Below are 72,089 nucleotides of genomic sequence, written 5' to 3'. Positions count from 1 at the left end.
GAAAATGTTCAGCCACATAGAGAGCCGAAATATACACCTACGCATTCACACCAGACATGATGTGTACTGCTGTGATCAGTGTGGCAGACAGTGTACAACCAACAGGCAGTTACAACGCCACATGTTTACCCACACTGAGGAGAGACCTTATAAATGTGACCTGTGTGAGAAGACTTTTAAAGCTCCACGTTACCTGAGACGACACCAACAGATCCACACCAGAAAGAGACTCTACAAGTGCAGTTACTGTGAGGTATGTATTTATATTTTTATCTTGTCTCTTTAGCCTGACTTTCTGGAACAACTCTGCTCATTAAACTGTGTTAGCATGTTAGGAATTCTACTGCATGGAAAGCAGCTCTGAGTTATTATTTAGATTTTCATTTCAGTTATGATTTTTGTTTACACGATCATGAAAAACTAAAAGTGCTGAAAATTAATATGATGGTGTTATTTAATGTTCAGGAAGTTTCCTGGTATATAATGATATTGTTATTATTTCAGCATAAATGGCCTTTTGTTTACAGAGCCTGATACCTCTGTCAGGAACACATGTAATAAAATAAACACACAAATGAAAATAAGCTCAAAACCAAACCATTCAGTAATCTTCTCTTATGGTTAACAAAGTTTTATAATTATGTATTATTATAATTGCAGTGTCATGGGCGTAGTAGTGTTTGTCTTGTGTCTCAGTCAGCTGAGTGTTATAACTGCACAGTTACAGTGTTCTTAATGCAGTATTAAATTAGTATTACTGTAGTGTTACATTAGTAGTTTAGCACTGTGTTGGTACCCTGCAAATATCAGCATAGTAGTACTTTAGTGTAACTCAGATGTTAATGTAATATTAAATAAGTTTTACTGTGGTATTATGGTGGTAGTATTGTAGTTATTGCAGCCCAGTAAACTGAGTGTGTTAACTGAAACAGTAAAATGTAATTGGACGTCTGCAGAGATGCTCTTTATTTCAGGCAACGTTCAGGATAAAAAAGTTGAAGGCCTGACTTACACTGTCTTTGTGTCTTTGTTTAAAAGCAGAGCGACACAGATGGATCCAGTTCTCAACCCTGTCATCACTGTGGTGGTGGGAAAGACTTTCGTTGTGACCTTTGTGGAAAAACTTTCAGTCGACAAGACACCCTGAAAGTGCATCAACGTAAACACACTGGAGACAAACTGAAATACTGCAAAGAATGTGGGAGAAGCTTCACCAGATTAGTGGATTTAAAAGAGCATGAACTGATTCACAGTGGGGTTAAAAAGCACGTCTGTGATCAGTGTGGGTCACCCTTCACCACTGCAAGTGACCATAAAAGACACAAACGAGTCCACACAGGAGAGAAACCATTTAAGTGCAGACACTGTGACAAAACCTTCTCACAATCAGGCAATCGTAACCTTCATGAACGTGCACACATGGAAGGAAACTACAGCTGTGACCAGTGTGACAAGAGCTTCAGGAATCTCAGTTCATACTCTGAACACAAACGATCCCACGTTACTAATAAACTGTTTCACTGTTACCAATGTGCCAAAACATTCACCTCATTGTCTGCTCTGTACAAACATCAGCGTGATCACTCAGGGCTGAAATCACTCCCATCACAGTGAATCTGAAGAGACAAAAAGATCCTCTTCTGGTTTGAGGGTCAGACTTAAAACCCTTGAGATCAGGCTCCACAGAGTTCAGATGTAAAAATGTGATGAGGCAGGTGTGAATGAACATGTTCCTCTTGTGTACTGAGAAAAATTAAACAGGTGATGAATAAGATAACCATGTTAAACTGTGTTATAGACACGGATGCACCTAACTGCTACTCAGGTGCGCATGTGTGACAAAAATTACAAATGCGTATTGACAATTATGTTACCAAGCGCCTTTGCGTACTTGACCATCTCATTCAACCTGACACGTGTTGCTGCAGCTTCTTTGGTGTTTCGCCACCACCTAATAAACACCAACACCAGAGCCGAAGAAAAGACTTTTTTCAGAAAATTGGCTCCAAAGTGCCGTGGCTTGAAGCTAACAATGAGTGCACTGGAATGTAGTGCAAGTCATTGCTAATAAACAAGCAAGCTGAGAAGAAATGTCCACATTTATATTCTGAGAATATTATTATTGTAGTGGCTAGGAGTAAATGTCAGACGTGCATATCATTCACGTGAAGGGGGCACAGATCGTTCAGAGCATCATACCATCAGCTGGGAGTTAGGAGCCAAATTGCAGTTTGCCGAATTTTGGGGGATGCTTTCCGATGGATCTGTGGTCGTCGAGCAGGAAATCATTTACATTGTGTCTGTCCAGCAATGGAGAGTTTACCTCTGACTCTCTTAGACTGATTGAACTGGGTGCTGACCACACCGCGTAGGGATGGACTTGTGAGACTTCCTGAGGACACAGGCTTGGATGACTGGACAACAACGTTGGTCGCTGCGTGCACAAACGAGGCTGCTATCAACGTGGATATCTTCAATGGTGTTGTGCCAAAACTCCGGTAACTCGCTACAGTTGGAGACTCCCTTGTGCACATTCTGTGCACAGCACACACACTGGAGAATTGCTTAAAATCAGTTGATCACAAGGTTCCTTACTGTGAGACGTTTAATCGCTGTGTGGTCAAGCTGCTGCAGTTTTATTTGCAAAAAAAAAGTGGAGCAAAAAACAAAAATGCTACACTGAAGAAGCTGCGTGAAGAAAATGGGCTCCCCTTTGTAAAACAGGGTAAGTCTCTTAATACATGGAGGCATGAAGACCACCTGCCAGCCATTATAATGTAACTGGCTACAAGTGATAACAGTGACTTGTAGCATATCTGCAATAGAGCGTTTTAAATGCGTACTAAAAACCGTCTCCTGGGACTCACCTGAGTAGCTCACTAAAAAAGTTATGTGCACCCCTGGTTAGAGTCTGACAGCTGCTGGTAAGAATGACCTGCAGTAACGCTCCTTCCTACACTGTGGGTGTAAAAGTCTACTGCTGAACGAGCTGCTCAGTGCTTGTACCGTCTCATGCAAAGGTAGGAGGTGTTGTCCATGATGGATGTGAGCTTAGACCAGCAGTCCGTCATTTGTTTCGTACCAGGTCGCGAAAGTTGAGGCTCGGGTATGAAATTTATTGTTTTCAGGGTTTTTATCGTTAACTCGGTTTCCCTGCAACTTCTCCCATGTGTTATGAATAAATTTCAAATATTTACATCTTACGATAACGACCAGAGAGCATTAAAGGGCAGAGAGGAGATTGTTACTCTCAATGTTGTTGGCGCATTTTCAGGAGGAGGCTGCTTTCCCGGTCTGGGAAAATATTTTTTGACAATAAACTGGTCCGTGGTACAAAAAAGGTTGGGGGCCAGACACCAAATACACAACAAACTCAAAACGCTGCGTCAAATGACCCAGAACCATGACAAGGACATCTATATTGTCTATATCTATACATAGTGTTGCAATGCTACGAAGGAACCGCAGTGTTTGGAGGAGTTAAGCATGCCAGCTAACATTAAAATTCTGATTCAAAAGTTTCCATTTAAACTGAGAGAAAAATGAAACAGGATCTTCAAGAGGACTGGCCAAAGAGCATGTTTCCCAGATTTTGGATAACAAATGGAGTTTCAGCTGTGCAAAGGGTCATAGCAAAATGTTTGTTCTGTAAAATGTATGGAGGAAAACCCAGCCAACAGTACAGCGCAGTATTGTAAAACGGTATGTAGTAGTGTTCACTTGCATGACAAGCAGAGCCATGCACCTTGAAGGGATTACTTTTTAGATACTGACTCATGTTTAATGCAACATCACAAAGTTATTGCTTGTCATGAAGTGAAAACCAGCTCCCCCTCCAGGACTATTTGACAAAAAAAGACTTTTTACTCCTAGAAGAAGGTGGGAACAAATCCAGTACATTTCAGACCTCTCTGGAAACTGTGGATTTGAGAATATTTACCATTGCTACAAGAATGACAGAAATGGATAAAAAGGAAAAGTTGTTTTGTGCCTGGAGATGTTGTCATGGTTAGATCCCAATGTAAAAACCTCGAGGGTCTTGGGTATTCTTAAAAATTATAACAACTTTTCCAGATAAGAAAGGTCTGGTACGTGTAGTTCGTCTTCACACAAAAACAAACGTGATTGAAAAACCTGTAACAAAAATTACTTTTGTTATGTGAAGCTACAAACTGATGAACTAGATTACTGGTAGAATGATGTATGAATGAAACATGGTTTGCCCTCTTATGCATATTGTATTAATGTATAATGACTTATTATGGCTCCTTTAAGTTAAAAACCACTCCTGCATGTTTTAGTAATAAAATCTTTGATCAGCTTCATAAATTGTAACACTGCTCATTTTAAGTGTTTTTCATTTAGTGCAACAGCTGGATATTAAACTCATAATCAACATAAGCAGCAAACATAATATAGCCATGAGATGTGATTTGAGAAGTATTTTGTATATTGTGTAGGAAAAGCTGCACTGTACCGTAAAGCTGAGCATCACAGTCTGTGTCCAGCCAGAGACGTCTACCTCAGATAAAAATGACATATTAGATATCAAATAACTGAAACTTTAATCCCAATGTAAAACAGAAAAAGTTCCTCCATCCCTTTAACTGTGTTTTGTTCTGTACTGTGTCATAAATCTAGAGTGTGAACAATAGAGTCTGATACATGAAAACACCCATTCAAAGGCATTGTGTAGTGCAGATTAGTGTGTGTTAGTCAGATGACTTCCAAACACAAATCTAAAGCAGGTTTTCCATCTATGAAAGTTCCTGTTCTGATGAGTCGAGAGAGAAAATTATTTAAGCTGCTAGTTCAATTCCAGCTTCTTTGGTTTTGTTGTTTAAGTCTTTTCAAGTTTCTATCAGTGCAGTTTGGGAATATTGGAAAAAAAGTATTCGTTGACAGAAAAGAACCAGCGAGGAAAATCTGAGAATATCAGGAACAACGTGAGCGTTCAAAGCTGTCATAGAAAATGTTTTTAGTTTAGGGTCAAAAACATATATGAAAAACATCTAAAGTAAACCATACTCATTAAACTCAACATATTATTACTGCTTTGAGAATTACATGGAAAAAAATAATAACAGACGACGGAAAACCTAAACTGGAAACAGCTAAACAAAGGATCAAGTGAAACATGGAGAACATAGCAAAAACCTGAGAAACCAGGAACAAGGAGCATGAGACAAACACTGAGGAGGAAATGCAGAGTGAAACACCGGGATGACAAACAGACGATCCGACAGGGAGCAGAAGGAAACACACAGCAAATATACACAAAGAGGACAATGAGAGGATGGAGAACAGGTGGAAACACAGCTTTGATTAATCAGACGTGACGAGGCGGGGAGCAGAGCTGAAGACATGATACAATACACAGACTGTCAAAGTAAAAGAGGAAATACAAGACAGACACAGAGACGCAGTCTCAACACTGAGACATGGAAACATGAGAATAGGTGAGGTGAGCCGCAGGAAGAGAACAGAAACCAGGAACAATCAGAGTTGGGTCGAGTATCCAAAAATTGTACTCAAGTAAGAGTAGCATTACTTTAAAATATTATTACTCAAGTAAAAGTGAAAAATAGTCGTCAAAAAAGTTACTCAAGTAAGAGTAAAAAAGTACTTGGCGAAAAGACTACTTAAGTAGCGAGTAACTGTTTGAAATGTCCGATTTATTTTTTAAATAAATGTTATCAGACAAACAAAAATAAATAAATATACAAATGTTACCATTTTCAAAAGGAATATATGTAAAAACATCAACAAAATAAGGCACAACAATTCTAATTTCCAGATTTTAGTTTTTCACAACATAAAGCTTTTTTCACCAATACCTACAGTAAATAATATAAATATATAAACAGTGCAAATAATTTCCAGTGACAAGATATGCTGTAAACTTTATATTCATTTTTGCTCCAAATGGCACAGCAGCCTCAGAGAAAACATTAGAACGAGGCATCTTCAACATATGTACATACAAGTCAGCTCAGTTTACCATAAGTTGTATGGGTGTGCCTCTATTTCTGCATATTTAGCAAAAATGTGCCATTTCTTCACTCAGTGAGGTGATGGTTAAGCTTCAGCAGCAGTTTGCTCTCAAGATTCTTTCTGTGAAGCTGTGACTGTTTAGCAGTGAACAGGAGTCCTGCATGACTAAGAAGTCCTTCACAAGCTCCAGATGCAGGAAGAGCTGTATTGACTTTGATCGACAGCTTCTTGATGTGAGGAAAGCCATGCAATAGATCCACACCTCCAGTGAATGGACATGAAAGGTACCTCTCCAGCCCTGCTTCTGGCTTTCCTGACCCCATGGATCCACCATCTTCGTCGAATAGGCCGCTGTTTGTGCTGACCTCATCCAGCTCCGTGTCTAGTTGATGTCTGATGAAGTGGAGACCTGTGGAAAGATGTAAGGTTTTCAAAAGAATTATGTCTGGTCATTATAGTGCTGTATACACTGCCAAGCTGCAGATGTTTTTTTTTGGAGCTAGCCTCCAAAAGCTGGCCATACACTGTGCGACTTTTGGCCCATTTTGAGCCGATTTTTCAGTTGCACAACTGTTTTGGGGATCAGCCTTAATCGTGTGTGCATCGTGTCGTATACATGGGGTAACGAAAAGCAGTTAACACCTCACGACCAGCTCACAATCATCAATCGTATGGTCACATGATAATCAAACCTGTTTGACATCCTGTCGCCCCTCAACGCAGCCTCTCACACTGCGCATGCACAAACACAGAAATGAAAGAGAAAAGGTGGAGCAGCACGGCAGTGCAGCGTGTGATCTGGACACAAGAAATGGAGGCACAACTTGTAGGATGAGGCAAGCTCATCTGAGTACGTAAGTGTAGAGCTGCCACCCAGGTAAAAGAAAAATAGAGCTATATCATGTTATAACGTGAAAAGTTTATTGTTCTAACAATATATATATAGATAGAGAGTGCCTATAGAGAGGAGGTGATGGCACTGTACGAGTGGTGTCTGGAAAATAACCTGACTCTCAACATCAGCAAAACTAGAGAGATGATAGTGGACTACCGGAAACAACCAGTCAGAGAACACCAGCCCATCCACATCAACGGTGTCAAGGTCGAAAGGGTCAGCAGCTTCAAGTTCCTTGGAGTCAACATCACCGAGGACTTCTCCTGGACCGTTCACACAGACACTGCTATCAGGAAAGCTCGCCAGCGGCTTTACTTACTGAGGAGGCTGAGGAAGTTTAGCATGAACGCCAACATCACCTCAAATTTTTACAGGTGTGCAATTGAGAGCTTGCTGACGAGCTACATCACAGTTTGGTACGGAAGCTGCTCTGCCAGCAGCCGTAAATCACTACAGAGGGTGGTGAAGGCAGCAGAGCACATCACTGGCACGAGGCTTCCTGCCATTCAGGACATTTATCTCCAGCGATGCCTCTGTAAAGCACACAGCATCATCAAGGACCACAGCCACCCAGCACATCAGCTGTTCTCCTTGTTACCATCTGGCAGACGTTACAGGAGTCTGTCTGCTCGGACTACAAGACTTAAAAACAGTTTTTACCACCAAGCCGTACGACACCTCAACCACAACACTTAAACACACATAACACAGCACTCAGAAGCTGCAGCTTCACAAGTACTCTGTTTAATCTGCACTGGTCACTTCACTTTATTGTCATTGATATTTATATTTAAAAGTGCAATACTGTAATTTTCTGCTGCTCATTCCTGTGCAATATCCCATCTGCCCTCCCGTCATATTTCTTTTCAAGATTTTCTTATTTAATCACTAGTGTACATATATTTATATTTATAGATACATATATATTTAGTCATCTTTTCTCTTTTACCATGCCTCTCTAATATTTAGCTCCTTACTATTTTTATACTTTTATATTTTATTTTATTTTATTAGATTTTATTAGATTTTATTATATTTTCTCCTACTGTATCATGCTGCTGAGTGACTGCTGCTCGTCAAACACATTTCATTGCAATGTTGACCCTGTGCTAACTTGCATATGACAAATAAAAACTGAAACTGAATATACTTTTCATGTTCGTGCAATATACCTTTCACGTTTGAACAATATAATATCACGTTCGTACAATATAATATTTATATTGTACGAACGTGATAATTATGTATATTGTAATAACTTTTTACTTTCTACTTTTTAATAAGAGAAAAAATTGTTTGGGAGGATTTGAGGGTCGACGTTCCAGTTCACACTCCACACCAGTTGTTGGCGGTAATGCATCATTGTGTTGTTTGACAACCGCCAATAAACGATGTAAAGAAGACGACGCGCCTTCCGGGATGACAGACGGAGCTATTTTTTCATCCAAAGCGAGTAAAAGAGTGAATTTGGATGATAAAACAAACGAAACCACTGTTTGGATCGATATCTGCATCAATCTGCCCACCCTTGTCTCCTGGATCGTAGCTGAGATCAGCGTGAACCACGTGAGTCTCTGCTCCCTGATCTGTTTCCTGTGTTTGGAAAGAGTTCCAGCTTCATCACGGAGTTTCTCTCGGTTTGTGGGCTCATCTAAAGGTAAGCACCGAGCTAACTTTACTGTGAGTTCAGTTCATGTTGAGTTTAGCTCCTGAATGAGGTCTTCTGCTGCTCTCCTCGGTGTCTGTTCACAGTTTATTATGAACACGTTGAGAGAAGAGTGAGAGAGTGTTTGGAGAAAAACACCAACTAATCATTAGCTCAGCATGCTGGGAGAAGTTGGAGCAGAAAAGTCTTTTCATTGTCCCTGCAGCTGTTTTCCTGCATGCACCAAACCTCTACAGCCTCATTTCTATTTGAAGTGATAACAGGAAATGGATGAGAGCGATCTGCTGCAGTATCAGGGTCACAATAAACTTTATTGTCCAGCTGCTGTGGATGAACACATGAGAGGAAGTGAACTCCTACAAAGTCTCATTTTAATAAGTGTGGCTGCTGTAAAGTGATGCACAGGAAGATGTTAACAAAAACTAATGAAACAGAGATGAAAGTAAACAGTGTTCATATTTGAAAGCACAGAGAATAAAAATATATTGTGGTGGTTAATGTGCAGCTCTTGGTGATTTGGGAGAATCATGTTTTTAATCATGTTGTGGATTGAATGTTGGGTTTTATTTCATTTTGTCTACAGAAGTTTTTCCCACTTGTGATCGTTCAGATTGATTTGTTGGGTTGACTTGAATCATGTGAAAGTTTAAAGCTGCACCTCCCCCAAAAAGAATAAAGTATAATCGTGAAGAATGTAATAATTTCTTCCTGTGTCAAACACAGCTGCAGTCAAAGCAGGAAGGAAAGCACTGAAACCACTGATTTTGCATATTAATGCTCAAATAACTGACCTCCCAGCCCTTTGTTCCTTCAGTGGTGCTCTTTTCAGCCATTATGCAAATATCAACGACCACCACCACCCTCTCCAATCCAGACTCAACGACCTCCATCACACCTCTCACCCCCCCTTTCCTCCTCCCTGAAACTCAGAATACACACTGAGGATGTGAGCCAAATATTTCAGAAACAGAAGCCCAGGAAAGCCCCCGGACCAGACGGTGTCTCAGCCTCCTGCCTCAAAACCTGTGCTGAACAGCTGGCTCCCATCTTTACTTGCATCTTCAACAGATCCCTGTTCCCAAGAAACCCACCATCACAGGACTGAATGACTACAGACCTGTCGCCTTGACGTCTGTTTTCCAGACTGAAGCAGAGTTGTTAGCTGAAAACTGGTTTTAGAGGTTCATTCAGGACACCTTCTCAGGCTCTTACAGCCTTACCTCCTCACTTTGCAGCACAACACGTCTCACAAGATTTCTACAAGCAATCAGAGTGAAATTTGTACTTTGTGTTGTCAGATGAACATATGAGACACTTTGACTCTTCAGTGCAGTGTGGAGCCTAACAAAGATCTGTTTTGTGTCCCAGCTGATCAGCAGGAGGAGAAGAGTCTGACGGAGAAGCAGAGGAACATTTTCAGCCATCTGGACTCAGCTGAGTCACTACAGAGGAAACAATGAGCTCAACACAGAAGGTGAGGAAAACATCACAGTTTCACCAAATAATCAGTCACGTCTAAAACTCTCATACTCCCAACTTGTTATATGACTGTGTTATATATTATTATATATTTTTAAATTGTGTTTACAAACATTAAGAAGTCACAAGCAATTATTAATTAAATTTTCAATTCAATTCAGTGTTATTTATACAGCACCAAATCACAACAATAGTTGCCCCAAGGTCCTTATTTTCTTTTCTTTTCTCATTTTCTTTTCTAAATGTACTTGTATATTGTTCACATGTTGAAATAAATTACCAATCAATCAATATTGTAATGTGGATCCTACAATAATACATACAGACGAAAAACCCAACAATCATATGACCCCCTATGAGCAAGCACGTTGGTGACAGTGGGAAGGAAAAACTCCCTTTTAACTGGATGAAACGTCCAGCAGAATAACAGAGGGGCGGGGCCATCTGCAGAGAGCGTTTAGGATAAAAGACATGCTGTGGAAGTACATTATTATTATTATTATTATTATTGTTATTATTCTGATTACTATTAATAATATTATTATTATTGGTATTATTGTTGTTCGAACAGACTTAATATTGGTTTATCACTGCAAAAAACACGTTCAAAGCACCACAACGGTAGCCCGATATCTGGCAGTAAACACATTAAGTGTGTATAGTTTCCCTTATTTGAGTTTTTTTGCTCATACAAATTGAAATGCGATTAATATAGATTGAAAATGAATGACATTTAATCGCCTTTAATCAAAAATGAATCCAATGTTTTCTACAGTGAAACGTTTGAACAGTCATGAATTATTTTTGATTCGTTGCACCGCTATAAAAATATTTAATAGGAAACAGCAAACGGAAATATAAAAAAAAGTATAGATCTGGTAAACATTTATTACTTTTCTGAGTGTGTTAGCATGCTAGTCTTAATATTTGTGTACAGCAGGAGGGATGGGGGAGGGAAATCCTTGAAAGAGTAGTTGTCAAACAGCTAACAGATCATCTGCAGAGGAATGGTTTATTTGAAGAGTTTTAGTCAGGTTTCAGAGTTCATCACAGCACAGAAACAGCTTTAGTGAAGGTTACAAATGATCTTCTTATGGCCTCTGACAGTGGACTCATCTCTGTGCTTGTCCTTCTTGACCTTAGTGCAGCATTCGATACTGTTGACCATAATGTCCTATTAGAGCGATTAGAACATGCTGTAGGTATTACAGGTATTGCACTGCAGTGGTTTGTATCATATCTATCTAATAGACTCCAATTTGTGCATGTAAATGGAGAGTCCTCTTCACACACTGAGGTTAATTATGGAGTTCCACAGGGTTCAGTGCTAGGACCAATTCTGTTTACATTATACATGCTTCCCCTAGGCAGCATCATTAGAAGACATAGCATACATTTTCACTGCTATGCAGATGACACCCAGCTCTATCTGTCCATGAAGCCAGATAACACACACCAATTAGTTAAACTGCAGGAATGTCTTAAAGACATTAAGACCTGGATGGCCGCTAACTTTCTGCTTCTTAATTCAGATAAAACTGAGGTCATTGTACTCGGCGCTGAAAAGCTTAGAAATATGGTATCTAACCAGATTCTTACTCTGGATGGCATTACCTTGGCCTCCAGTAACACTGTGAGGAACCTTGGAGTCATTTTTGACCAGGATATGTCCTTCAACGCACATATTAAACAAATATGTAAGACTGCGTTCTTCCATTTGCGCAACATCTCTAAAATTAGAAATATCCTGTCTCAGAGTGACGCTGAAAAGCTAGTTCATGCATTTATTACTTCCAGGCTGGACTACTGCAATTCATTATTATCAGGATGTCCAAAAACTCACTGAAAAGCCTTCAGCTAATCCAAAATGCTGCAGCAAGAGTACTGACAGGGACTAGAAAGAGAGAGCATATTTCTCCTGTTTTGGCTTCCCTTCATTGGCTTCCTGTTAAATCCAGAATTGAATTCAAAATCCTGCTCCTCACATACAAGGTCTTAAATAATCAGGCCCCATCTTATCTTAATGACCTTGTAGTACCATATCACCCTATTAGAGCACTTTGCTCCCGCTCTGCAGGCCTACTTGTTGTTCCTAGAGTATTTAAAAGTAGAATGGGAGGGAGAGCCTTCAGTTTTCAGGCCCCTCTTCTGTGGAACCAGCTTCCAGTTTGGATTCGGGAGACAGACACTATCTCTACTTTTAAGATTAGGCTTAAAAGTTTCCTTTTTGCTAAAGCATATAGTTAGGGCTGGACCAGGTGACCCTGAATCCTCCCTTAGTTATGCTGCAATAGATGTAGGCTGCCGGGGGATTCCCATGATGCACTGAGTTTTTCCTTTCCAGTCACCTTTCTCGCTCACTATGTATTAACAGACCTCTCTGCACTGAATCATATCTGTTATTAACCTCTGTCTCTCTTCCACAGCATGTCTTTTATCCTGTCTTCCTTCTCTCACCCAAACCGGTTGCAGCAGATGGCCGCCCCTCCCTGAGCCTGGTTCTGCCGGAGGGTTTTTCCTGTTAAAAGGGAGTTTTTCGTTCCCACTGTCGCCAAAGTGCTTGCTCATAGGGGGTCATATGATTGTTGGGCTTTTCTCTGTATCTATGAAGCGCCTTGAGGCGACTTTTGTTGTGATTTGGCGCTATATAAATAAATTGAATTGAATGCCCATGATTTTAGAGTGTTTGAACAGTCATGACTTGTTTTTAGCACCAGGTTGGATGTAATGTGTTTCTACTACCAGCAGGTGGGGATCAGAGACCTTTAAGGTATTTGGTGCCACACTCCACCTTCAGGTTTAAAACTAGTGTTAATGGAGGGAGTTTGAAGGTTGAGTTTGTCCCACGACTGCATTTCACTCACTGCCTCTGTTTGTATCTCTGTCACTGCAGGACCAACATGGAGCAAGAAGTCAGCGCTCTCAGGAGGCCGACAAACCTCACAGAAGAAAGGGAGAGAAAACATACACCTGTGATGATTGTGGGAAGGATTTTGCTGAGAAGTCTACACTAAAACGTCATCAGGTCATCCACACTGGAGAGAAACCGTTCAGCTGTGACTTGTGTGGAAAGACTTTTTCCTTGAAGGATTCCCTAAAAAAACACCAACTCATCCACAGTGGAGTTAAAGCGTACAGCTGTGATCAGTGTGGCAGAGCTTTTACTCAAAGTAGCCACTTACAGAGGCATCTAGTTACCCACTCTGGAATGAAGGCACACAGCTGTGAGATTTGTGGAAAAACCTTCAGCCAGATAGGGAACCGAAATACACACCTACGCATTCACACTGGACATGATGTGTACTGCTGTGATCAGTGTGGCAGACAGTGTACAACCAACATGCAGTTACAACGCCACATGTTTACCCACACTGAGGAACGACCTTATGAATGTGACCTTTGTGAGAAGACTTTTAAATCTCCACGTCACCTGAAACAACACCAACCGATCCATACCAGAAAGAGACTCTACAAGTGCAGTTACTGTGAGGTATGTATTTATATTTTTATCTTTATCTGTGTTAACTGAAACAGTAAAATTTAATTGGACGTCTGCAGAGATGCTCTTTCTTTCAGGCGACATTCAGGATAAAAATGTTGAAGGACTGACTTACACTGTCTTTGTGTCTTTGTTTAGAAGCAGAGTGACACAGATGGATCCAGTTCTCAACCCTGTCATCACTGTGGTGGTGGGAAAGACTTTCGTTGTGACCTCTGTGGAAAAACTTTCAGTTGGCAAGCCTCCCTAAAAAGACATCAGCGTAGACACAGTAGAGACAAACTGAAATACTGCAAAGAATGTGGGAGAAGCTTCACCACACCAACTGAGTTAAAACGCCATGAACTGATTCACAGTGGGGTTAAAAAGCACCTCTGTGATCAGTGTGGGTCATCCTTCACATCTAAAGGTGGGCTTAAATCACACAAACGAGTCCACACAGGAGAGAAACCATACAAGTGCAGACACTGTGACAAAAGCTTCTCACATTCAGGTAATCGTATTTTTCATGAATGTGCACACATGAAAGGAAACTACAGCTGTGACCAGTGTGACAAGAGCTTCAGGAATCTCAGTTCATACTCCAAACACAAACGATCCCACGTTACTAATAAACTGTTTCACTGTTACCAATGTGCCCAAACATTCACTTCATTATCTGCTCTGTGCAAACATCAGCGTGATCACTCAGGGCTGAAATCACTCCCATCACTGGATCACAGTGAATCTGAAGAGACAGAAAGATCCTCTGGTTTCAGTGTCAGACTTAAAACCCTTGAGATCAGGCTCCACAGAGTTCAGATCTAATCTCCTGTAAACATCTGATTAAAATGTTCCACTGGATGGATGGATGTGTAATTTCTTTTTCTGAAGGTTGCTCTCTTCCTGTTTCTGCCAGTGCTGACTGCACAGATGTAATATAGATCCATGTCACTGTTTGGAAGTATCAGAGAACTGCTGATGCTGTAAAGTTGCTGGTCAGTCTGATGGGCTGTTGTGTTGTTGTTGGTGATGCTGGATGAAGGGCTGGTGGACCAGGTGAGCTCAGGTTGATCCCGTCTGAGCTGCAGGTGATCCTTTGTCCTACTTGTTGGAGATTAACTTTACGGACTGGAGCTGGAAAAAATCTAAGAATAAAAAAAACAAAAAATATATATTTCTAAAGAAGTCAGAAAGAAATTTTCCTTTTCTGTTCATTTCATGTTAACATGATTTAATTTATCAAAAATCATGTAAACATGGTGAATGGACTGCTGAGGACTGGGGCAAAGTCATATTCTCAGATGAAGCCTCTTTCCGATTGTTTGGGGCATCTGGAAAAAGGCTTGTGCAGAGAATAAAAGGTGAGTGCTACCATCAGTCCTGTGTCATGCCAACAGTAAAGCATCCTGAGACCATTCATGTGTGGGGTTGCTTCTCATCCAAGGGAGTGGGCTCACAATTTTGCCCCAAAACACAGCCATGAATAAAGAATGGTACCAAAACACCCTCGAACAGAGAGCTAAAGATTAAAAATGCCCAAGGCGAAGCACTCAAAAGTCTGGCTGTCCTTCACAGCATCTGATGAAGCACCTGGTGATGCATAGCGTTTTTGTAAAAGCTAGAAAATGCACCGTATTTTATAGCTTGCTGCAAGACCTCACACCGAGCTCATCTACTGCGGATGTGGTGCCTGTTATCGGACATGGAGTTAGCAACATCCCCCAAGAACCCGAAGAGTGGAGTCCTGGCCTCTAGCCCTGCCAGTGTAGCACCGGTTCCAACCAAAGGAGTTATGTTGTATCAACAGAAAAGGCTAACTTGGTTATCATTTTGCAGAAAAAAAAGAGACTGCTAAAAATAAAAAAACACAAGAGGTTTTTGTACAAAGTTTGTGTTTTCCATTCTTTAACCTCCAGTTTTTGGGTCTGCTCTAACGAACACGCCGGTGCTCCCCGCCGTGAAATACGGTTAAAACTGTATGATTGTAAGATTGTAAGCAGTGTTGGTCAAGTTACTTGACAAAAGTAATCAGTAACTAATTACTGATTACTTCCCCCAAAAAGTAATCCCGTTACTTTACTGATTACTTATTATCAAAAGTAATTAATTACTTAGTTACTTTTTAAAAACACAATTTACAACCTGAATAGGTGATAAAGCAATAGATCTTTTAGCCCAATTCTACTTTTTCTACATAATCCATCATATAAAATGTAATCAAATGGAAAAGTCTCTTTTTAAAACTTGTTTTATTAGTTTTAATCTTTTAACTTTATGCATCAAGCAAAAATTTATTTATATGCAACATTCTCTGACTTGAAGAAATTTGTTGAACATTTAAACCTATTTTCTGCACATTCCAGCACATAAAATAAAATAGTTTTTGTTTTTACACTCAGTCTTTCAAATAGATGCAAGACTATTTGAAAGCAGAAAATAAATAAAATTAAAGACTCAGCAGTCCTGTTGCTCTATTTTCACCTGTAAAGCAGGAGTGGGGTAGGCGCAGGTTTACCCTGGTGCAGGTGTGCTGCAGAGGTCAGTGAAAGAATCCACGAGTTTCTCTGTGAATTTCCAATAACGTGGTAGCGCACTCGGTGCTTGCTTGGAAGTTTAGGGGGTTTTTTTCCGCTGTAAAAAGAAGTTTTCTTCCCATGCACAACGGACACAAATGTTTTTGTCACTTTTTATGGAATCAAACTCAAAGTAAGGTCAGTACTTCCACACTTTAAACACTGCATGCTCATACTCTCTCAGCACTCGATATATGATCCATTGTTGACCTGCACACAGCTGTTGTCACAAACGTCGCACTTGCTTACGTCACTGTCATGAGACATTCTCGCAAAAAATCAAAGTTTTAGTAACGCGGTAACGCAGCGTTCCTACAGGAAAGTAACGGAAATCTAATTACCATTTTTGCAATAGTAATCCCTTACTTTACTCGTTACTTGAAAAAAGTAATCGGATTACGCGTTACTGCCCATCTCTAATTGTAAGTGGGAGACAGGATGAAAACAGGACATCCCCTACAATGAACGACTGACCACAGCAGGAATATTCCTCCCACATGGCTTCATATGTGTTGTTCAATTACCTGTTTACAAGTTGGCGACACCCCTTAAGAAATATCAGCAAACAGTGGCTGAGTCCACCACATGTCCACAAGTCCACACCTCCACCAAATTAACAAAATGTAAGTGGAACACTTTCAGGGACCTACCACTCCAGTAGATAGCTTGCTGAGATTTTGTTGTCACAACTTCTTTCTGTTTATTATTATATATATAATATTTATATATTTTACAGAAATCATGTAATTCTTGAATCTTATGGAACTGCCATAACGAATTAATTAAATACACCCTTAAATAATGAATTAAACATGGCAATAATTAATTACATAAATATTTATGACACATGTAATTAATTAATTATTGAATCTGTTCTGTTATTACTAAAAGTTTTAAAATGTATCACTAAAATATCATTCTCAGTCAGTTGTTATTCATTATGTGTTTACAGCATCCTCTGTGGTTGCTCCAAGTAATGCACTTTAGAAACGCCTTTATTTTGAAAAAAAAAACCAACTAACCCTAACCATAACCCTATTGAACAGGAAGTCCGCTCAGTCGAGCAAAGCAAGTGAGCAATAGTGATGGTAAATTCGATTCCTTTTACTGAATCGAGTTTTAAGGAGTCACGCACCAAAGTGAATCGGGTTCTTTGAGTCATTTGATTCACTAAGTCAGTTGACCATAGAGTGGAAAAAATGTACATTTTCACTCAAACTTAATTTTTTTCTCTTTTCATGTATATCCTACTGCTAAGATGAGTGATTCTATAAGAAAACAACTATTTTATAGAGCAAAAAAAGAGCAAAAAAATTTCTAAAGGGAATATTTATTTTGTTTATTTTTATTTTCCTTAAATGTCTCAAATATATATATGTGTGTGTGTGTACTTTTTTTTTTTTTCTAAACATCCACTGAGCTGTGAGCCAGGGGGCGGTAATGCGCCTTAACATTGGTTGCCAACCAAGAAGAAGAAGAAGCTCTAAGCCAGGAGGGAGGAGGTGAGCGAGTCCTGAGTGATTCGCATTATCTATAAGCTGAGGCTGGTGAAAAGGGTCTAATTGCAAGGCTCAAGAAAGTAATTAATTAAGTCTTGACCGGGGGTCAGCAACCTTTAACACCCAAAGAGCCATTTGGACCCGGTTTCTACGCAAAAGAAAACACTGGGAGCCGCAAATACTTTTTAACATCTAAAATGAAGATAACACTGTATATATTGTTTTTTACTTTTATGCTTTGTGTGAACAAATAAAGTGTATTGCTTATGAAATCCATGAAGTGCTACAGAGAAAATTACATTTTATTGATGTAATTAACACATTTTGAACTCTTAAAGAAATATAACAAAAGGAAAAACACCCAGCTGAAATAAAATGATCCATGTAACAAACAGAAACTGTTGTGAGCCGCCACCCCTTGGGCTTTTGGAGCCTTGACCTGGCATTTAAAAGATATTGGAAAAAAAAGCACTATGTTGCTAAAAGAAAAAGAAAAATAGATATTGCCTAAATATGTATTTTACCTGGTTAATGTGTGTGGCGGGGCGTGGTCTGCAGCGCCGCTGCAATTAAAAAACTAGTTTCAAGTTTTATTTTTCAAGTTTTATTTGTCATATGCAAGTTAGCACAGGGTCAACATTGCAATGAAATGTGTTTGACGAGCAGCAGTCACTCAGCAGCATGATACAGTACAGAAAATATAATAAAATATAATAAAATAAAATATAAAAATATAAAAATAGTAAGGAGCTAAATATTAGAGAGACATGGTAAAAGAGAAAAGATGACTAAATATATATGTATCTATAAATATAAATATATGTACACTAGTGATTAAATAAGAAAATCTTGAAAAGAAATATGACGCGAGGGCAGATGGGATATTGCACAGGAATGAGCAGCAGAAAATTACAGTATTGCACTTTAAATATAAATATCAATGACAATAAAGTGAAGTGACCAGTGCAGATTAAACAGAGTACTTGTGAAGCTGCAGGGTAGCTTCTGAGTGCTGTGTTGTGTGTGTTTAAGTGTTGTGGTTGAGGTGTCGTACGGCTTGGTGGTAAAAACTGTTTTTAAGTCTTGTAGTCCGAGCAGACAGACTCCTGTAACGTCTGCCAGATGGTAACAAGGAGAACAGCTGATGTGCTGGGTGGCTGTGGTCCTTGATGATGCTGTGTGCTTTACGGAGGCATCGCTGGAGATAAATGTCCTGAATGGCAGGAAGCCTCGTGCCAGTGATGTGCTCTGCTGCGTTCACCACCCTCTGTAGTGCTTTACGGCTGCTGGCAGAGCAGCTTCCGTACCAAACTGTGATGCAGCTCGTCAGCAAGCTCTCAGTTGCACACCTGTAAAAATTTGAGGTGATGTTGGCGTTCATGCTAAACTTCCTCAGCCTCCTCAGGAAGTAAAGCCGCTGGCGAGCTTTCCTGATAGCAGTGTCTGTGTGAAGGGTCCAGGAGAAGTCCTCGGTGATGTTGACTCCAAGGAACTTGAAGCTGCTGACCCTTTCGACCTTGACACCGTTGATGTGGATGGGCTGGTGTTCTCTGACTGGTCGTTTCCGGTAGTCCACTATCATCTCTCTAGTTTTGCTGATGTTGAGAGTCAGGTTATTTTCCAGGCACCACTCGTACAGTGCCATCACCTCCTCTCTATAGGCCGTCTCATCATTGCCTGTGATGAGGCCTATGATGGTTGTGTCATCAGCAAACTTGATGATGGTGTTGGACTCGTGTTTAGCAACACAGTTGTGTGTGAACAGGGAATATAGGAGGGGGCTAAGCACACAACCCTGTGGCGTACCTGTGTTTAAGATGAGTGATGAGGAGGTGTGCTTACCAACTCTCACCACCTGGGGCCTGTTTGTGAGGAAGTTTAGAATCCATCTGCAGATTGGTGTTCCCAGCCCAAGGTCGACGAGCTTCGTGGCAAGTTTCGAGGGGATGATGGTGTTAAATGCAGAGCTGTAGTCGATGAAGAGCATCCTTGCATATGTATTCCCTTTTTCCAGGTGAGTGAGGGTGGTGTGCGTTGCCAGGGCGATGGCATCCTCTGTGGCTCTGTTTGTCTGATAGGCAAACTGAAGAGGGTCCAGTGTGTCAGGGAGGGAGGAGCAGATGTGACCTTTGACCAGCCGCTCCAGGCACTTCATGATGACGGATGTCAGTACAACAGGACGGTAGTCATTCAGACAGGAGACCACTGATTTTTTGGGAACGGGAATGATGGTGGATGCTTTGAGGGACGTGGGGACCACTGACTGCCTCAGGGAGAGGTTGAAGATGTTGGTGAACACCTCTGCCAGCTCGTCTGCACACACTCTGAGTAGCCGGCCTGGGATGCCGTCTGGTCCTGGAGCTTTGTGAGGATTTACCTTTTTAAAGGTCCATCTCACAGCTTCTGTTCTCAGAGTTAAAGTTGCAGCCTCACTGTCCTCCTGAGGGTAGAGGATCTGCTCTCTGTTGTCTGCATCAAAACGAGCATAGAAGTTGTTGAGCTCATCTGCGAGAGATGCAGTGGGCTGAACACTGACTGTGTTGACCTTCTTGTAGTCAGTGATGCAGCGCAGTCCATTCCACAGTCGCCTGGTGTCAAAGCTGTGGTAGCTGGACTCCATTTTGTCCCTGTAGTCCTTTCTGGCCTTTTTTATGGACTTTTGGAGGTCATACCTGGCTGCTTTATAAGCATCAGCATCCCCAGAGTTGAAGGCAGAGGTCCGCACTTTTAGCTTGGCGCGAACGTCTTTATTTACCCAGGGTTTCTGATTTGGATATATGCGGACAGTGGTTTTTGTGATGATATCATCCATGCACTTTCCAATATATCCAATGACAGAGTCTGTGAGTTCAGTTTAGTTTAAGGTGTCCTGCATATGTGATATATATTTTTCCCTATATGAAGTCATTCTTTTTTGAACAAAACTTGAAACAGAGCCAATAAATCTTTCAGTCATTTCTACTCCCCCCCCCAATCCTACATGCGTACTGCCCTTTAGGGCTAAGCCCTGGGTGTATGTGATGTCTGCCTCCGCCTCTGCTGAGAGATATGGAGCCAGCGAGGAATAGAGGAGGTTCTGTTGTGTGGGAGTATTTTGAGTTGCTTTTGGTCAATCGGGTGGGTTTTCCAGCTTTGTGTTCTTGTTGTTTGCTTTTGTTTTGTGCGTGTTTATTTTGAAAACGGGAAAACTTAAAATGTCAAAAATCTGCTTTTCATAATATAAATATCATGAAATAACTTTAGAAAAACTTCCACTTGACTCTTTATGTTTAATGTTATTAAAATATAAATTTGATTTTTTGAATAATCTTAAAATGTTAGTCTGCCAAATGTGCAGCAATTTAATTTATTTATTCTCTTTAGCTGATATTTTGAAATATAAAGGAAATAAAGGAGATTATAATGAATCAAGCATTTTTGTTCTTTTAGTTCCAAAGTGGGAGTTTTCTCACTGTAAAGACTCGAGTTCAGTGTTGACTGTGTGCTCTGTGTTCTCGAACTCCTGAATGCGCTGGGTTGTTCAGTTTTCCAGCAAAACAAAATTTGTATTCAAGCATTATTTGCTAATTTCCATCGAGCTCCTCCTCACCTGCTGTGCATCTGTGTTCAGCAGCCTTTCCTCTGTGTTTCTCAGGTTTTGTATTTCAAATAGTACTAGTATTTTAAAAGGTAATAAAATCTTTCATCAGTTTCATAAACTTTAACCCTGTATTAGTGTTATTGTTTTCGAAACTCACCTGTAATGTTTTCTGTCAGTGGTGTATGTTTAACATCACTGTGGCTTCTGTGAATCTGTTCTGTTTTATTGTTTCTAAACTTTTATGTTGTCTATTTACAGCCTTTGGTTAGAGAAGTGCTTTTAGCTGCTTATCGGAGGAGAATGTACTTCCTGAACAAAAATGACCCCTAGAGGCTGAAGATAGTAATGCATATATCATGTTTTAGATTTTTCGTTTCTGTTTATGCATTACAGTAAAATGTTTAGGAAGTTGTGGGGATAAAAACAAACACTTCAGTCAACTCACACTTGGACCCTGAAATGTGTGAAGATCTAAATATTTATCAAAGTCAGATTTATAATATGTGATGTATAACTGTGTTTTATAGGGAAAACAAAAACAAGGTTGAGTATGGAGAGAAATAACAGAATAACAGAGATTAATGAAATATTACACAGACATAAAGAATCCCATTTTTAAAATCAGTCACTCCTGTTAAAAGATATTATTGGAATATGTTTACAAATCTCTAAATAACATTTACCCTGCAATAACACAACTTGGAAACTCCCATTGTAAATTAGTGCTATATATAAAAGGAAATACATACATGAATTAATAAAAAATAAAATACAATTTCATAACATTAATATAACCACGAAGGAAACCTAAAATCATCAAAACAACTTCGCCAGTACAATAAAATACCCTGAAATTGATCAGAAACTGAACTGATGACTTCCTACTTAGATATTTGTTTCAGTTCAGTGATGGTGGATTATAACCTCCATTCAAATCATTCAAAAAAGAGGAAACTATAGGACATGTTATATTACACTGTGAGAAGGTAACTGATCCAAAACCTCAGTAACATAAAAATGAAACTGGATCTTATTGATTTCCTGCAAAAGGACTCAAGAAGTGAAAGTTATCAGGAATTATACCAGTTTTTAAAAGAGAGTAAATTGTTTGGGAGGATGTGAGGGGCGATGTTCTAGTTCACACTCCACACCAGTTGGTGGCGGTAATGCACCATGTTGTTGTTTGACAACCACCAATATACGATATAAAGAAGAAGAAGAGGGCGGAGCAAAGTGAGGACGCTCCACGAGAGGAGGCGTTTGCACAGAGAGTTGCTTTTTCATTCAAAGAAAAAAAAAAAAGTAGCAACGTTTGGATCGATATCTGCATCGATCTGCCCACCCTTGTCTCCTGGATCGAAGCTGAGATCAGCGTGAACCACGTGGGTCTCTGCTCCCTGATCTGTTTCCTGTGTTTGGAAAGAGTTCCAGCTTCATCACGGAGTTTCTCTCGGTTTGTGGGCTCATCTAAAGGTAAGCACCGAGCTAACTTTACTGTGACTTCAGTTCGTGTTGAGTTTAGCTCCTGAATGAGGTCTTCTGCTGCTGTCTGTTTGTAACGGAGTTAAAAATACACCAGAAAAACGTGCACTTACCTGTTCTTAATTATTATTTTAAGTGTGAATTTTATCATTTTTTTTATTATATTTTATTTTGAAAACCCAGAAACAGGATCTCACTCTAACGTTTAGAAGCTGCTAAGGCTTCCATCCTCACAGCGCGCGCTTGCACTGTGAGGGTAAGTTCTGTAATGAAAGGCTCTGGCATTTTTATGGTTTCTGATGTGAATGTTGTTACATAAGTTGTACATGTCGATGTATATAGGTTCATATTGATATTAGAAAGTTTCTGTGTAACCGAAACAAAGGCTGGTTGCTGTTAAACAGTGTTTCTGCCGTATTTATGCTCTTTGGCAGTAAGCTTTTGTCAGCCCCCTAGTGGTTGCTGCGCATAGCAGGAAATGTGTTTGATTTACTGTTTTTCTGTGCTTTTTGTGATGTTGTTTTACATTGTAGGAGCTACAATTGCTAGTACCATCAGAAGACACCTGTTGAGTGTGTTTTATGTCTTCTGGAGGTATGTGAGCCGTTAACAGTCATCTTGTCTGTAAAGCACAAGCAAGTGAAAATGTAGTGCGCTACCGTTAATTTTTCACTAGAGAGCAATGTTTAGCCGGTGATACTGTTTACTGAGACTTCTGTTATCCTGTTATTTTGTTTTATACGATTGTGAAATGTATTTTATTAGTCATAAGATTTCTTTTTTGTATACAAGTTCAGTGTGACAGACTGAAAAATGGGAGAAATTATTATTTTCCATCTTTTCTTCATTAAAAAGTTAATTGTAAGTCTGTCGAGACAGCGCGCGCTTGCACTGTGAGGGAGCTACAATTGCTAGTACCATCAGAAGACACCTGTTGAGTGTGTTTTATGTCTTCTGCAGGAATAAATCGTGAAAAGCCAACCTTTCTGAGCGTCTGTGATTTTTGAAGAGCTGGAAGCGTTACATGTTCACAGTTTATTGTGAACATGTTGAGAGAAGAGTGAGAGAGTGTTTGGAGAAAAACACCAACTAATCATTAGCTCAGCATGCTGGGAGAAGTTGGAGCAGAAAAGTCTTTTCATTGTCCCTGCAGCTGTTTTCCTGCATGCACCAAACCTCTACAGTCTCATTTCTATTTGAAGTGATAACAGGAAATGGATGAGAGCAATCTGCTGCAGTGTCAGGGTCACAATAAACTTTATTGTCCAGCTGCTGTGGATGAACACATGAGAGGAAGTGAACTCCTACAAAGTGTCATTTTAATGAGTGTGGCTGCTGTAAAGTGATGCACAGGAAGATGTTAACAAAAACTAATGAAACAGAGATGAAAGTAAACAGTGTTCATATTTGAAAGCACAGAGAATAAAAATATATTGTGGTGGTTAATGTGCAGCTCTTGGTGATTTGGGAGAATCATGTTTTTAATCATGTTGTGGATTGAATGTTGGGTTTTATTTCATTTTATCTACAGAAGTTTTTCCCACCTGTGATCGTTCAGATTGATTTGTTGGGTTGACTTGAATCATGTGAAGGTTTAAAGCTGTACTTCCCCCAAAAAGAATAAAGTATAATCGTGAAGAATGTAATAATGTCTTCTTGTGTCAAGCACAGCTGCAGTCAAAGCAGGAAGGAAAGCACTGAAACCACTGATTTTGCATATTAATGCTCAAATAACTGACCTCCCAGCCCTTTGTTCCTTCAGTGGTGCTCTTTTCAGCCATTATGCAAATATCAAAGACCACCACCACCCTCTCCAATCCAGACTTATCGACCTCCATCACACCTCTCACCCCCCTCCCCTCCTCCCTGAAACTCAGAATACACACTGAGGATGTGAGCCAACTATTTCAGAAACAGAAGCTCAGAAAAGCCCCCGGACCAGACGGTGTCTCACCCTCCTGCCTCAAAACCTGTGCTGAACAGCTGGCTCCCATCTTTAATCGCATCTTCAACAGATCCCTGGAGCATCATCCCTGTTCCCAAGAAACCCACCATCACAGGACTGAATGACTACAGACCTGTCGCCTTGACGTCTGTTTTCCAGACTGAAGCAGAGTCGTTAGCTGAAAACTGGTTTTAGAGGTTCATTCAGGACACCTTCTCAGGCTCTTACAGCCTTACCTGTATCACAACAAAGTGTATAAACCCCAATCCACCTTTAACATGGTCCTTCTCCCAAACCTTCAAATAGGACTTTCTGGCCCTGTCATAGTAAAGGGCTGCTTAGAATATTAGAGCCAATGTCACAAAGTTCCTCCTGAAGTATAAGTGAGTGAGAGAGTTTCCTCACTTTGCAGCACAACACGTCTCACAAGATTTCTACAAGCAATCAGAGTGAAATTTGTACTTTGTGTTGTCAGATGAACATATGAGACACTTTGACTCTTCAGTGCAGTGTGGAGCCTAACAAAGATCTGTTTTGTGTCCCAGCTGATCAGCAGGAGGAGAAGAGTCTGACGGAGCAGCAGAGGAACATTTTCAGCCATCTGGACTCAGCTGAGTCACTACAGAGGAAACAATGAGCTCAACACAGAAGGTGAGGAAAACATCACAGTTTCACCAAATAATCAGTCACGTCTAAAACTCTCATACTCCCAACCTGTTATATGACTGTGTTGTATTTTTTTATATACTATGTATTTTTCAATTATATTTAGAAAAACATTAAGAAGTCACAAGCAATTATTATTCTTTATTATTATTAGTAGTATTAATTACATTTTCAATTGAATTCAGTGTCACAACAACAGCTGCCTTATGAGCACCTGTAGTTGTTTATTGCTGTGCAAGTGGGGGGGGGGACCCCACCAGCCCATTTTAACCCCTGACTATGTCACACAGTTTTGCCTCTTTCATCTTCATCTTAGCTTTCATGTGTTACTGTTTAGGCTCAGATCGGTTTGATTTTTGATGCCTGCAGTGATGAAATATCTCCCCGCAAATGCCTTAAACCAAAAGTAAAAAGCCTGTTTTGTAAATGTAAGTTGTAGAAAATACAGATATCTATGTGATATGTAGGGATGTAGGGACTAAAAGTAAAAAATTCCCCAGGTTACAATCCGACTCTGACATTCTCCTTCACTCAACCAAGCTAGTAACTGTTACATTGGATTTAATAATTTAGAAAATTATAAAAAAATATCTAATAGGAAACAGCAACGGGAAATATAAAAAAGTATAGACCTGGTAAACATTTATTACTTTTATGAGTGTGTTAGCATGCTAGTCTTAATATTAGTGTACAGCAGGAAGGATGGGCATGATTTTAGAGTGTTTGAACAGTCATGAATTATTTTTAGCACCAGGTTGGATGTAATGTGTTTCTACTACCAGCAGGTGGGGATAAGAGACATTTAAGGTGTTTGGTGCCACACTCCACCTTCAGGTTTAAAACTAGTGTTAATGGAAGGAGTTTGAAGGTTGAGTTTGTTCCACGACTGCATTTCACTCACTGGCTCTGTTTGTATCTCTGTCACTGCAGGACCAACATGGAGCAAGAAGTCAGCGCTCTCAGGAGGCCGACAAACCTCACAGAAGAAAGAGAGAGAAAACATACAGCTGTGATGAATGTGGAAAAGAGTTTACTAGGAAGGCTTCATTAAAACTTCATCAGGTCATCCACACTGGAGAGAAACCGTTCAGCTGTGACTTGTGTGGAAAGTCTTTTTCCTGGAAGGATGCTCTAAAACAACACCAACTCATCCACAGTGGAGTTAAAGCGTACAGCTGTGATCAGTGTGGCAGAGCTTTTACTCACAGTAGCAGCTTACAGAGTCATCTAGTTACCCACTCTGGAATTAAGGCATACAGCTGTGACATCTGTGGAAAAACTTTCAGCCATATGCGGAATCGAAATAGACACCTACGCATTCACACCGGACATGATGTGTACTGCTGTGATCAGTGTGGCAAACAGCTTACAACACATGCAAAGTTACAACAACACATGTTTACCCACACTGAGGAGAGACCTTATAAATGTGACCTGTGTGAGAAGACTTTTAAATCTCCACGTTACCTGAGAGAACACCAACAGATCCACACCAGAAAGAGACTCTACAAGTGCAGTTACTGTGAGGTATGTATTTATATTTTTATCTTGTCATTTTAGCCTGACTGTTTGGAACAACTCTGCTCATTAAATTGTGTTAGCATGTTAGCAATTCTACTTCATGGAAAAGCAGCTCTGAGTGATTATTCAGATTTTCATTTCAGTTATGATTTTAGTATTACTGTAGTATTATGGTGGTAGTATTGTAGTTATTGCAGCCCAGTAAACTGAGTGTGTTAACTGAAACAGTAAAATGTAATTGGACGTCTGCAGAGATGCTCTTTATTTCAGGCGACGTTCAGGATAAAAATGTTGAAGGACTGACTTACACTGTCTTTGTGTCTTTGTTTAGAAGCAGAGCGACACAGATGGATCCAGTTCTCAACCCTGTCATTACTGTGTTGGTGGGAAAGACTTTCGTTGTGACCTTTGTGGAAAAACTTTCAGTCACCAATACACCTTAAAAGTACATCAACGTAGACACACTGGAGACAAACTGAAATACTGTAAAGAATGTGGGAACATGTTCACCACATCAAGTAGATTAAAACGCCATGAACTGATTCACAGTGGGGTTAAAAAGCACCTCTGTGATCAGTGTGGGTCATCCTTCATTACTGCAGGTCAGCTTAAAACACACAAACAAGTCCACACAGGAGAGAAACCATACAAGTGCAGACACTGTGACAAAAGCTTCTCACAATCAGGTCATCGTATTTTTCATGAATGTGCACACATGGAAGGAAACTACAGCTCTGACCAGTGTGACAAGAGCTTCAGGAATCTCAGTTCATACTCCGAACACAAACGATCCCACGTTACTAATAAACTGTTTCACTGTTACCAATGTGCCCAAACATTCACCTCATTATCTGCTCTGTCCAAACATCAGTGTGATCACTCAGGGCTGAAATCACTCCCATCAAAGTGAATCTGAAGAGACAGAAAGATCCTTTTCTGGTTTGAGGGTTAAACTTAATGTCAATGCTGACATCACGATTACGTGAGTAAAATTTTTTACACAATCCGTTCTGGAGTGCAGAATGACTCAAAATCCCTGAAATGTCTCTGTCAATGCATTTTGGACCGTTTGTCCAAAGTTCGTGCATTCTGCGCTCCAGATGGGTTAAAAATTGTAATTGTGTCAATCTTGATGACAGCGTTAACGTTGACAGCATATATGTAAAAACTGAGTGTGAGGGCCCTCGGTGCGCCTGCTTGCTGCTGTGCTGAAGTCTCACACACAACCTGTCGAAAGGGGAGGGGGCGGGCTGCTTGATTATGATTCATATTGTCACTCCAAGCCTATTATGTATTAATTATTTTTCCTGGGTTGTGTGAAATCCCAGAAAAAATGACACATCTGCTTACCTGGTATTGTCCTGAAACAAGATAACATTCATTAGTAGGGATTGAGAAAACTGCTGTTTACCTTTGTTAGCTACTTGGCTGTTATAGTAAACAGTAGACAGACAGTAGAGACTGATGTGACTTATTGAATCTTTTGGACTGTGTTCAGCATAATATTAATGGGCCACTATTTGGAAGAGCTGTATTGTTGATTTGTCTGATATTTCAATGTGTGATGAATTATAATGACTGTTTGTTATCCCTTTGCAAATTCGTTATGTTTGTGCTTAAAGGCTCTTCACCATGGGGTTCGCTTCACTTTGCTTTCTGCTAATTGTCTCGCTATATTCTGTGTGTAATTTCTTACTGCCCATATAATTATGTTTATTAAACTCTTTTCCAAGAATATTACTCTTTTCCAGAGGATCTTTTCGAGTGCCTTGATTTTAACTGAATCTAAATAAAGCTGGATCTCCACAGAGGTCCATGATGGCTTTGCGACCAAAGCAGACAGCGGTATAAACGCTGTCTACAGCTATACAACACAATACTTCTATACAATTTGAGTAAGACAAAAGTTGTACAAACTCATTCATTTTTTAGAAGGGTTTTAGAAGGTTGAGTATGGAGAGAAATAACAGAGTAACAGAGATTAATGAAATATTACACAGACATAAAGAATCCCATTTTTAAAATCAGTCACTCCTGTTAAAAGATATTATTAGAATATGTTTACAAATCTCTAGATGACATTTACCCTGCAATAACACACCTTGGAAACTCCCATTGTAAATTAGTGCTGTATATAAAAGGAAATACATACATGAATTATTAAAAAATAAAAAACTATTTAATGACATTAATATAACCTCTAAAAAAATCTAATCAAACTCAGCCTGCACAATAAAATACACTCAAATTAGAGATTCATTTCAGTTCAGTGATGGTGGATTATAACCTCCATTCAAATCATTCAAAAAGAGGAAACTGTAGAACATGTTATATTACACTGTGAGAAGGTAACTGATCCAAAACCTCAGTAACATAAAAATGAAACTGGATCTTATTGATTTACTGCAAAATGACTCAAGAAGTGAAAGTTATCAGGCCTTATTCCAGTTTTTCAAGGAGAATATATGGTTAGGGACGAGTTGAGGGTCGATGTTCCAGTTCACACTCCACACCAGTTGGTGGCGGTAATGCACCATGTTGTTGTTTGACAAGACCCAATGAACGATATAAAGAAGTAGAAGAAGAGGGCGGAGCAAAGTGAGGATGTTCCACGAGGGGAGGCGTTTGCACAGAGAGCTGCTTTTTCATTCAAAGAGAATAAACTAGTACCAACGTTTGGATCGATATCTGCATCGATCTGCCCACCCTTGTCTCCTGGATCGTAGCTGAGATCAGCGTGAACCACGTGGGTCTCTGCTCCCTGATCTGTTTCCTGTGTTTGGAAAGAGTTCCAGCTTCATCACGGAGTTTCTCTCGGTTTGTGGGCTCATCTAAAGGTAAGCACCGAGCTAACTTTACCGTGAGTTCAGTTCATGTTGAGTTTAGCTCCTGAATGAGGTCTTCTGCTGCTCTCCTCGGTGTCTGTTCACAGTTTATTGTGAACACGTTGAGAGAAGAGTGAGAGAGTGTTTGGAGAAAAACACCAACTAATCATTAGCTCAGCATGCTGGGAGAAGTTGGAGCAGAAAAGTCTTTTCATTGTCCCTGCAGCTGTTTTTCTGCATGCACCAAACCTCTACAACCTCAATTCTATTTGAAGTGATAACAGGAAATGGATGAGAGCGATCTGCTGCAGTATCAGGGTCACAATAAACTTTATTGTCCAGCTGCTGTGGATGAACACATGAGAGGAAGTGAACTCCTACAAAGTCTCATTATAATGAGTGTGGCTGCTGTAAAGTGATGCACAGGAAGATGTTAACAAAAACTAATGAAACAGAGATGAAAGTAAACAGTGTTCATATTTGAAAGCACAGAGATGGTTAATGTGCAGGAGAGTGTGAAGAATGTAATAATGTCTTCCTGTGTCAAACACAGCTGCAGTCAAAGCAGGAAGGAAAGCACTGATCAAAGCTCATTGATGAAAGATCGCTGATCAATGGCCATGAGTACCATTCACAAAGAGTTGGGGAGTCGCTGCAAGCGATCAGTGGTTGTTGATCATTGTTCATGAGAATTTGCATATTAATGCTCAAATAACTGACCTCCCAGCCCATTGTTCCTTCAGTGGTGCTCGTTTCAGTCAATATGCAAATGTACTGTTGAAGATTGAGGAAATCTGCAGTCAGCTGAGACTGAAGAAGTCACTTGGATGAGTGACGAAACATTTCTTCTACTGCAAAAGCTACGTCCAGATGAACAGAATCAAAGTTTGGGGAATGGTGGAGGTGGTGGGACTGGGGGGCTGAAGATGTGGAAAGTGTTGGGTGGGGGAGTAACAGGTCTGTCCCTGTTTGTGGAAACCACAGGAGGAGCTGTTCAGGCTGTTGCTGGGTGTGAATTGTTGATGGTGTCTTTAAACTTGTAGTTGCTGTTTTCCAGACTGAAGCAGAGTCGTTAGCTGAAAACTGGTTTTAGAGGTTCATTCAGGACACCTTCTCAGGCTCTTACAGCCTTACCTGTATCACAACAAAGTGTATAAACCCCAATCCACCTTTAACATGGTCCTTCTCCCAAACCTTCAAATAGGACTTTCTGGCCCTGTCATAGTAAAGGGCTGCTTAGAATATTAGAGCCAATGTCACAAAGTTCCTCCTGAAGTATAAGTGAGTGAGAGAGTTTCCTCACTTTGCAGCACAACACGTCTCACAAGATTTCTACAAGCAATCAGAGTGAAATTTGTACTTTGTGTTGTCAGATGAACATATGAGACACTTTGACTCTTCAGTGCAGTGTGGAGCCTAACAAAGATCTGTTTTGTGTCCCAGCTGATCAGCAGGAGGAGAAGAGTCTGACGGAGCAGCAGAGGAACATTTTCAGCCATCTGGACTCAGCTGAGTCACTACAGAGGAAACAATGAGCTCAACACAGAAGGTGAGGAAAATATCACAGTTTCACTAAATAATCAGTCACGTCTAAAACTCTCATACTCCCAACCTGTTATATGACTCTGTTGCATTTTATTATGTATTTTTAAATTGTGTTTACAAACATTAAGAAGTCACAAGCAATTATTGTTCTTTAATATTATTATTAGTTGTAGTAGTGATATTAATTAAATTTTCAATTCAATTCAGTGTTATTTATACACCACCAAATCACAACAATAGTTGCCCCAAGGTGCTTCTTTTCTTTTCTTTTCTTATTTTCTTTTCTAAATGTACTTGTATATTGTTCACATGTTGAAATAAATTACCAATCAATCAATATTGTAATGTGGATCCTACAATAATACATACAGACGAAAAACCCAACAATCATATGACCCCCTATGAGCAAGCACGTTGGTGACAGTGGGAAGGAAAAACTCCCTTTTAACAAGTAGAAACCTCCAGCAGAATAACAGAGGGGCGGGGCTATCTGCAGAGAGCAGTTAGGATAAAAGACATGCTGTGGAAGTACATTATTATTATTATTATTGTTATTATTCTGATTACTATTAATAATATTATTATTATTGGTATTATTGTTGTTCGAACAGACTTAATATTGGTTTATCACTGCAAAAAACACGTTCAAAGCACCACAACGGTAGCCCGATATCGGGCAGTAAACACGTTAAGTGTGTATATTTTCCCTTTTTTGAGTTTTTTTGCTCATATAAATTGAAATGCTATTAATATAGATTGAAAATGAATGACATTTAATTGCCTTTAATCAAAAATGAATCCAGTGTTTTCTATAGTGAAACGTTTGACCAGTCATGAATTATTTTTAACACCAGGTTGGATGTAATGTGTTAGAACTACCAGCAGGTGGGGATAATAGACCTTTAAGGTGTTTGGTGCCACACTCCACCTTCAGGTTTAAAACTAGTGTTAATGGAGGGAGTTTGAAGGTTGAGTTTGTTCCACGACTGCATTTCACTCACTGCCTCTGTTTGTATCTCTGTCACTGCAGGACCAACATGGAGCGAGAAGTCAGCGCTCTCAGGAGGCCGACAAACCTCAAAGAAGAAAGAGAGAGAAAACATACAGCTGTGATGAATGTGGAAAAGAGTTTACTAGGAAGGCTTCACTAAAACAGCATCAGGTCATCCACACTGGAGTTAAAGCGTACAGCTGTGACTTGTGTGGAAAGTCTTTTTCCAGGAAGGATGCTCTAAAACATCACCAACTCATCCACAGTGGAGTTAAACAGTACAACTGTGATCAGTGTGGCAGAGCTTTTACTCAAAGTAGCTACTTACAGAAGCATCTAGTTACCCACTCTGGAATTAAGGCTTACAACTGTGACATCTGTGGCAGAACTTTCAGCCGGCAAGAAAACCAAAATATACACCTACGCATTCACACCGGACATGATGTGTACTGCTGTGATCAGTGTGGCAGACAGTGTATAACCAACAGGCAGTTACAACGTCACATGTTGACCCACACTAAGGAACGACCTTATAAATGTGACCTGTGTGAGAAGACTTTTAAATCTCCACGTCACCTGAAACAACACCAACAGATCCATACCAGAAAGAGACTCTACAAGTGCAGCTACTGTGAGGTATGTATTTTTATTTTTATCTGTGTTAACTGAAACAGTAAAATGTAATTGGACGTCTGCAGAGATGCTCTTTATTTCAGGCGACGTTCAGGATAAAAATGTTGAAGGACTGACTTACACTGTCTTTGTGTCTTTGTTTAGAAGCAGAGCGACACAGATGGATCCAGTTCTCAACCCTGTCATCACTGTGGTGGTGGGAAAGACTTTCGTTGTGACCTTTGTGGAAAAACTTTCAATTGGCAAGGCTCCCTAAAAAGACATCAACGTAGACACACTGGAGACAAACTGAAATACTGCAAAGAATGTGGGAGAAGCTTCACCACACCAACTGAGTTAAAACGCCATGAACTGATTCACAGTGGGGTTAAAAAGCACCTCTGTGATCAGTGTGGGTCATCTTTCATCTCTGCATTGGAGCTTGAATCACACAAACGGATCCACACAGGAGAGAAACCATACAAGTGCAGACACTGTGACAAAAGCTTCTCACATTCAGGTAGTCATATCTATCATGAACGTACACACATGGAAGGAAACTACAGCTGTGACCAGTGTGACAAGAGCTTCAGGAATCTCAGTTCATACTCCAAACACAAACGATCCCACGTTACTAACAAACAGTTTCACTGTTACCAATGTGCCAAAACATTCACCTCATTATCTGCTCTGTGCAAACATCAGCGTGATCACTCAGGGCTGAAATCACTCCCATCACAGTGAATCTGAAGAGACAGAAAGATCCTCTGGTTTCAGTGTCAGACTTAAAACCCTTGAGATCAGGCTCCACAGAGCTCAGATCGAATCTCCTGTAAAGATCTGATGAAAATGTTACACTGGATGGATGTATAATTTCTTTTTCTGAAGGTTGCTCTCTTCCTGTTTCTGCGAGTGCTGACTGCACAGATGTAATATAGATCCATGTCACTGTTTGGAAGTATTCATCATCATCATCATCAACTTTATTTATAAAGCACTTTAAAAACAACCACAGCTGACACAAAGTGCTGTACATTTGAACTATAAAATAAAATTACATAAGATATAAGTAAAAACCAAATAAAATAAGAGTAAAATCATAACTACTTCAATTAAAAGAGAAACTAAGTCTCGCTGAGGTTAAAAGCCAAGGAATAAAAGTGGGTTTTAAGACGTGATTTAAAAGTGGACAGTGAAGGGGCCTCTCTAACGTGCATGGGCAAATTATTCCATAATTTAGGAGCCACGATAGAGAAGGCCCTGTCCCCTCTGAGCTTCCTCCTGGATCTCGGTACCTCCAGGAGCAGCTGGTCAGCTGACCTGAGAGACCGACAGGGTATGTGGGGATGAAGAAGCTCAGAGAGGTAAGGCGGGGCAAGACTATGAAGACATTTAAAAACAAACATAAGAAGTTTAAAATTAACTCTAAAAGACACAGGCAACCAGTGCAGAGAGGCTAGCACGGGGGTTATATGCTCTCTTTTTCGAGTTCCTGTTAGGAGTCGTGCAGCCGCATTTTGAACCAGCTGCAGACGTGAGAGCAATGACTGACTGACCCCCACATAAAGTGAGTTACAGTAGTCCAGGCGGGAAGAAATAAAAGCATGGATCACTGTTTCGAAATGCTGCCTCGAGAGAAAAGATTTTACTCTTGCCAGTCACCTTAAATGATAAAAACTGGACTTCACCACTGCTCTGATTTGGTTGTCCAATTTAAAATCACTGTCCAACTTAAAACCAAGGTCAGTAACAACAGGTTTAAAATAGACTTCCAGGGATCCTAAAACAACAGAGGAGGACTCACAGGGACCACTGGGTCCAAACACCAACACTTCTGTTTTCTTTTCATTAAAATTTAAAAAGTTTAGAGCCAACCAAGCTTTAATTTCATCTAGACATGTCAAAAGAGGTTTTATGGAGGTGGCATCCTTGTGTCTTAGTGGCAAATAAATTTGGCAGTCATCGGCATAACAATGAAATGAGATCCCATGCCTCCTAAGGATAGAACCCAGAGGCAATAGATACAGTGAAAAGAGCAGTGGCCCTAAAATTGAGCCCTGCGGGACGCCGCATGACAGAGGAGCAGAAGACGATTCATAACCGAGAAGGCTAACAGAGAAAGTTCTATCTGACAAATAAGACCTAAACCAATTAAGTGCAGTTCCACCAATACCCACTACATCATGTAATCGAGAAATTAGAATATTGTGGTCTACGGTGTCAAAGGCAGCAGTTAGGTCAAGCAAGACAAGAACAACATTGTTACTAGAATCACATGCCAGAAGGATGTCATTAAAAACCCTTAATAATGCAGATTCTGTGCTGTGAAGGGTTTTAAAACCTGATTGAAAAACCTCAAAGATGCCATTATCATCTATAAAATCTTTCAGTTGACTAAAAACAATCTTCTCTAAAACCTTGGAGACTAAAGGCAGCTTGGAAATAGGCCTATAGTTTGCTAAAACTGTGTGATCAAGGCCAGGTTTCTTAAGCAGTGGCTGCACTACTGCATGTTTGAAATTTGCAGGAACCATACCAGAAGACAGACTGGTGTTAATAATTTCAAGGACATACTGTCGTATACTAGGAAAAATTTCTTTAAAAAATTGTGGAGGGACAGGATCCCGTGGGGAACCTGTGGGCTTAATATGACGAACCACATCCTCTAAAGTGGAGAGCGTCACAAGCTCAAACTGAGTGAAAACAGCAGCGCAAGGGACAGAGACAGAGGGGTCAGAGTCAGGAGCTGTGATAAAAGCCCTGGTGGTGACAACCTTTTCAATAAAAAAGTTCAAAAAATCATTGCAAATCTCAGGAGAAACTTCCAGACAGACATTCAATGGAGTATTAAGAACAGTGTCAATGGTCCTAAATAACACACGTGGGTTATGACAGTTGGAAGAAATAATATTTGCAAAATATTCCCTTTTTGCCTCTTTAACAGTGTTCTGGTAGCGATGCCAGCAGTCTTTGAGAATTTGAAATGATACATGCAGTTTATCCTTTTTCCATCTCCGTTCTGCTCGACGACATTCCCTCTTAACAGCACGACTGCTCTCATTAAACCAAGGCTCAGGTTTAGCCTTAAGCTGCCTGGCTTTTAAAGGAGCCACAGAGTCCATGATTTTTTGACAACAAGAATAAAACCAGGAATTTAGCTCTTCTGTATCAGAGGAAACAAAGTCAGAAGGGCCGCCGAGCTGATTAAAAGCAGCAGAAAACTGCGCGGCAGTGGCGGGGTTAATAACCCGATAGCACCGAGTAGCAGCGCCAGATTTAACTGCGGTATGTGTCAAACCAACGTTGAATAACACAGGCATATGATCTGAGAGTGCACAGTCACAAATTTCCAAGTTAGTGACAGGCAGACCATATGACAGAACAAGGTCCAGTGTGTGTCCGTGCTCATGTGTAGGGCCAGGCACGGACTGTACCAGGCTAAAAGAGTCAATAAGGCTTAAAAAGTCCTTTACCAGTGGCTTATCAGGACAACATACATGTATATTAAAATCTCCAACAATAAGAACACTATCATAGTTGGGCATAATCCCAGCTAAAAAATCAGAAAAGTCATTTATGAAGTTCTTATTGTATTTCGGGGGGCGATAGATGACAGCGCAGAAAATCGGGTTTGTATGACTCACCTCAAACGAGGTAAGTTCAAAGCTGGAGAACGAAGGCTGTAGAAAACACTGTTTACATTTAAAATCCTTTTTGTAAACAGTCACTGTGCCTCCACCTCTGCCTGACGTCCGTGGCGAGTTAAAATAACAACAATCCGCAGGTAAAAGTTCAGATAGAGCACTGGACTCACCAACACTCAGCCACGTCTCAGTCACACACAGGAAATCCAGATCACGGGAACTGAAGAAGTCCCGAAGAATAAAAGTTTTGTTTAAAAGTGATCTGGCATTCACCAGGCCAATCCTAGCGGGAGCTGGAGTTGGCGCTCGGGGTTCATGAGGTCCAGAAACCCACCGCAGCGATCTCAGGTTCCGATAATGTTGACAGCGAAGGTTTAGCCTGGGAGGGCATGGGCAGCGGGGCCGAGGAGCATCATCATCAAAGCCGACCACAGGCACCAAACAGGCATCAACAGGATCCAGAAAACGCCGACATGCAAACAGCCTTGGCAAGAATCCATGCACTGGTCGGAAAGCAGCAGGATAATTCGTTAGATAAACCTTTAGCTTCACCAGACGACCGCTTCGTTTACCCCGGCGACGATAACGCTTTCGCCGGGAAGGTAGCGTGGGAACCCGGTACAGGTAACCTGGGGTTTCAGATCGAAATGGGGGCAGGGGTTGCTGCCCACCAGCTCCAAAGGACACAATATTTTGGACCACAGGTTTGAGGTCCAATAGTGTCTGGCGATCATACCTCAGCAGAGACTTTGTTTCATGGATGACACAAATTAGAAATAACATAAACAGGAACAAACTTGGCAGTGACAGACGAGCAGCCACACACACCGGCGCCATCTTGTCTTCACTAGGTTAGATCACTAGTATTAGAGAACTGCTGATGCTGTAAAGCTGCTGCTCAGTCTGATGGGCTGATGTGTTGTTATTGGTGATGCTGGATGAAGGGCTGGTGGACCAGGTGAGCTCAGGTTGAGGGTAGATCCCGTCTGAGCTGCAGGTGATCCTTTGTCCTACTTGTTGGAGATTAACTTTACGGACTGGAGCTGAAAAAAAAATCTAAGAATAAAAAAAACAAAAAAAATATATTTCTAAAGAAGTCAGAACACAATTTTCCTTTTCTGTTCATTTCATGTTAACATGATTTAATTTATCAAAAAATCATGTAAACATGGTGAATGGACTGCTGAGGACTGGGGCAAAGTCATATTCTCAGATGAAGCCTCTTTCCGATTGTTTGGGGCATCTGGAAAAAGGCTTGTGCGGAGAAGAAAAGGTGAGCGCTACCATCAGTCCTGTGTCATGCCAACAGTAAAGCATCCTGAGACCATTCATGTGTGGGGTTGCTTCTCATCCAAGGGAGTCTGCTCACAATTTTGCCCCAAAACACAGCCATGAATAAAGAATGGTACCAAAACATCCTTTAAAAGAGCTACAGATTAAAAATGCCCAAGGTGAAGCACTCAAAAGTCTGGCTGTACTTCACAGCAAAAGATGCAAACTCAGCAGTATGCAACAAGTGCTTTAAGGTGATACTGTGCAAAGGAGGTAACACCTCGAATCTGATGAAGCACCTGGTGATGCATAGCGTTTTTGTAAAAGCTAGAAAATGCACCGTATTTGATAGCTTGCTGCAAGACCTCACACCGAGCACATCTACTGCGGATGTGGTGCCTGTTATCGGACCTGGAGTTAGCAAAATCCCCCAAGAACCCGAAGAGTGGAGTCCTGGCCTCTAGCCCTGCCAGTTTAGCACCGGTTCCAACCAAAGGAGTTATGTTGTATCAACAGAAAAGGCTAACTTGGTTATCATTTTGCAGAAAAAAAGAGACTGCTAAAAATAAAAACACAAGAGGTTTTTGTACAAAGTTTGTGTTTTCCATTCTTTAAGCTCCAGTTTGAGCACAGTTTAAGCACCGGCACGGTTTCAAAATTTCCGGTTTGACACCGGTATCGGATAAAACTTAAAGAATACCCATCCCTATTTGTTACCATGTTTCCATTGTGTAGTGTAGTCGATAGGTTAGTTTTCTTTGTCAGAACAATGAGGCCACTGCAACTGTATGACATATATACCTGTATACACTTGACTTATATTGACATGTATACACTATACATACACTGGAGTGGTTATATAATGGAATCACTGTGATAAGCATCTAACCTACATGTTTAAAATCACAAGACCCACATATTTAGGTCAAATATTATCTACAATTATATTAATGAAGTTTTTTCCACCTGGGATTGTTTTTTCTCGCCTCAGCTGCCAGAAGGCATGAAAACCTGTATTTTCTTCCTGTTGTTATGATTCTGTGTATTAAACTGTTCCAAGAATTTTCATCTTTTCCAGAGAATCTTTTTGAGTGCTTTGATTTTAACTGAATCTAAAGCAACTGGTCCTCCACATCGTTGGCGGAATAAGTGCAACCTGTAATCAAATGGAAACGTCTCCTTTTAAAACTTGTTTTATTAGTTTCAATGTTTTAACTTTATGCATCAAGCAAAAATTTATTTATATGCAACATTCTCTGCCTGGAAGAAATTTGTTGAACATTTAAACCTATTTTCTGCACATTCCAGCACATAAAATAAAATAGTTTTTGTGTTTACACTCAGTCTTTCAAATAGATGCAAGTAAAACGAAAGCAGAAAATAAATAAAATTAAAGACTCAGCAGTCCTGTTGCTCTATTTTCACCTGTAAAGTAGGAGTGGGGTAGGCGGAGGTTTACCCTGGTGCAGGTGTGCCGCAGCGGTCAGTGAAAGAATCCACGAGTTTCTCTGTGAATTTCCAATAACGTGGTAGCGCACTCGGTGCTTGCTTGGAAGTTTGGGGGGGGGGGGTTTCGCTGTAAAAAGAAGTTTTCTTCCCACGCACAACGGATACAAATGTTTTAGTCGCTTTTTATGGAATCAAACTCAAAGTAAGGTCAGTACTTCCACGCTTTAAACGCTGCATGCTCATACTCTCTCTGCACTCGATATATGATCCATTGTTGACCTGCACACAGCTGTTGTCACAAACATCGCACTTGCTTACATCACTGTCATGAGACATTCTCGCAAAAAATCAAAGTTTTAGTAACGCGGTAACGCAGCGTTCCTACGGGAAAGTAACGGAAATCTAATTACCGTTTTTGCAATAGTAATCCCTTACTTTACTCGTTACTTGAGAAAAGTAATCGGATTACGCGTTACTGCCCATCTCTAATTGTAAGTGGGAGACAGGATGAAAACAGGACATCCCCTACACTGAACGACTGACCACAGCAGGAATATTCCTCCCACATGGCTTCATATGTGTTGTTCAGTTACCTGTTTACAAGTTGGCGACACCCCTTAAGAAATATCAGCAAACAGTGGCTGAGTCCACCACATGTCCACAAGTCCACACCTCCACCAAATTAACAAAATGTAAGTGGAACACTTTCAGGGACCTACCGCTCCAGTAGATAGCTTGCTGAGATTTTGTTGTCACAACTCCTTTCTGTTTATTTCATGTAAACATGATTTATTTTACAGAAATCATGTAATTCTTGAATCTTATGGAACTGCCATAACGAATTAATTAAATACACCCTTAAATAATGAATTAAATGTGGCAATAATTAATTACATAAATATTTATGACACATGTAATTAATTAATTATTGACACTGTTCTGTTATTACTAAAAGTTGTAAAATGTATCACTAAAATATCATTCTCAGTCAGTTGTTATTCATTATGTGTTTACAGCATCCTCTGTGGTTGCTCCAAGTAATGCACTTTAGAAACGCCTTTATTTTGAAAAAAAAAAAAAACCAACTAACCCTAACCATAACCCTATTGAACAGGAAGTCCGCTCAGTCGAGCAAAGGAAGTGAGCAATAGTGATGGTAAATTCGATTCCTTTTACTGAATCGAGTTTTAATGAGTCACTCACCAAAGTGAATTGGGTTCTTTGAGTCATTTGATTCACTAAGTCAGTTGACCATAGAGTGGAAAAAAATGTACATTTTCACTCAAACTTAATTGGTTTCTCTTTTCATGTATATCCTACTGCTAAGATGAGTGATTCTATAAGAAAACAACTATTTTATAGAGCAAAAAAGAGCAAAAAAATTTCTAAAGGGAATATTTATTTTGTTTATTTTTATTTTCCTTAAATGTCTCAAATATATATATATGTGTGTGTACTTTTTTTTTTTTCTAAACGTCCACTGAGCTGTGAGCCAGGGGGCGGTAATGCGCCTTAACATTGGTTGCCAACCAAGAAGAAGAAGAAGCTGTAAGCCAGGAGGGAGGAGGTGAGCGAGTCCTGAGTGATTCGCATTATCTATAAGCTGAGGCTGGTGAAAAGGGTCTAATTGCAAGGCTCAAGAAAGTAATTAATTAAGTCTTGACCAGGGGTCGGCAACCTTTAACACCCAAAGAGCCATTTGGACCCAGTTTCCACGCAAAAGAAAACACTGGGAGCCGCAAATACTTTTTAACATCTAAAATGAAGATAACACTGTATATATTGTTTTTTACTTTTATGCTTTGTGTGAACAAATAAGGTGTGTTGCTTATGAAATCCATGAAGTGCTACAGAGAAAATTACATTTTATTTATGTAATTAACACATTTTGAACTCTTAAAGAAATATAACAAAAGGAAAAACACCCAGCTGAAATAAAATGATCCAGCAAACAAAAACTGTTGTGAGCCGCCACCCTTATATCGCCTTTGGGCTTTTGGAGCCTTGACCTGGCTTTTAAAAGATATTGAAAAAAAAGCACTGTGTTGCTAAAAGAAAAAGAAAAATAGATATATTTATTCTCTTTAGCTGATATTTTGAAATATAAAGGAAATAAAGGAGATTATAATGAATCAAGCATTTTTGTTCTTTTAGTTCCAAAGTGGGAGTTTTCTCACTGTAAAGACTCGAGTTCAGTGTTGACTGTGTGCTCTGTGTTCTCGAACTCCTGTATGCGCTGGGTTGTTCAGTTTTCCAGCAAAACAAAATTTGTGTTCAAGCATTATTTGCTAATTTCCATCGAGCTCCTCCTCACCTGCTGTGCATTTGTGTTCAGCAGCCTTTCCTCTGTGTTTCTCAGGTTTTGTATTTCAAATAGTACTAGTATTTTAAAAGGTAATAAAATCTTTCATCAGTTTCATAAACTTTAACCCTGTATTAGTGTTACTGTTTTTGAAACTCACCTGTAATGTTTTCTGTCAGTGGTGTATGTTTAACATCACTGTGGCTTCTGTGAATCTGTTCTGTTTTATTGTTTCTAAACTTTTATGTTGTCTATTTACAGCCTTTGGTTAGAGAAGTGCTTTTAGCTGCTTATCGGAGGAGAATGTACTTCCTGAACAAAAATGACCCCTAGAGGTTGAAGATAGTAATGCATATATCATGTTTTAGATTTTTCGTTTCTGTTTATGCATTACAGTAAAATGTTTAGGAAGTTGTGGGGATAAAAACAAACACTTCAGTCAACTCACACTTGGACCCTGAAATGTGTGAAGATCTAAATATTTATCAAAGTCAGATTTATAATATGTGATGTATAACTGTATTTTATAGGGAAAACAAAAACAAGGTTGAGTATGGAGAGAAATAACAGAATAACAGAGATTAATGAAATATTACACAGACATAAAGAATCCCATTTTTAAAATCAGTCACTCCTGTTAAAAGATATTATTAAAATATGTTTACAAATCTCTAAATAACATTTACCCTGCAATAACACAACTTGGAAACTCCCATTGTAAATTAGTGCTATATATAAAAGGAAATACATACATGAATTAATAAAAAATAAAATACAATTTCATAACATTAATATAACCACGAAGGAAACCTAAAATCATCAAAACAACTTCGCCAGTACAATAAAATACCCTGAAATTGATCAGAAACTGAACTGATGACTTCCTATTTAGATATTTGTTTCAGTTCAGTGATGGTGGATTATAACCTCCATTCAAATCATTCAAAAAAGAGGAAACTATAGAACATGTTATATTACACTGTGAGAAGGTAACTGATCCAAAACCTCAGTAACATAAAAATGAAACTGGATCTTATTGATTTACTACAAAAGGACCCAAGAAGTGAAAGTTATCAGGAATTATTCCAGTTTTTAAAAGAGAGTAAATTGTTTGGGAGGATGTGAGGGTCGATGTTCCAGTTCACACTCCACACCAGTTGGTGGCGGTAATGCACCATGTTGTTGTTTGACAACCACCAATAAAAGAAGAAGAGGGCGGAGCAAAGTGAGGACGCTCCACGAGAGGAGGCGTTTGCACAGAGAGTTGCTTTTTCATTCAAAGAGAATAAAGTAGTACCAACGCTTGGATCGATATCTGCATCGATCTGCCCACCCTTGTCTCCTGGTTCGTAGCTGAGATCAGCGTGAACCACGTGGGTCTCTGCTCCCTGATCTGTTTCCTGTGTTTGGAAAGAGTTCCAGCTTCATCACGGAGTTTCTCTCGGTTTGTGGGCTCATCTAAAGGTAAGCACCGAGCTAACTTTACTGTGAGTTCAGTTCATGTTGAGTTTAGCTCCTGAATGAGGTCTTCTGCTGCTCTCCTCGGTGTCTGTTCACAGTTTATTGTGAACACGTTGAGAGAAGAGTGAGAGAGTGTTTGGAGAAAAACACCAACTAATCATTAGCTCAGCATGCTGGGAGAAGTTGGAGCAGAAAAGTCTTTTCATTGTCCCTGCAGCTGTTTTCCTGCATGCACCAAACCTCTACAGTCTCATTTCTATTTGAAGTGATAACAGGAAATGGATGAGAGCGATCTGCTGCAGTATCAGGGTCACAATAAACTTTATTGTCCAGCTGCTGTGGATGAACACATGAGAGGAAGTGAACTCCTACAAAGTGTCATTTTAATGAGTGTGGCTGCTGTAAAGTGATGCACAGGAAGATGTTAACAAAAACTAATGAAACAGAGATGAAAGTAAACAGTGTTCATATTTGAAAGCACAGAGAATAAAAATATATTGTGGTGGTTAATGTGCAGGAGAGTGTGAAGAATGTAATAATGTCTTTCCTGTGTCAAACACAGCTGCAGGAAGGAAAGCACTGAAACCACTGATCAAAGCTCATTAATCAAAGATCGCTGATCAGTGGCCATGAGTACCATTCACAAAGAGTTGAGTAGTCGCTGCAATCACAGCATTTGAGCAATGATCATGAGAATTTGCATATTAATGCTCAATAACTGACCTCCCAGCCCATTGTTCCTTCAGTGGTTCTAGTTTCAGTCATTATGAAAATGCACTGTTGAAAATTGGGTAAACCTGCAGTCAGCTGAGACTAGAGCTGGGCGATAGAACGATAACGATATGTATTGCGAAATAACTTTTTCTTGATAGAAAAATTAAACTATTGCGATAGACCTCACCGCTCTTGTCCTCTTTAAAAAAAAAAAAAGACCAGCCAATCCAAAATAAGTAGCACAGAGCCGAACCAATCACAGCCGCAGCGTCACGTCACTTGACTTGTTACGTACAGCACAAGTGCCAAGCCGCACATGTGTATTTGTTTGGGAAGCAGCCAGCCGCCGTGTCGCCCGGGTAATGGAGGAAATGAGTGTGCTGACTAGAGAAAAATCAACCGAGAGCGTGACCGAAGGTTACCGAAGAGAAAACAGATGATGGTTCCAATGCCGGAGAGATTGTCGAAAGGAAGAGCCACAGAAGTTCCGTAGTGTGAAGGTATTTCGGCTATTTCAAGTCTGACAAAAAACAGAGTAGCGCGCACTGTAAAATGTGCCGAAAGCAAGTCTGGAAATACAATAAACCGGTGCATGCTCAATTTCTGACTGAAAGCGCTAATTTGTCATTCGGCTTTTGTCAGACTAAAGTAACTGTTAAAACTGTTTGAAAAGCTAAGCTATACAACAAGGAGAGATTGAGAATTTCCTTTTAGTTCTCAGTTTATTTGATATTGACAAAAGTTATTAGTAGTAGTAGTAAAAATTAGTATTTTTAGAATTAATATTTTGTTTCTAAGTGGAATTGACAATTTAGTAGTCTGTTTTGTTTGTTCTATTTTGAAACTTAAACGCTTTAGCGGCTGCCTTTTGTGTAGTTTGCAATATTTGCCTTTATTTATCTGAAAAAGTCTCATGTTCCTTAAGTACATCTACCCCGTTGAATTGTTGATGGAGTCTTTAAACTTGTAGTTACTGTTTTCCAGACTGAAGCAGAGTCGTTAGCTGAAAACTGGTTTTAGAGGTTCATTCAGGACACCTTCTCAGGCTCTTACAGCCTTACCTGTATCATAACAAAGTGTATAAACCCCAATCCACCTTTAACATGGTCCTTCTCCCAAACCTTAGTTAGTGAGAGAGTTTCCTCACTTTGCAGCACAACACGTCTCATAAGATTTCTACAAGCAATCAGAGTGAAATTTGTACTTTGTGTTGTCAGATGAACTCATGAGACACTTTGACTCTTCAGTGCAGTGTGGAGCCTAACAAAGATCTGTTTTGTGTCCCAGCTGATCAGCAGGAGGAGAAGAGTCTGACGGAGCATCAGAGGAACATTTTCAGCCATCTGGACTCAGCTGAGTCACTACAGAGGAAACAATGAGCTCAACACAGAAGGTGAGGAAAATATCACATTTTCACCAAATAATCAGTCACGTCTAAAACTCTCATACTCCCAACCTGTTATATGACTGTGTTGCATTTTATTATGTATTTTTAAATTGTTTTTACAAACATTAAGAAGTCACAAGCAATTATTGTTCTTTAATATTATTATTAGTTGTAGTAGTGATATTAATTAAATTTTCAATTCAATTCAGTGTTATTTATACACCACCAAATCACAACAATAGTTGCCCCAAGGTGCTTATTTTCTTTTCTTTTCTTATTTTCTTTTCTAAATGTACTTGTATATTGTTCACATGTTGAAATAAATTACCAATCAATCAATATTGTAATGTGGATCCTACAATAATACATACAGACGAAAAACCCAACAATCATATGACCCCCTATGAGCAAGCACGTTGGTGACAGTGGGAAGGAAAAACTCCCTTTTAACAGGAAGAAACCTCCAGCAGAACCAGGCTCACAGAGGGTCGGGGCCGTCTGCAGAGAGCAGTTGGGGCGAAAAAAGGAAGACAGGATAAAATACATGCTGTGGAAGTACATTATTATTATTTTTATTAATACTAATATTGTTGTTATTATTATTAATACTACTAATAATAATATTATTGCTTTCATTGATGTATAAATAGACTTGTAGTGTGTATATTTTTCCTTATTTGAGTTTTTTTGCTCATACAAATTGAAATGCGATTAATATAGATTGAAAATGAATGACATTTAATCGCCTTTAATCAAAAATGAATCCAATGTTTTCTACAGTGAAACGTTTGAACAGTCATGAATTATTTTTGATTCGTTGCACCGCTATAAAAATATCTAATAGGAAACAGCAACGTGAAATATAAAAAAAAGTATAGAGCTGGTAAACATTTATTACTTTTCTGAGTGTGTTAGCATGCTAGTCTTAATATTTGTGTACAGCAGGAGGGATGGGCATGATTTTAGAGTGTTTGAACAGTCATGAATTATTTTTAACACCAGGTTTGATGTAATGTGTTTCTACTACCAGCAGGTGGGGATAAGAGACCTTTAAGGTGTTTGGTGCCACACTCCACCTTCAGGTTTAAAACTAGTGTTAATGGAGGGAGTTTGAAGGTTGAGTTTGTTCCACGACTGCATTTCACTCACTGCCTCTGTTTGTATCTCTGTCACTGCAGGACCAACATGGAGCGAGAAGTCAGCGCTCTCAGAAGACTGACAAACCTCACAGAAGAAAGAGAGAGAAAAAACACACCTGTGACGAGTGTGGGAAAGGTTTTACTGAGAAGGCTGAACTAAAACAACATCAGGTCATCCACACTGGAGAGAGACCGTTCAGCTGTGACTTGTGTGGAAAGACTTTTTCCTGGAAGGATTCCCTAAAAAAACACCAAGTCATCCACAGTGGAGTTAAAGCGTACAGCTGTGATCAGTGTGGCAGAGCTTTTACTCAAAGAAGCAGCTTACAGTGTCATCTAGTTACCCACTCTGGAATTAAGGCATACAGCTGTGACATCTGTGGAAAAACTTTCAGCCATATAGGGAGCCGAAATACACACCTACGCATTCACACTGGACATGATGTGTACTGCTGTGATCAATGTGGCAAACGGTGTACAACCTACAGGCATTTACAACGCCACATGTTTACCCACACTGAGGAGAGACCTTATAAATGTGACCTGTGTGAGAAGACTTTTAAATCTCCACGTCACCTGAGACGACACCAACAGATCCACACCAGAAAGAGACTCTACAAGTGCAGTTACTGTGAGGTATGTATTTATATTGTTATCTTTATCTGTGTTAACTGAAACAGTAAAATGTAATTGGATGTCTGCAGCGATGCTCTTTATTTCAGGTGACGTTCAGGATAAAAATGTTGAAGGACTGACTTACACTGTCTTTGTGTCTTTGTTTAGAAGCAGAGCAACACAGATGGATCCAGTTCTCAACCCTGTCATCACTGTGGTGGTGGGAAAGACTTTTGTTGTGACCTCTGTGGAAAAACTTTCAGTCGACAAGACGCCCTAAAAACACATCAACGTAGACACACTGGAGACAAACTGAAATACTGCAAAGAATGTGGGAGAAGCTTCACCACACCAAATGAGTTAAAACGACATGAACTGATTCACAGTGAGGTTAAAAAGCACCTCTGTGATCAGTGTGGGTCATCCTTCACCACTGCATGGGAGCTTAAATCACACAAACGAGTCCACACAGGAGAGAAACCATACAAGTGCAGACACTGTGAAAAAAGCTTCTCACAGTCAAGTCATCGTAACTATCATGAACGTACACACATGGAAGGAAACTACAGCTGTGACCAGTGTGACAAGAGCTTCAGGAATCTCAGTTCATACTCCAAACACAAACGATCCCACGTTACTAATAAACTGTTTCACTGTTACCAATGTGCCCAAACATTCACCTCATTATCTGCTCTGTGCAAACATCAGCGTGATCACGCAGGGCTGAAATCACTCCCACCACAGTGAATCTGAAGAGACAGAAAGATCCTCTGGTTTCAGTGTCAGACTTAAAACCCTTGAGATCAGGCTCCACAGAGTTCAGATGGAATCTCCTGTAAAGATCTGATGAAAATGTTCCACTGGATGGATGGATGTATAATCTCTTTTTCTGAAGGTTGCTCTCTTCCTGTTTCTGCGAGTGCTGACTGCACAGATGTAATATAGATCCATGTCACTGTTTGGAAGTATCAGAGAACTGCTGATGCTGTAAAGCTGCTGCTCAGTCTGATGGGCTGTTGTGTTGTTATTGGTGATGCTGGATGAAGGGCTGGTGGACCAGGTGAGCTCAGGTTGTGGGTAGATCCCGTCTGAGCTGCAGGTGATCCTTTGTCCTACTTGTTGGAGATTAACTTTACGGACTGGAGCTGGAAAAAAAACTAAGAATAAAAAAACCAAAAGAAAAATATATTTCTAAAGAAGTCAGAAAGAGATTTTCTTGTCACAATTTTCCTTTTCTGAAAATTGAATGTGAATCTCATACCACAGTAAAATATAACATTTGTCTTAGTGTTTTGACAAAGCATTTCTAAATACAGATAATGATTAAGTCAAACGATGATTTTAATGACACGCGTGGGAAGATCGCTCGCTCTACGGAGACAGCGCCGATCCCCAACTTACAGAGCATAAGCAGGTGTTTTATACCTTCTGGGCTTAAATTTACTACACCCCTAAACGTCACTCAGATACAGTTCATACATAGGTTTCAAAACCACAATGACTTAAGACAGTTTAAAATAACATTGTCTCCGTCTCCACAGCAGATGCTTCCTGTCATCTGACTTTCACTTCCCGTCTGGAAAACCAAACTGTTCCTCTTTTACAGAGACAATTTTAGAGCTACAAGCAAACATGATTAACCTCTCACCTATACATGAGATAAAGTCTACTGTGTGTTTGTCAGCATGAACTGCACTCAGTTTCAACTTGTAACCTTTTCCACCAGACAGAAGGCCAGCACGTACACATTTCAGATTATAACAAGCATTCAAAAGCATTTAGATTATAGATTCAACTCAACAGTTTAATGTGGTTATAACTGCACCTGTAATAAAGGCTAATTGGGTACCAATATGTTTAAACATCTAAATACAATATCAATACTGCAGATTGTATTATTAATGCAATAGTAATGATGATGATTATTAACAATAGCAGTAAAATAATTTCTAATCCCCCACATTCCCTCTCTTGGTGACCCTCAAAGAGGGTCACCACACTCTACGTGTGTCATTGCTCTGACCCTCTCTAGAAGTTCTCTGGCTCAGCAAATCATACAACCACATCATGTCATCTAAGTGGTCCAGTAATAAACGTCAGCTCCCCATTAAGAACAGTCCATGTGTGAGATTAGGTTTTTTCTGGGTCCCTCTCTTGTGGTATGTCAGGCCTCGGGCCTCCAGGATCCTCACCCCCTGTGGTAGCCGAGATCTACTGCAAAGGAACAAAACACATTTTCCTACGCCTCCCTAACTTATCATGTTCATCAATTGTTCTCTTTATTCAAACTTGGTTCAACCTATTATGTTTGGGGTCAAAGGAGCTTGCAAAGAAAAGCGTCTGGACTTCTTTAAGTTACTTGAAGACGTTTCACCTCTCATCCGAGAGGCTTCTTCAGTTCTAAGGTCAAATGGTGGAGAGTCCCAGATATAACCCTAGTGGGAGTGTCCCCCCACAGAGGGACAAAAGGACCCCCTGATGATCCTCTAATCGCCTGAGCCAAGGTGTGGAACTGGGTGTGGGTCCCAATCAGCCAGAGTTTCGGGTGGGTTCATTGTGAAACCTGGCCCCACCTTATCATGCGAATTCCTGAGGTCAGATGGCCCAGGGTGTGAGTGGGCGTTAAGGCGTCTGGGAAGGGATCTCAAAACTGGATTATAGATGGCAGAGAGTTGGTGTCGTAAACCACCGCCTCTGTTCAAAGATGGTCGCTCACAGTGGACATAGATGGCTTCTTTCACTCCTCTTTCAAACCATCTGTCCTCTCTGTCCAAAATGTGAACATTGGCATCCTCGAAAGAGTGTCCTTTATCCTTAAGATGCAGATGGACAGCTGAATCTTGTCCTGTGGAGGTCGCTCTTCTGTGTTGTGCCATGCGCTTGTGAAGTGGCTGTTTGGTCTCTCCAATGTAGAGGTCTGGGCATTCCTCGCTGCACTGTACGGCATACACCACATTGTTAAGTCTGTGTTTTGGCGTTTTGTCTTTCGGGTGAACCAGTTTTTGTCTGAGTGTGTTGCTGGGTCTGAAGTACACCGGGATGTCATGCTTGGAGAAAACCCTCCTGAGTTTCTCTGATACACCGGCTACATAGGGGATGACAATGTTGTTGCGCCTGTCCTTCTTATCCTCCCTCGCTGGTGTCTGATCTTCTTTTCTGTGCCTCTTTGCTGACTTTAAAAACGCCCATTTAGGATAGCCGCACGTTTTGAGTGCTTCCTTTACATGTGTGTGTTCCTTCTTTTTCCCTTCAGGCTTAGAGGGAACATGTTCTGCCCGGTGGTGTAGGGTCCTAATTACTCCAAGTTTGTGTTCCAGAGGGTGATGGGAGTCAAACAGGAGGTACTGGTCCGTGTGTGTGGGCTTCCGGTAAACTTCGATGTTGAGGTTGCCATTCTCTTCAATGTGCACAGCGCAGTCCAGGAAAGGCAAACAGTCATCCTTCGTGTCTTCCCTGGTGAACTTGATGTTTTTATCCACAGCGTTGATGTGCGCAGTGAAGGATTCCACTTCTTGTGTCTTGATTTTGACCCAGGTGTCGTCTACATATCTGTACCAGTGGCTGGGTACTCTTCCTTTGAAAGAGCCAAGAGCCTTGCTTTCCACTTCCTCCATGTAAAGGTTGGCTACAATAGGTGACACGGGGGAGCCCATGGCACAGCCATGTTTTTGTCTGTAATAGCCTTCGTTGTATTTGAAATATGTGGTGGTGAGGCAGAGGTCTAACAGTGTGCAAATCTGATCGGGTGTGAAGTTGGTCCTGTCCTCCAAGGAGTTGTCTTCTTGTAGTCGTTTTCTGACAGTCTCCACTGCCTCCGTGGTGGGTATGCAAGTGAAGAGAGAGACTACATCAAAGGACACTATGGTTTCATCTGGATCCAGGGTAAGTTTCTGGACCTTGTCAGTGAAATCGGTGGAGATCTTGATGTGGTGTGGGGTGTTCCCCACGAGAGGAGCAAGGATGGTAGCAAGGTGTTTTGCAATGTTATAAGTGGCTGAGTTTATGCTACTGACTATGGGTCTGAGTGGGACAGCTTCCTTGTGGATTTTTGGAAGTCCGTAAATGCAGGGTATGGCATCCCCTGGGTAAAGGCGGTGATAAGTAAGGCGGTCAATGATTTTGTCCTTTTCCAAGTCTTGAAGGCAAGCTATAACTTTCTTTTTGTAGCTGCTTGTGGGGTCTCGCTTTAAGGCTTCGTAGGTATTGTTGTCACTGAGGAGAGTAGTGATCTTTGTATGGTAATCTGTAGTGTTTAGGACCACGGTGCATCTTCCCTTATCCGCTGGTAAAACAGTGATGTTGTGGTCTTTGCTCAGGGAAGCGACGGCCTTCTTTTCCTGTATTGTGAGGTTGGACGGAGGGACTTTGGCACTGGAGAGGGTGGCTGAGACTTTCATCCTGATTTGCTCTGCTTCTGTCTGTGATAATTTATTAATCCGAATGGCAGATTCTGTGGCTGTGATGAGGTCCACTATGGGCAACTGTTGTGGAGAAATGGCAAAATTGAGACCTTTGGCTAATACTCTCTTTTCAGGTTCAGTGAGATTCCTGTCTGAAAAGTTCTTAACCCATTTCTCCTGACTGTCTTCAGGTGTGTTTTCTTCTATGGGTTGTGTAGGTTCAGATTCAGAATGAGGAGTGTGTGTTTTTGAAAGCAAGGTGTGAAATTTCCTGCGTTGTCTTTCTTTTCCTTTCGAGTGTTGGGCCCGCTGAGCCTTGTCCACAAACTTGTAAACCTCTTCTAAGATTGGAGAGGGTAGAAGTGTTTCCAGTTCCTGCAGAGTCTGGCTGATCTTGATCTGGAGGGCATCTATAGTGAAATGGACCTGTCTTATCCTTTCACTTAAAAGGTGATTTTGCGCTCTCTGTAGAATCAAGTCTGCTCTGTATCCCCTGACAGTGGATCCAAGGCGCAGGCTCTTGGGAACAACTCTGGTTTGTCTGCATCTTAGGTTGAAACGGAGATGGTTCCTATAATCCGCTAGTTTCCTTGATTCCCTTTCATACTCCCGCACCAGTTGAAGGGTGTTCCTCCCAAAATGTACGGCAATATGTCTGTGAAGGTTCTCAGTCATCCAGGTCATCGTAGTCAAAGGAGCTTGCAAAGAAAAGCGTCTGGACTTCTTTAAGTTACTTGAAGACGTTTCACCTCTCATCCGAGAGGCTTCTTCAGTTCTAAGGTCAAATGGTGGAGAGTCCCAGATATAACCCTAGTGGGAGTGTCCCCCCACAGAGGGACAAAAGGACCCCCTGATGATCCTCTAATCGCCTGAGCCAAGGTGTGGAACTGGGTGTGGGTCCCAATCAGCCAGAGTTTCGGGTGGGTTCATTGTGAAACCTGGCCCCACCTTATCATGCGAATTCCTGAGGTCAGATGGCCCAGGGTGTGAGTGGGCGTTAAGGCGTCTGGGAAGGGATCTCAAAACTGGATTATAGATGGCAGAGAGTTGGTGTCGTAAACCACCGCCTCTGTTCAAAGATGGTCGCTCACAGTGGACATAGATGGCTTCTTTCACTCCTCTTTCAAACCATCTGTCCTCTCTGTCCAAAATGTGAAACATTGGCATCCTCGAAAGAGTGACGTCTACGATGACCTGGATGACTGAGAACCTTCACAGACCTATTATGTTTGGGACTCTTTAATCAAAAGCATGAACCTAATTATCTTTTGACTTATTAACTATTATTTATACATATTCTTCAACATTACTCATCTCAGTACTCATCATTTCAACACTCTTAAAACGTTGCTTTCACGTCCCTGCATATGTTTACTGTTGCTCGCTCTATTTTCCCCTATCTAATCATCAACCTCCTGTACACAACTGTCGCTGCTGCAAGTGCCTCCACTCTGCCCTAAAAGTCACCTTTCCCAATAGATCACAAGAAAATCATTATAAGCGCCTATTCTACTAAAAGATCAAAAAGAGAACAACCATTTTAATCAATTAAGTTTAAACATATAAGCAATTACTCATGCGTAAATTTCATCATAGCTAAACGCTGCCTAAAAACAACTCCTGTGTGTTAACACTAACTTCATTTTAAACCCATATTTCCTATGTCATAACTAGAGATGGCACGATACCACTTTTTTATGTCCGATACCGATATCATAAATTTGGATATATGCCGATACCGATATGAATAAGCTCTTGTTAACTGTCTTCAGCGGGGAGAAAGTATGTAAACTCCTAGGCTGATAAACATGAAAGTCACCAGGCGTAAATCTGCAAACTGCCGCATTTGATTCCCAAAGAGCTATGAGCGGAAAAAGTGATAAGTCTTAGCATGGTGTGCCGTGTATCCTTTAAAACAAAATAAACATGGGGTCCTCGGGCTGTACAACTACAACCCGAGGACTAAACAAGACCAAAGACTCCATCTCCAGATTAACCGGACATGAAAGTCTTGTTATTAAGAAAGACAGAAAGTAATATAGCAAAAAAACTGTAAAACGTACCACCATATATGCATTTGCAGAGCGCTGTATCTTTAAATGCCATTTTTTGCTTTGTCTGGTCCTTGGTTTTTTTCCCTGCCCAGTTGAGTACCGAGGCCAGCTTGTTTGTAATGGCATAAGCCATTACACGGCGGACTCGCACCTCCAGTGTGGTCCCTCCAACCAAGGCAAAGCGTCTCACCTATAGACACATTTTAAGAGATGGAATTAGCGTGTCTCATGTTTTAAATGTGTATGCAAGTGCTTGTGTGTTTAATCAACAGGCCGTTGTTATGTATTTAAATCACATCTGACAGCTATTACACTTTATAGTTACAAAGTGTACATAACCTTTATATACTTACCATTGCCTTATTTGCCTCTTATGATTGAAGAGCTGCCTCTGCATTGTTTAGCTCCTCAATGTTGTGCAAGGGCAAATCCAGAGGCAATACCCCAGCATCTACCGATTCATTGCAGCAGGGATGGCGGATGGCTCTGACCTCCTCACGGAGTTCGTTAACAGCTGTCGTCAGGTCTGACAGCATAGCTAATATCTTTTGTGAGGTCGCATCTGTTTAAAAAAACAATTCCAGAAAGATTAATGGCTTAAGCAGTGAGAGGCGAAAAACTAATAAATAAATAATAAAACGCAGTTTACGTGTGGACAAAAGGTGCAAACGCAAGGTAGGTGAGCGTGCATCGTAAAGTTAGGTGAGCGTGCAACGTAAAGTTTGAATTGAGTGCGAATCGAAGCGGGTGCTCTCCAATCATTAAAAGTAACAAAGTCATTGAACACATTTATACAGTTACCTTTACGTTTATCAATCATATATCACAGATTTACAATTTTTTGTAGTACTATGCTAAAAAGCAACTACAGAGCGAAAGTCTGGGTCAAGCGCCGAGGCGACGGCAAGAACAAAGGAACCCTTGAAGCGTTAAAGCTAGCTTTGTAAGGGAATATAACGGAAAAGTATGAAACGAAAATGTTTTCTTTGTTGACTTTGTTCGCAGTGCAATTTATTTGTTACCGGCTTGTAAGATGAAAGTAGACACAATTTCGGGCTCCCACATTTTGTCCGAAACTTTACATTAACAAGTTTGTTTGTTTTTTACTGTTATTCAAATGCAACCGTGGAAATAACGAATAGAACAAAAGTCATTCATTCTTACCTTATATTAATCGTGGTGCAGGCAGTGCAGTGCATGAACTGATGCCTTCTCCGGTCAATTCCGCTGAGAGTAAATCTAATGTCCCGCTCTACTGTACAAGACAATGGTTACCTGAAGGGATGTACCACTGTGAGAGTGGGGGCTATGGAATAGTCCAAGTGGTAGCAGCTTTAATTTTCCACTCAACCATAAATCAATGGTTTTTCAACGTGATTGTTGTCACCTTGTCAACTATAAATAGATCAACAATCAACGATGACAGAACAACAGTGAATCAATGTTATTTCAATGTCAGTGTCAGGTTTCATCAGTATTTCAATGTTGTTTCAACATTGGTTTTGTGTTGACATTTCAAGCCTGACGATTCTGATGGTTCAGATGGAAAATCAACATCTGTTCAATGTCTCCTTGCTATCTGGGTCTAAATCATTCTATACATCATTCTACCAGTAATCTAGTTCATCAGTTTGTAGCTTCACAAAACAAAACGAAAATGAATTTTTGCCACAGGTTTTTCAATGAATTTTGTTAATTTTGTTTCCAGATAAGAGAGGCCAGACCTTTCTTATCCTCTGTGTTTAATCTGGACCTTGGGACAGCTAAGAGCATCTGATCCATGGACTTCAGTGATCTTGCAGGAGCAAACCAATTTAAAAGATCAGAAAGGTATGAGGGTGCTAACCCATGCAACGCCTTAAAAACACATAATAAAATCTTAAAATTAATTCAAAACCTAACTGGCAGCCAGTGTAAGGATGCCAGTATGGGAGATATGTAGTCTCGGTTGCATAAAATAAGATAACCCTTATTAATCCTACATGTGGGAAATTTGTTTTGTTACAGCAGTGGACAGTGCAAAGTTGCATAGAAAATTTTGAGAAAAAATACTGGAATAATATATCTATATATCTATATATCTTTTAATACTCTAGGAACAACAAGTAGGCCTGCAGAGCGAGAGCGAAGTGCTCTAATAAGGTGATATGGTAAAACGAGGTCATTAAGATAAGACGGGGCCTGATTTTTTAAGACCTTGTATGTGAGGAGCAGAATTTTGAATTCATGCCAGTATATGACATCCCCTCATCTCATCTATCACTCTCCACTTGGTGTCCATCTGAGAACAAGGCACAACTTGCTATTGCAATAAACTATTATGTAATTATCCACACCTAAAAACTCCTGCACTTAATCTATAATAAAAATTATGACAGCAGCAAAACATTCCAGTTGTGCTTATTATTATTTTTATACTGGAATACCTCTCCAACAACTGGTCCATGACTAGCAACAACCAAGACTAGCACAAAACGGTAGTCCATGACTGCAGAATCTAACAGCTGAAACTTTAGATACAAAAAAAATTGGCAAAAGTAAAGAGGAGATAAGAAAGAAGCTGAGAATGAGTGGAGCTGCTGTAACAGGATGCCACGCACGGGGGTTCAAAGTAGTTCCATGTGCCAGTTAGTAACTGTGCTGCAGCGTTTGGACTAGATGCAGTCGGCTAACTGATGACAGACTAACACCAGAGTAAAGACTATTACATAAGTCGAGGTGAGATGAAATGAAGGCATGGATAGCTATCTCAAAGTCAGTAAAACAGAGAAATGGCTTCACTTTGCAAGTAGCTGAAGATGAAAGAAACTGGTCTTGATGACGGCATTAATATGTTTATCAAATGTTAGATTACTATCAAAACTCACTCCTAGGTTCCTCGCAAGGGCTTTTTCAAAATAAATTCCTAAGGGGCCAAAGTCATAGTGGTCACAGGGACCAAACACTCTGTTTTCTGTTCATTTAAGCTGAGAAGGTTTAAAGCCATCCACGCCTTAACATCCTCCAAACAATCCAGCAATCCCTTCAAAGGACTCACAGATTTATGTTTCAGTGGCAGGTAAATCTGTGAGTTGTCTGCATAACAATGGTGTGAGATGCCAGGTTTTTTTTAAAAAATTGAGCGCATAGAGAGTGTTGGAGCCAAGTCCAGGCCAATATTTTACTCAGTTACATCATGCCATATTTAAGTATTTGTCATAATCTTTAAGTTTCTATTATAATCTTGAACATTTTATGTTATAATGTAATAGTCTGTGCTCCATAAATTAATCCTGCTTTGTTAGTCTGTCGTTGTTGTAAAGTGTTGATAGATGTTGTAAAGGGGGTGTGTATTTGGCCCACATGCGGAGGGGTGTGGGTAAAAGGTTAGGTAAGCAAGCAGGATGTGGAGCAACAGTTTTCTGACCGTCGCCGTTTTAATGTTATTTTTTGTTGTAACATAAAGGGAATGTAAACGGAGCTCCCACCAGAGGCATTTGTTTTGTACCTTTCGATTTGTATGGAAAATAAATGTTTTGCCCCTTTTTTCCTTTGCCTCGTTTTTGCTACCAGAAGGCAACCAAGTTATTTAACAAGAGCACGAGTCAGAAACTTTACGTCCTGCAGAAACGGCAAAGAAGGACCGAAGGTTGCCGTTACAGAGAAGATATAAATTGAAAAGAGAACTGTGCCAAGAATGGACCCCTGGGGGACCCCACAAAAAATTGAGGGTTTTGAGGAACATGTATCCCCTAATCTAGCAGAAGAACTTTGGTTAGACAGGTAAGATTGAAACCATTCCAATGCTGACAGTTGAAATAGTTTTATTAACTATGGCGAGCCCTCCAGCCTGGCCAGTAGTCCATGGCGACTTCAGATATTCACAGCCTGGAGGGACAACTTCCGAAAGCGAGCTTAACTCACCCAAGTTTAGCCAAGTTTCCGTCACCAGAAGAAAATTAAAGCGACGAGTGGTGAAGAAGTCGTTCAAAATTAAAGTTTTATCTCTTTTTAGCACCTCGCATTAACCAAATCCAATCTAGCTAACACAGGGTTGCTGGCCAATTCCAATAGGTGCACCAATTCCAGGGATCGCCCGGAGATGAACAACTTGATATCCGGGGCAAATTTGTTCAGGAGAGCGTAAGAATTAGCTGTCGGTGAAACAGCCATGCAATTTTTGAATTTTACCAATACACTGCCCCGTTTCCCTCGCCTTCCTTGACATTTCTTCCTGGTGGGATGGCATTGTGGATCGCACCGGAGGAACAGTGGTACAGTTTCGAACACAGGTGGGATATGAAAATCTTCACGTCCTTGGGCCAGTCGGGATTGCTCTACAACAGTGGCTCTGATATTTAGTAGCGATTGGAAGTCATAAACCAGAAGTGTACAGACATTTTTGAAGAAAACAGATGTAAACAAAGCTAGCAAAAACAAAGCAGGTAACAGCTGATGGCAAGCGGCACACACAGGTGCCATCAAATATCTGTCCCTAAATCCATCTACAATCTGGACACCACAGGTTCTGTACAGCACGAGGGTTAAAAAACTGTACCCATATCAATATGATGTGTAAATTGATTTATTCTTGTACCTCCATGCCACAGTGGCTGGATTCTTCACCCCAGTGAAGAGGTTATTGTTATTGCCTGATTTTAATAAATTGAGCCGTTTGCTCTTTGGTACCAAAGCATATCACAAAAAGGTTAATTCTAAAAATCAAAATCAGCTGTATGTTAGCGACAATACATGAAAAATCACAGGACCCACCATACAAGCTAGTTTACGAGCAGTTTTTACAAAGATTATATTAATTTTTTAAAAACCATATGCAAAAACTCAAAGCCTAACAACACAACCACTACAAAAATTTAACTTTTATACGACCAGATTTTCATATACTTCCTGTGCATCCTAGCTGTTCCTAGGATCGCCAATGCTGTTCCTGGGATCTGCTTGAGCCAAATCTACTGATGCCACAGTAGATTTCACATTACACGAAAAGAAGAACAGGAATGGGGAATTTAATTTAAACTTACATACAGTACAGACTTACAATGATCAGTATTATAATTATGTACAAATATATACAGATGCATCAAAGAATACAGCCGGGGTAGCATTTGTTGTCCCTGAAAAGGATCAATGTTTGACCGTCAGTACACACTGGAGAAATGCTTCCAGTACTGTCAGCTGTTCAGTGGGTAGAAGACATGTGACCGTTACAATCAGGCATTTGTTCAGACTGAAGCTCTTCATTGGACAGTTTATAGTGTAGCTGCTCAGAAAGTAGAGCAGATGTACTAACAGAGGTTCAGCAAACATTTAACAAAATACACATGATGGGACTTATAGTTGGCTTTTTATGGATTCCAGCTCACTATGGAGTCAGAGGAAATGAAACGACAGAGTTGTGAAGAAAGCCACAAAACATGGGTTAACTGACCTGGCTATTAACTTCTGTCAGACAGAGATAACGAGTATAATAAGGCAAGAAATAAAGGAAACATGACAAAAACAGTGGGAGGGAGAACGGAGGGGACGATGGTTGTAAAAACATTTAAGGAGGGTAGGAGAAATGAGAAGCACAGGAAGGAGTAGGAGAGAGGAGGTGGTCATATCTGGAATAAGATTTGGACATATTGATTTGAACACTACTATTGGTGACTGTAAAACCTTTGAGTCGCCGAGAAGCTGAATAGGGGGATGTGAGATTATTATTCTAAACGTATGTTATCATATCCCTATAGTCAAGGTAGTTGAATTAGGTTAACAGCTGTAGAACATAAATATATCCCTTAGTCTAGATTGTGTGCAAAGTATGTAGCTTAGTTTCCTTTATATTTTTAGGTTAAAAGAACATGACCATTTTTGTAGTTTGATAGACAGGTGTTCCATTATATTTTTTGGGTTGAAAGAATGTGACCATCTTTGGATTCTGTTAGACAGGTGTGCGCTGCCTTTGATCTGCTGTGAATGTATTACACTGTTTTCTTGACATGTCAGACTGCTAAATCATGAAGAGAATGTTGTGTGCAGAGGACCTTGTGCCGATAATAGAAGAAACAGACCACATTCCATGCCCCCACCTTTATAGAGGGCAGAAAGACAGGGAACCGAGGTCATAACTTAGGCGCCGTGACAGAGAAAGGATGTGAATGTTTAGGCTTTTACGACTAGGTGGGGGCCAGTAGAGGTTATAAGAAGCTGTGTAACCCATCACCATTTTGAGATTTGCTGTGACCCTCTTCATGCATGTCTCCCCATCCGGATGGCTTAAGCTCATTGTATGGAAATAAATGATTGTTGATTGAGCATTTATACACAGAGTATTGTCCTTCCTTCAGCCCAAAGATTCAAAGAATTGGGAGATTTTAACAGGGATAATGTTGACGCGCCCGCTGTTCAAAACGTAAGTTTACTGCAAAAGGGTTCCAGAAGTGAAAGTTGTCAGGACTTATTCCAGTTTTTAAAACAGAGTATACATTTAGGGAGGATTTGGGTGTCGACGTTTCACTCCACACCAGCTGGTGGCGGTAATGCACCATTTTGGTGTTTGACAACGTCCAATAAACAATACAAAGAAGAAGTCTGTTCCGGGATCACATGCTGGACACAGTTTACGCAGACGGAGTTACCGTTTCATCCTAAGGAGTAAAATCGTGAATTTGGATGATAAAACAAACTAAACCAACGCTTGGATCGATATCTGCATCGATCTGCCCACCCTTGTCTCCTGGATCGTAGCTGAGATCAGCGTGAACCACGTGGGTCTCTGCTCCCTGATCTGTTTCCTGTGTTTGGAAAGAGTTCCAGCTTCATCACGGAGTTTCTCTCGGTTTGTGGGCTCATCTAAAGGTAAGCACCGAGCTAACTTTACTGTGAGTTCAGTTCATGTTGAGTTTAGCTCCTGAATGAGGTCTTCTGCTGCTCTCCTCGGTGTCTGTTCACAGTTTATTGTGAACACGTTGAGAGAAGAGTGAGAGAGTGTTTGGAGAAAAACACCAACTAATCATTAGCTCAGCATGCTAGGAGAAGTTGGAGCAGAAAAGTCTTTTCATTGTCCCTGCAGCTGTTTTTCTGCCTGCACCAAACCTCTACAGCCTCATTTCTATTTGAAGTGATAACAGGAAATGGATGAGAGCGATCTGCTGCAGTATCAGGGTCACAATAAACTTTATTGTCCAGCTGCTGTGGATGAACACATGAGAGGAAGTGAACTCCTACAAAGTCTCATTTTAATGAGTGTGGCTGCTGTAAAGTGATGCACAGGAAGATGTTAACAAAAACTAATGAAACAGAGATGAAAGTAAACAGTGTTCATATTTGAAAGCACAGAGAATAAAAATATATTGTGGTGGTTAATGTGCAGCTCTTGGTGATTTGGGAGAATCATGTTTTTAATCATGTTGTGGATTGAATGTTGGGTTTTATTTCATTTTATCTACAGAAGTTTTTCTCACCTGTGATCGTTCAGATTGATTTGTTGGGTTGACTTGAATCATGTGAAGGTTTAAAGCTGCACTTCCCCCAAAACGTATAAAGTATAATATTGAAGAATGTAATAATGTCTTCCTGTGTCAAACACAGCTGCACTCAAAGCAGGAAGGAAAGCACTGAAACCACTGGTCAAAGATCATTAATCAATGGCCATGATTACCGTTCACAGTGAGTGAGTCGCTGCAATTACAGCATTTGATCAATGAGCTTTAATCACTGGTTGTTGGGGAATGATGGAGGTGGTGGGACTGGGGGGCTGAAGGTGTGGAAAGTGTGGGGTGGGGGAGTAACAGGTCTGTCCCTGTTTGTGGGAACCACAGGAGGAGCTGTTCAGGCTATTGCTGGGTGCGAATTGTTGATGGAGTCTTTAAACTTGTAGTTGCTGTTTTCCAGACTGAAGCAGAGTCGTTAGCTGAAAACTGGTTTTAGAGGTTCATTCAGGACACCTTCTCAGGCTCTTACAGCCTTACCTGTATCACAACAAAGTGTATAAACCCCAATCCACCTTTAACATGGTCCTTCTCCCAAACCTTCAAATAGACCTTTCTGGCCCTGTCATAGTAAAGGGCTGCTTAGAATATTAGAGCCAATGTCACAAAGTTCCTCCTGAAGTATAAGTGAGTGAGAGAGTTTCCTCACTTTGCAGCACAACACGTCTTATAAGATTTCTACAAGCAATCAGAGTGAAATTTGTACTTTGTGTTGTCAGATGAACATATGAGACACTTTGACTCTTCAGTGCAGTGTGGAGCCTAACAAAGATCTGTTTTGTGTCCCAGCTGATCAGCAGGAGGAGAAGAGTCTGACGGAGCAGCAGAGGAACATTTTCAGCCATCTGGACTCAGCTGAGTCACTACAGAGGAAACAATGAGCTCAACACAGAAGGTGAGGAAAATATCACAGTTTCACCAAATAATAAGTCACGTCTAAAACTCTCATACTCCCAACCTGTTATATGACTGTGTTGTATATTATGTTGTTTTTTAGACTATTATGTTTACAAACATCAAGAAGTCAGAAGTTATTATTATTAGTAGTAGTGTTATTAATTAAATTTTCAATTCAATTCAGTGTTATTTATACAGCACCAAATCACAACAATAGTTTCCTCAAGGTGCTTTTTATTGTAATGTGGATCCTACAATAATACATACAGAGAAAAACCAACAATCATATGACCCTCTTTGAGCAAGCAGTTTGGTGACAGTGGGTGTTAGGTTTTGTAATGTTTATTGTCATTTATGCTTAGAAATATTTATCCATATATGCTTAGAGGTGTATAATTAATTGTGTAGTTATAGGATGTGTGATCCTTAATAGTCTTCAAAGGCTTTGTGCGCATTCCAGAGTGTTCTGGCATCCACACCCACACTCTGGGAGCATGGGAAGAGGTCGTACCCTCTCTTATTGTTTTATGGTAGGATAAACGTGGCTATATCTGTTTTAGTCTAAGTGCCTTTTGTTTAGATGAACTACTGGACTTCCAGACCAGCAGGTTTAGGGAAGTCATTTATGGGGTCACACTCTGACCACACACACACACACACACACACAGGCAAGGTACTCTTTGTTTGTATGTAGACGTCGTATGTTAATGAACCTATGCATATTCATGTAACCTCAATAAAAGAGCAGTGTTACGGGGGAGTGGACGAGAGCAACTGGGGTCAAGCGAAGGAACGGCGTTTGTCCGGTTCTCTCCGATGCACGAGAAACATGAAGGACTTTGCCTACTTCGAGTCTTGGTTTGCTGTGTAATTATATTGTCTTCAACGTTCCAGCGAATAGGTTCAAGCTACAAACCTATCATTAATTGGTCCTTCGAGAGCCGGAGCCCTGGAGTCGACATTCACCGAGGGGAGAAGAGACACGCTGAAAGACTGACGTCAGCCACGAAGTTCCTGTAGTAAAGTCCCGAGACGTGAGAATTTGTCATCGGCAGGTGGATTAGCTGTCTGTCTTTTCTCCTCGATGAATGACGATCGGCGGGATTCGAGGCTGATATTACACGCTAAGCAACGCCGAGTAAGTTGAGAAAGCGACTCTATAACCGCAGAACTGGGTTAGGGTCCCGAAAAAAGAGGTTTTGGTAAAATCGTCCAAGGGCCCAAGCGTCCGGTGAGTGTCCGGTTTTGAAATCGCCCTGGGTTTGTGTCCCGAGCGTCCCTTCATTGGGTTTTGTCGCGCGACTGGGTTAGTGTCCCACAACTGGGTTAGGGTCCTGAGCGGTCCGGTGCGAGTCCGGAGTAGGCCTATTTTGTGTTGTTGTTGTTGTTGTTGTGTTTGAGTGTGTTTGTGTGAGTGAGTGTGGAGCAGAACACGTGGCCTGTGACACTGGCCGTTGTTGTTATCATGGGTTCCTAAGCAACCAAGAGTGCGTCAGAGGGTGACAGATGTTTATGCTGGACTCTGGCAGCGCAAAGTATTTAAATAAAAGAGAGCGACGGCTCCTTAGCTGCGCGGGTTCACGCGAGCACGGTCGCGCGGGTTTCACGCGGACCTGAGCCGTGCGGTTAATCGCAGGCTTATAAATGGAAGAGATTCAAATGTTAGAAGTTTTCAGAAAACACACCAGCCTTGAAGAGCATGTGGAGAAGGCCAGCCCACATCAGCAGCACTTAAGATATGCTCTGGTGAATGGCTTTCCCCCACCCCTTGCTGACACAAAATGTTTATTCTGTAGCTTGCCCTGATCGACAACAGCCTGTGCTCCAGACCATAGATTTAATTGAGGTGGATAATTGTTAAAAGAATCTGCATTAAGCTTAGGGTTGCTCAAATTAAGTACAATGACATATGAGATGAAGTGATATAGGCAAATATTTTAACTAATGACGTGCATAGAGGCACTTGACCTGTTTGGTAAAACTGTCATCTTAATATGAGCCATTGTTGAGATATAGAGCACACCTGTGAAAACAACTAATATGCTGAACCCTGTATGAAACAGCTAAAACTACATGATGGAGAAGCTGAATTGAATATGAAAGTGCAAGTCTTTGCCACTGTGGGCAAAGCACGCAAGCACTGTGTGAGGTTGCGTTGCGGTCTCTTCTGAGCTGATGAGCAAGCTACACATTATCAGATTGAGAGCTGTCTGAGAACTCATCAAAGAGAGGGAAACGAAACTATGATAACTGTGATAACTGGAGTGTGCAGAGTTTCCGTGAGCAGTTTTTCTGCATCTTGCATTATGTTTCTGTTTATTTGTTTTGTTGGGTTGAAAATAATTAAATAAATTTGTGATCATATTTATGGATCACGATAGCACATGCCATTGGCCAAATTATTTATTTACGCAGATTAAAAAATTGTGAATGTGTCTGACGTCAAAGTGTTTTTGTGCGCTGTGTAAAAGTAATTGCCTCCAATTGTGAGAGCGGTGATTCTGCAGGTCACCAGCTATTGTAAAGGGAAAAAAAGGAGTAAAAAAGAGACAAAATTTACTTTGTAGATGAAAAATAATCATAGGAAAAAGGTTTTGTGTTTATCAGCCAAGAACAACTACAATCTCATTTTCTGCTTTTAAGAAAGGACAGTTCACAAAAACAGAGAGAGAGAGATGTGTGTGGTTAAGCAGTGATGATAATAATGAACATGTCTTAGTTTGTCACTTTCAGGTGAAAAGCAGACCTGAATCAATTTTCCACATGCAGCGGTCAGAAGAAAGTTATAGTTTAACATCATTGGAAACATTCAGGCCAAGTTTCTGGCTAACGTATTTACAGCTCCATGTGTCTCTCAAACTCACAAGCGAGCTCTCACTCCTCCCTGAAGACAAGGAAAGCAGTTCCAAAGAGCAATAACATGGCAGATAAAGAGACAGCAGCAGAGTCCTGAGCAGAGACCCAGCAAGCAGCAGCAGTGTGGACAAACAGCATTGGAGAAGAAAAGCAAAACCATCATCCTGACTGATTGGATGAATGGCACTGTGTTCCCAACAAGCTGCAAATTCACTGTGCATGTGAAAGGAACATTTGAGGAGAACTGAGGAGACTGTTGGAGTTTGACATTTGCCACCTTTGGAGTAAAATGGCAAGAAGAGACAGTGAAACACCGGACAAAGCTGAAGGAGAACTGCCTGCTGTTGGACTGTTGAAGTGGGAGAGGACAACAGAGTGAGAGGAGCGGTGAGAACACATAGGAATTTTGTTGTTTAATATGGGAAGTCAAAATTTGGGTTAGCAAACCTGGGAAAAACAAAACTGACTGCTTAAGTTGGAAAATTGTGAAGGAGTCTGAAACACTGCAAAAAGGAAACATATACAAACTCACACACACAAGCAGAACATGCATTAACCCTACTAACACTTCCAAATACAAGAGAGCTCATGAAGATTAGACAACATCTTAAGCATGTGAGTCTGTTTACCATCTTGTCCAAGTCACCTTGTGTGATGCAAAGACCAGTGGACTCATAGCACATTAGTTAAGAAATTATCAAATAATAGCAGAGAAGTGTGTAGGAAAGGCAGCTTTAAGAACATGCCCTGCTGGAGATGCAGCTCCACAGACATTGATTAAACCTGCCTAATAACACAAACACACATGCAATGAAGATCAGCTTGTTATCTCTCATTAGTGTTAAAATAGCGTGAATTTAACAGACACTTGTTATCAAATGCTGAATTTATCCAGTGTAAAAAATTGACTCTCCAGGTTGCAGGACAACAGTTTAACTTTTGTGGGAAAAAAGATTCTGGTTTGACCAACCAGTGATCAGACAATAAATTTAGTTGTTAATATAGTAAATTGGGAGATGCTTCCTGCTTGATTGATGCAGCACAAGTAATTTACTGTATGAGGGAAATTCTATTTTTGTGATAACATTTTGAACATGCATTTCTGTTGTCCTGTCAACTTAGTGGGTTAATAGCTGATATGCAAATTAGTTGATCGTTCTTAGATTGATGAAAGGTGACTGAATTCTAGCATGAGTGAATGAGATGTGTTGGAGTTTGTTAGAGTGGAGACTCTAAAACTCTGAGTTTCCTGTTTTGATGTGCGAGTGAATCCTGTACCTAGATACACAACTCTGAATACGTCAGAACAAACTTCTTTTGTGAAGTGCATGACAACATGTCACATGTTTTATGATGACGGGAAAAAGGAAAACTGAATAAAATGGGTGTGTGGCCTAAATGAGTGAAGAGCACAGACCTGGGGATTAAACTCATAGCTAATAAGACATTAGGCTTATGTTGTGTGTTGTGCAGCTGATGGTTGGTTTGGAGTTAATCTAGCTGATGATTTTTCTTTTGTTGTGAAGTTGAGCCTGCCAATTAGTACGATGGTATGATAAACCATGATAATGGTATGATTTACCCTCCTGAGATGAGGAGCATGTGTCATGACTTAACAAGGCCTTTTTATTTTGTTACTTTCACAGTGCACTGAAAGTTTTGTTCGATAATCTCTGTCGTTTGAGCAGATCTGCACGATTAGAACAGAAAGCGCTGTACAACACGTCGTCGAGAAAATTGTTACAAGTGAGCTTCTCCACATTAAAATGGGCTCAGGAGAAAGTCACTTATCTGGGGACAATTAGAAAGTAAGTTCCTGCCTAAAAAGGATTCAGCAAGGTAATCCGATCTAAAGTTCTTCTTTTTCTTTTTGAAATAACGTCATTTTGCTGAGGGTGGAAATCTAAATGTGACGATAGGTTCCACTATCAGCAAAGAAAGAAAGAATGAATGTATGAATGAATGAGCGAAAGAGAAAAAAAACTGACTGGTAAAAGCTGACAAAAGCTGACAAGACTTGACCACTACTCAAGGTTAACCTCCACCTGGACAGGACAAAGGGGTGGATGAATCTATGTGTGTTTCCTTTTACAGGAGCAGAAAGATGCCAGCAACATTTGAGGTTGCATGATCATTTAACCTTTTAAGTGCCACTTTCTGTGTCTGTGCATCTACCAGGGGTGTTATTCACTACCTTGTGTTGCTCACAGAGGAAACTGTGAGAAAGAGTGTATACATCTGCGCAGCGCTAACATTTGCATTTTCTTTTCTACAGCATTACAGTTCTTCATGTGAGTTGATCATGTGATTTATACCAGGACAGCTGGTTGATGCTTTTCTACTACAGGATTTCTGGGTTTATGTGTGAAGAAAACTGTGTTTACAGGTTATGAGTGGTGATGCTGTTACACTGTGTTTTGGGGAAAATGTGAAGGTTACTTTGATGATGTGAATAACATTCTTTCCACAGCTATGGATGGCTAACTTTATGGTCTTTTTATAGCACCTCTGGAACCTGTCGACCTGCGCCTGGTCACCATCTATGTGTGTTGCTAATGTTTGTTTTTCTAAGAATGCATATAGAGGATTCAGCAAAAGCTGACAAGTGAGATGAGAAAAACAAATAAGAGATGAAGCGTTTATGGAATAGTTGAATATGGGGCTCATTAGCTGGCCACTTTTGAGCTCCTGGTGATACATGAGTGGAGTGACTTTGCTTAAGAGAAGTCACCGATTACATTAATGTTAACTGAGCACATGGGATGATCCATGTCTGAGGCGAATTATGGAAATAATTGTAGTTTACTGATTTGAGAAAACCTGCACATGATACTTGTCCTGCTGATGTCGAATGCTTTATTACTTTTCTGATACAATTGTTTACAAGTGTGAAGTTTGATTTCACTTCCAGATCTTGTTTTCCAGGCCATGATGGTGTGTATGCAGGCTCCTGGCGGAGCCAGGTGTTAAGCAAACTTAATATGCAAAACACGCTAACATCTTTTATTGCAGGGTTACGGAGCTACTCCGGAGGAGACACCCTGATGTTGCCTGGGACATGATCTAGCTAACCTTTTTCTTTAAGACAGGAATCTAGGTTTGATGAGTTGACTCATGGGAGTGTCCATGTGTCAAGAGGAGGGGTCCAGGATTAACATGAAACAATGTTTTTTATGATTGTTGCAGTGATTTGTGTGATTAACCGTTCATTTACGGGTATTAAGCCTATGCAAGTGTTGCATCCAGGTTCAGATGAGGCTTTGATGGCCTATAAGTGAGGTTCCCTGAACTAAAGAATGTGGTTTGATGATTGTTGACATGCTCTCCAAATAGAAGCTTTTCCTCCTAGCAAGGAAATATAGGTGCAGCAGTCAGAGTATTGCTGAAAGGGATCTCCTGAGAAATCTTCAGAGGCCCAGTGAGAAACAAGAACCATTCCAGGCATAGCTGACAGCCCAGGCAGTGGTTGAGGTCAAAGGTCGAGCTGGTTGAGGCCCATCATGAGATCAGACTTTGGAGCCACAGCAAGGACCACGAAACTGCGTTGGAATGAGATCTGTGCAAAGGGGGCTTTCCAGAGGCCAACAGAGGAGATTGTGGACAACAGACGGGCACCTGAAGGATGAGGGGAGCGTGCCAAGCTCCATCGACAGCGCAGAGGGAGTCCAAGGATGGCATCATGATTCTGTGAAAAGCACAGGAACCAGAAGCTATGGTGGTGATGACAGCAGTTTCCTATGAACATCACCTAATGCTGTGCCACTGTATGATGACACTCTGAAGGCTGCTGGGATCATAACAGCAGTAAGATAACTGGACCCAGCACCCTTTCTACAGAGGGGTTTGTCTGCAGAGCATGGACAATGGAGGAGTCATAAGTATCCCCCTCGCAGGACGAAGGCCTGAAGTGAGGTGATGGGGGTTGATAGAGGCCATAAAACTAGAGTGCTGAAGAGGTCTGCAGCTTTGGAGATAGCTGAGACCCATGTTGACAAACAACAAAACTAACTGGTATGTTTGAATTTCTATTCTACATACATTTGGACTCTGGTCCCATGGACAGTGATGGAAACAACTGGAAGAGACATTCATGACGCCCTGCCGAACTAAAACCACTCTGCACAGATGATGGATGATCACCGCAGAGCTGGGATGTTTTTGAAAATGTTACTTTCTTATTTGAACTATTAAATTAACAATTCATTTGTTTGCTCGTAGGATGCAGTTTACCATTGAATGAGAAATATGATAACTGTTACTACATTTGTCAAACTGTGTGTGTTTACAGTAATTTAGGGTGATTTGACATATGCTGAGTTTGAAAATGTTTGCATTGACACTGTCAGACATTAGGTGATCATAACTGGGAACTTTTCTAGCATAAAGGTCAAAAAGGGGGGAATGTTAGGTTTTGTAATGTTGATTGTCATTTATGCTTAGAAATATTTATCCATATATGCTTAGAGGTGTATAATTAATTGTGTAGTTATAGGATGTGTGATCCTTAATAGTCTGCAAAGGCTTTGTGCGCATTCCAGAGTGTTCTGGCATCCACACCCACACTCTGGGAGCATGGGAAGAGGTCGTACCTTCTCTTATTGTTTTATGGTAGGATAAACGTGGCTATATCTGTTTTAGTCTAAGTGCCTTTTGTTTAGATGAACTACTGGACTTCCAGACCAGCAGGTTTAGGGAAGTCATTTATGGGGTCACACTCTGACCACACACACACACACAGGCAAGGTACTCTTTGTTTGTATGTAGACGTCGTATGTTAATGAACCTATGCATATTCATGTAACCTCAATAAAAGAGCAGTGTTACGGAGCGGACGAGAGCAACTGGGGTCAAGCGAAGGAACGCCGTTTGTCCGGTTCTCTCCCGTGCACGAGAAACATGAAGGACTTTGCCTACTTCGAGTCTTGCTTTGCTGTGTAATTATATTGTCTTCAACGTTCCAGCGAATAGGTTTGTAGCTTAAACCTATCAGTGGGAAGGAAAAACTCCCTTTTAACAGGAAGAAACCTCCAGCAGAATAAGGCCCAGAGAGGGGCGGGGCCATCTGCAGAGAGCGGTTGGGATAATAGACATGCTGTGGAAGTACATTATTATTATTATTATTAATATTATTATTATTATATTATTGTTATTATTATTCGGATTACTATTAATAATATTATTATTATTATTGGTATTATTGTTGTTCGAACAGACTTAATATTGGTTTATCACTGCAACGTTCAAAGCACTACAACGGTAGCCCAATATCAGGCAGTAAACACATTAAGTGTGTATAATTTCCCTTTTTTGAGTTTTTTTGCTCATACAAATTGAAATGCGATTAATATAGATTGAAAATGAATGACATTTAATCGCCTTTCATCAGAAATGAATCCAATGTTTTCTACAGTGAAACGTTTGAACAGTCATGAATTATTTTTAACACCAGGTTGGATGTAATGTGTTAGAACTACCAGCAGGTGGGGTTTAGAGACCTTTAAGGTGTTTGGTGCCACACTCCACCTTCAGGTTTAAAACTAGTGTTAATGGAGGGAGTTTGAAGGTTGAGTTTGTCCCACGACTGCATTTCACTCACTGCCTCTGTTTGTATCTCTGTCACTGCAGGACCAACATGGAGCGAGAAGTCAGCGCTCTCAGGAGGCCGACAAACCTCACAGAAGAAAGAGAGAGAAACCATACAGCTGTGACGAGTGTGGGAAGGATTTTACTGAGAAGGATTCACTAAAACGTCATCAGGTCATCCACACTGGAGAGAGACCGTTCAGCTGTGACTTGTGTGGAAAGACTTTTTCCTGGAACAGTGCTCTAAAAACACACCAACTCATCCACAGTGGAGTTAAAGCGTACAGCTGTGATCAGTGTGGCAGAGCTTTTACTCAAAGTAGCAGCTTACAGAGTCATCTAGTTACCCACTCTGGAATTAAGGCATACAGCTGTGACATTTGTGGTAAAACCTTCAGCCAGATAGGAAACCGAAATATACACCTACGCATTCACACTGGACATGATGTGTACTGCTGTGATCAGTGTGGCAGACAGTGTACAACCAAAAGGCAGTTACAACGCCACATGTTGACCCACACTGAGGAACGACCTGATAAATGTGACCTGTGTGAGAAGACTTTTAAATCTCCACGTCACCTCAAACAACACCAACAGATCCACACCAGAAAGAGACTCTACAAGTGCAGTTACTGTGAGGTATGTATTTTTATTGTTATTTGTTTTAACTGAAACAGTAAAATGTAATTGGACGTCTGCAGAGATGCTCTTTCTTTCAGGCGACGTTCAGGATAAAAATGTTGAAGGACTGACTTACACTGTCTTTGTGTCTTTGTTTAGAAGCAGAGCGACACAGATGGATCCAGTTCTCAACCCTGTCATCACCGTGGTGGTGGGAAAGACTTTCGTTGTGACCTTTGTGGAAAAACTTTCAGTCGACAAGACGCCTTAAAAACACATCAACGTAGACACACTGGAGACAAACTGAAATACTGCAAAGAATGTGGGAGAAGCTTCACCACACCAAATGAGTTAAAAAAACATGAACTGATTCACAGTGGGGTTAAAAAGCACCTCTGTGATCAGTGTGGGTCATCCTTCACCACTGCAAGTAACCTTAAAAAACACAAACGAGTCCACACGGGAGAGAAACCATACAAGTGCAGACACTGTGACAAAAGCTTCTCACAATCAGGTAATCGTAAACTTCATGAACGTGCACACATGGAAGGAAACTACAGCTGTGATCAGTGTGACAAGAGCTTCAGGAATCTCAGATCATACTCCACACACAAACAATCCCACGTTACTAATAAACTGTTTCACTGTTACCAATGTCCCAAAACATTCACCTCATTATCTGCTCTGTGCAAACATCAGCGTGATCACTCAGGGCTGAAATCGCTCCCATCACAGTGAATCTGAAGAGACAGAAAGATCCTCTGGTTTCAGTGTCAGACTTAAAACCCTTGAGATCAGGCTCCACAGAGTTCAGATGGAATCTCCTGTAAAGATCTGATGAAAATGTTCCACTGGATGGATGGATGTATAATCTCTTTTTCTGAAGGTTGCTCTCTTCCTGTTTCTACGAGTGCTGACTGCACAGATGTAATATAGATCCATGTCACTGTTTGGAAGTATCAGAGAACTGCTGATGCTGTAAAGCTGCTGCTCAGTCTGATGGGCTGTTGTGTTGTTATTGGTGATGCTGGATGAAGGGCTGGTGGACCAGGTGAGCTCAGGTTGAGGGTAGATCCCGTCTGAGCTGCAGGTGATCCTTTGTCCTACTTGTTGGAGATTAACTTTACAGACTTGAGCTGGAAAAAAAACTAAGAATAAAAAAAACAAAAGAAAAATATATTTCTAAAGAAGTCAGAAAGAGATTTTCCTTTTCTGAAAATTGAATCTGAATCTCAGACCACAGTAAAATATAACATTTGTCTTAGTGTTTTGACAAAGCATTTCTAAATACAGATAATGATTAATGATGTAACATGTCATGTATTCTTTATGTATTTGAAGTGTTATAAAAATGACTCTGGATCAGTCCTGGTGTCACAGACAGGCCTCGGAGCTTCAAACCTCAGAAAGTCCCTTTGGCTCTGAGCTGAATTCCTCTGACACACTTTAACAACTATAAGTCAAAGGTC

At 40.6% G+C, this 72,089-nt stretch overlaps 2 protein-coding genes and 1 pseudogene across 3 annotated transcripts; all 3 read left to right on the top strand.

Moving 5' to 3' along the window:
• Window positions 1–10,011: 10,011 nt before the first annotated feature.
• On the top strand, window positions 10,012–14,340 carry LOC148101544 (uncharacterized). The gene is made up of 3 exons (XM_087846460.1): window positions 10,012–10,029; window positions 12,928–13,524; window positions 13,672–14,340. Exons 1-3 carry the CDS (start codon window positions 10,012–10,014, stop codon window positions 14,338–14,340), a joined length of 1,284 nt encoding a protein of 427 aa, XP_087702586.1.
• Window positions 14,341–25,227: 10,887 nt separating this feature from the next.
• LOC148101543 (uncharacterized) lies at window positions 25,228–27,789 on the top strand. The gene is made up of 3 exons (XM_087846462.1): window positions 25,228–25,245; window positions 26,191–26,787; window positions 27,113–27,789. Exons 1-3 carry the CDS (start codon window positions 25,228–25,230, stop codon window positions 27,689–27,691), a joined length of 1,194 nt encoding a protein of 397 aa, XP_087702588.1. The 3' UTR covers window positions 27,692–27,789.
• Window positions 27,790–31,137: 3,348 nt separating this feature from the next.
• LOC148101542 (uncharacterized) lies at window positions 31,138–71,453 on the top strand (annotated as a pseudogene). Its single transcript, XR_015719663.1, has 5 exons — window positions 31,138–31,155; window positions 32,182–32,778; window positions 46,162–46,758; window positions 70,042–70,638; window positions 70,780–71,453. The product of XR_015719663.1 is annotated as an uncharacterized LOC148101542 (transcript).
• The last annotated feature ends 636 nt before the right edge of the window (window positions 71,454–72,089 follow it).

This window comes from Neolamprologus brichardi, chromosome 9 (assembly GCF_056152115.1).
Source record: "Neolamprologus brichardi isolate AB-2024 chromosome 9, ASM5615211v1, whole genome shotgun sequence".
In the NCBI taxonomy this organism is placed as follows: domain Eukaryota; kingdom Metazoa; phylum Chordata; class Actinopteri; order Cichliformes; family Cichlidae; genus Neolamprologus; species Neolamprologus brichardi.
This window is presented reverse-complemented; position numbering and strand designations above follow the sequence as displayed.

What these genes read in the sequence shown, in the direction of transcription:
- LOC148101544 (XM_087846460.1), top strand. An exon ending in ACAAGTGCAGTTACTGTGAG is followed by an intron (nt 13,525 to 13,671) that starts GTATGTATTTAT and finishes GTCTTTGTTTAG; the next exon opens with AAGCAGAGTGACACAGATGG.
- LOC148101543 (XM_087846462.1), top strand. An exon ending in ACAAGTGCAGTTACTGTGAG is followed by an intron (nt 26,788 to 27,112) that starts GTATGTATTTAT and finishes GTCTTTGTTTAG; the next exon opens with AAGCAGAGCGACACAGATGG.